General features: G+C 35.7%; 2 protein-coding genes across 7 annotated transcripts; both read right to left on the bottom strand.

Moving 5' to 3' along the window:
* Positions 1-23,307: 23,307 nt before the first annotated feature.
* LOC141695052 (disease resistance protein RPP2A-like) lies at positions 23,308-32,407 on the bottom strand. 4 transcript variants are annotated; one of them, XR_012564258.1, is made up of 10 exons: positions 31,804-32,407; positions 31,111-31,611; positions 29,567-30,662; positions 29,097-29,387; positions 28,104-29,002; positions 26,426-27,539; positions 25,878-26,156; positions 25,077-25,793; positions 24,218-24,353; positions 23,309-23,676 (listed from the first exon to the last, which is right to left on the bottom strand). XR_012564258.1 is itself a non-coding variant. In XM_074499289.1 (9 exons), the coding sequence occupies exons 1-9, from the start codon at positions 32,301-32,303 to the stop codon at positions 23,665-23,667; spliced, it is 5,409 nt and encodes a 1,802-aa protein (XP_074355390.1). In that variant the 5' UTR covers positions 32,304-32,407; the 3' UTR covers positions 23,308-23,664. The 4 variants fall into 4 exon arrangements, 1 of the variants encoding a protein (XP_074355390.1); XR_012564260.1 differs by having other exon boundaries at positions 24,218-24,350; positions 25,124-25,793; XR_012564259.1 differs by having other exon boundaries at positions 24,218-24,350; positions 31,804-32,406.
* A 22,083-nt stretch (positions 32,408-54,490) lies between these two features.
* LOC141698424 (TMV resistance protein N-like) lies at positions 54,491-60,588 on the bottom strand. 3 transcript variants are annotated; one of them, XR_012565094.1, is made up of 7 exons: positions 60,036-60,588; positions 58,450-59,557; positions 58,003-58,284; positions 56,618-57,916; positions 55,961-56,433; positions 55,640-55,767; positions 54,491-54,719 (listed from the first exon to the last, which is right to left on the bottom strand). XR_012565094.1 is itself a non-coding variant. In XM_074503114.1 (5 exons), the coding sequence occupies exons 1-5, from the start codon at positions 60,524-60,526 to the stop codon at positions 56,020-56,022; spliced, it is 3,594 nt and encodes a 1,197-aa protein (XP_074359215.1). In that variant the 5' UTR covers positions 60,527-60,588; the 3' UTR covers positions 55,795-56,019. The 3 variants fall into 3 exon arrangements, 1 of the variants encoding a protein (XP_074359215.1); XR_012565093.1 differs by having other exon boundaries at positions 55,663-55,767; XM_074503114.1 differs by lacking the exons at positions 54,491-54,719; positions 55,640-55,767 and having other exon boundaries at positions 55,795-56,433.
* Positions 60,589-72,089: the final 11,501 nt, after the last annotated feature.

The following is a 72,089-nucleotide window of genomic DNA, read 5'->3' as shown; positions in this document are numbered from 1 at the left end:
GATGAGAAAGTGAATGAAAAAGTCACTTTTGGAGACTCTTTGGGAGTGTCCATCAAAGGCAAAGGTAACATCTTAATTCGCTTGAAAAATGGAGATCATAATTTTATTTCAAGTGTTTATTATGTGCCTAGCATGAAAAATAATATCTTGAGTTTGGGGCAACTAATGGAGAAAGGCTATACCATCACCATGAAAGATGGATTTCTCAATTTGAGAGATTCTAATGATAATTTAATTGCAAAGGTGCCTATGACCAAGAATCGTATGTTTATTCTCAAAATTCAAAATGATGTTGCAAAATGTCTTAAGGCTTGTGTTGGAGATTCTTCTTGGCTTTGGCATCTTAGGTTTGGGCACTTGAACTTTGATGGACTAAATTCACTATCAAAGAAGCATATGGTGAATGGATTGCCTCACATCAACCAGCCAAACCAAATTTTTGAAGGATGTTTTTTCGGAAAACAATCAAGAAAGAGCTTTCCAAAGGAATCTATGTCAAGAGCAAAGGAGCCACTTGAACTCATTCACTCCGATGTATGTGGGCCTTTTAATCCTCCATCTTTTAGTAAGAATCGCTATTTCTTGTTATTCATTGATGATTTTAGCCGCAAGACATGGGTGTACTTTCTCAAAGAGAAGTCTCAAGTTTTTTAATGCTTCAAAAAGTTTAAAGCCCAAGTTGAAAAAGAGACCAAGTATCAAATAAAAGCCATTCATTCGGATCGAGGAGGTGAATTCAATTCAAAGGAGTTCTTGCAATTTTGTGAAGCTCATGGTATTAGACGACCCGCAACGGTTCCAAGATCACCGTAATAAAATGGAGTCGCCGAAAGAAAAAATAGGAGCATTCTTAACATGGCTCGAAGCATGCTAATGAGCAAGAATATGCCTAAGGAATTTTGGGCCGAAGCGGTAGATTGTGCCGTCTACTTGTCAAATAGATGTCCCACGAGAAGTGTTAAAGACATAACTCCGCAACAAGCATGGAAAGGAAAGAGACCATCTATTGCTCACTTAAGAGTTTTTGGAAGCATAGCTTATGCACACGTCGATGATGAGCTAAGAACAAAGTTGGATTACAAGAGTGAAAAGTATGTGTTTGTTGGATATGATGCAAGAGCAAAGGGGTACAAACTTTACAACCCCATCAATGGAAAGATTGTTATTAGTCGAGATGTTGTATTTGACGAAGAGAGCTCATGGGATTGGAGCAACACACAAGAAGATTATAATTTCTTCCCATTTGTTGATGAAGAAAGTGAAGAAAATATCACTCCTCCTACATCACCACGAGCAACAAGTGATGGACAAACTCCTTTATCTTCTTCAAGTGATGATGTCGAGACACCACCAAGACATTATAGAAGTCTTGGAGAAATATATGATGAAACGGAAGAGGTTCCCGCTATTTCCGACTTAACACTTCTTTGTCTTCTAGCGGAAACCGAACCAACAAGCTTCAAAGAAGCCGTGCAAGATGAAAGGTGGAAGAAAGCAATGGACGACGAGATTGAGTCTATAAAGAAGAATGACACATGGGAGTTAGCAACACTTCCAAAAGGACAAAAAGCTATTGGTGTAAAGTGGATTTATAAGGTGAAGAAGAATGCCCAAGGTAAGGTGGAAAAATATAAGGCAAGATTGGTGGCCAAAGGCTACAATCAAAGACATGGAGTTGATTATGACGAAGTTTTTGCCCCGGTTGCAAGAATGGAGACTATAAGGCTAATCATCTCATTAGCGGCTCAAAATGGATGGAAAATTCATCAAATGGATGTGAAGTCTGCTTTCTTGAATGGTGTTCTTGAAGAAACCGTGTATGTGGAGCAACCATTGGGATACATCATAAAAGGACAAGAAGGAAAAGTGTTAAAGTTAAAGAAGGCCTTGTACGGATTGAAATAAGCACCGAGGGCTTGGAATAGTAGACTTGATAAATACTTTCAAGCTCAAGGATTTTACAAGTGTCCTCATGAACATGCTCTATATGCCAAGGTTGCTAAAAATGGAGAATTTCTTCTTGTGTGCTTTTATGTGGATGACTTAATATTCACGGGAAATAGTCCAAGAATGTTTGAGAAATTTAAACAAGACATGATAAGAGAATTTGAGATGACCAATATTGGGCTTATGTCATATTATCTTGGCATTGAAGTAAAGCAAATGGATGATGGAATACTAATATCACAATGAAGCTATACAAGGGATATTTTGAAGAAATTCAAGATGGAAAATTGTCAAGCTGTAAGCACCCCCATTGAATGTGGAACGAAGTTGTCGAAATTTGAAGAATGTGAGAAGGTGGATCCTACATATTTTAAAAGTCTTGTGGGAAGTTTGAGATATTTGACATGCACGAGGCCCGACATACTCTATAGTGTTGGACTTATTGGTCGCTATATGGAGGCTCCAACAACAACACACATGAAGGCGGCCAAGAGAATTATTCGTTATCTCAAAGGCACAATGGATTATGGATTGTTGTATCATTACTCAAATGAGTTCAAACTTGTTGGTTATTGTGATAGTGATTGGGCCGGTGATATTGATGATCGAAAGAGTACCACCGGATATGTATTCTTTATTGGTGACACATCTTTTTCATGGAGTTCAAAGAAACAATCCATTGTTACCCTGTCCACTTGTGAGGCGGAGTATGTGGCGGCGTGTTCTTGTGTTTGTCAAGCTATATGGCTAAGGAGGGTTTTGGAAGAGCTCCACATGCCACAAAATGAGTCCACGGAAGTATTTGTTGATAACAAGTCGGCAATAGCTTTGGCCAAAAATCCGGTGTTTCATGAACGGAGCAAGCACATTGATACAAAATATCACTTTATTCGGGAATGCATCGAAAGGCGTGAAGTGGAGTTGAATTATGTGAAGTCCCAAGATCAAATTAGTGACATATTTACAAAGCCTCTCAAAAGTGACGCCTTCAACAAATTCCGAAGTCTACTTGGGATAGTCAAAATTAAGGGGGGATGTTAAAAATAAATAATATATTTTTGACTATTAAAATAATAGAATTGTGTGGGAGTCTCTAGAATAATCTTGGTACATGTATTAGTATTTTTCTATGTTCAATGTATTGGTGTAGGTACATGTAATCTCTAGATACATGTATCTTGGTCAAGTGTTGTCTATTGGAGTCTAAGAGTTATCTAGATCTTTCTATGGAGTCATATCTAAAACCTTGTACCAAGTCATTTGTAATCAAGTAATTTTTTAAGTAATACATTTCTTCTCCTAAATTGTCTTGTGTGAGTTTGAGTGAGATCCTTTCTTCCAACAATACCTCTTCAAACATCTTTTTAAATTCCAATAGTGCACGTAATTAAATCTCCTACTAAATGCTGAGTCAGTAGCCTCCCATGCTGATAGAGCAACAAAGGAATTTTTGCTCGCAAGCTGGAACCCATGTTTCACCCTTCTTCTGCTTTAACCTCCCCCATCGGTGCAGAGAAGAATTGTGGACTGAAAAAACAACAGAGAGATAACTTCAAGAACAATCGTGCCTCTGAAAGCAATAATGTAACAGGTCATCTCATTCACCAAGAGGCTGCAGTTCTGTGTTGGGAGGTTCAGTTCAGATATGGGACAAAGAAAAAGAATGAATCAGCAATAATGGGGAGTAATAAAGAATGTGCAGCTGCAGCTATGATCAAAAAATGAGTGGCGTTGTTCTTTTTAGTTGCAGAGTTATTGCTCACTTAAATAATTTAAGTATTTATGCGTGACCATGGGAAGATGGTTGGGGAATTTATATGCGAGTGAAACACATGGAAAACAAGACTAAAAGATGATAAACTGTACCGGATTACTCCAGAAACTTTTGTAATCATTTTTATTATCAAGAATATTTATATTCTATCTGTTACGCAATCTGAAAACAAAACGGCTATTTGTTTAGCCCAGTTTTTGTTTCACAATCAGGTTGTAATTGTCAGTTTGGGGTTTGTCCCGACTGTGTTCTTATGTTTTATGTTCAATAAAATATTATTGTTCGTCAAAAAAAAAGATGATAAACTAAAATTTATATAATTCGTATAGTGTAAAAAAGATCTAGAATCCTTTCAAAAAAAGAAGAGCTAAAATTTAAATTAGTAAAGAAGATATTGAATTGAAAATTATATTATGCGACGTATTAGTGATTAATAAACAAAATAATATTGTGGTAATATCCTGCACCAATAGCTGGCTATGTCCTATCAGTTTGTCAGTATAGGGAGCCTTCACAGAATGCAAAATAATATTATCAGCATTCAGCATCATCTAGATTCCTCGAGCATGCATCTCACAGTAAAATTGTTATCCTTTATCAAGCCGTTCATCATCTGGACACACTGAAGAGCACAGCAGCAGAACCAGATGAGACTACATCTAAAATTTTGGATAATTCTTTTTAGGTTCCGCTGGTTCATAATCTTGATTCCGCCAACTTATTTCAGTCCTGTCACCACAACTTTACTGACTTCTGCAAAATATAAACTCCGCATCATCCGGTTCACGTGTGAGGAAATTTGAAAAGCAAGCTCCATCAGTTTAATTTAAGCAATACAACATCCAAACTCACCTAGGAATTATTGCAGATATATCTTACTCTCTCCTTCATCCTTTCCTATTGTTATCGTTTCCAGCTGTTACGCATTTTAAGATTAATAAAAAGTATAGTTCTATAGAAAAAATTAAAATTTTCTTTTTCAGTATATAAGTATAGACATTATATTTTTCTTTTTTAAAAAAAAAACTTAAAAGTTATAAAATTATACTTTGTATTCATCTTCAGCACAAACAATTTCCAAAAAATAATAACAATTGGAAGGAAGGACGGATGGAGTATCACTTTTATAAGTAAACGTTCAGATATAACTTGATATGTAGTAGTGCTTATTTTAACTATTTTCTGTTAGAGAAAACAGAGTGTATAAATCTATCAGGAAAAGCTTTCTATAAAACACTTTTCTTCTCAGTAACCTTGCACTTTTCTTCTTCAATGGATTATACTTTTCCTCCATAGCTGTTACAGATTAACGCACACATACACAGCTTCACATACTGGTTTTCAGGGAGTTTCAACACAATATTACTCAATCTTAAGAATCTTAATATGGTAACAGAGCAATCTTCCGCTGTTCCGCAACTGATTAATCGATCTCCTCTACACGATCCGATTTTGTGAGCTTTTCTCCATTTTTCGATTGGATGGATTTGATTCCAATTATTTTGTGTTAAACATGTCTTTTTCTATTATGCTTATGGTGTATGTTGATCGCTGTATTTCGTTCGCACTTGATATGTTTATAGCTAGATTGCTACTATTTTGTTGCGACTATTCGTTTGTGTTGAATCCGTTAGTCGAAAATGCTCCTTAGAGTGTGTTGTTCCTGATCTGTTAGAATTTTTCCTTTAAGCTCTTGTGCATCGATCATCTGCTATTCTTGCACATGAATGTCATCTTCACCGTCTCTTAATAGCACATATGCTCAAGTAGTTACACGTTCTCGTACAATGTCATCACCTGAAAATACTCGTTCTCGTTCTACAACACCTCCAAACACAAATCCTCAGTATCCTGATTCCATTGATAATAATGCACATCCAATATTCTTGCACAATAGTGATCAGTCGGGAATGGTGTTAATCTTGAAGAAACCTACTGGTTCTGAAAACTACGCGTCCTGGAAAAGGTCGTTGCAAATTGCATTGTCTGCAAGAAAACAAACTCGTGATCATTAATGGTGATTCTATGGCACCTGATGCGGATTTCATCTTTATGCACACCGGAAACGTGTCAATGATATGGTAATTACCTGGATTGTGAATACCGTGTCTGATGACAGTGCTGCTGTAGTTTGGAATGAACTTAGTGAATGCTTATTAGCTATTAGTGGTCACAAATTTTACCAGACTCAACGAGCATTGCTCAAACTTGAACAAGGAACTGACTGGAATTTTACTTTCACAAACTCAAAGGATTTTGGGATGAACTCCGAGCCTTATCACCTTCTAGGGGTGAGCAACGGGTCAGAATCGGACCGAACCGGAATGGAAAGAATCGAATATAATATTATAAATAAGAAAACATAGTAGGTAATATATATACATGTATTTATATAAATTTTTGTATTTATTCATTTATATACGTTTCGGTTCTTACGATTCTAGTATGTTAAGAACCAAACTGAACCGAGAACCGAAATTTCTAGAAAATTAAAACAAGAACCGAACCGGATCCGAATTAGTTAAGAACCGAATCGGAACCGAAATTTTTCATCGGTTCGGTTCAATTCTCGGTTGTGAACCGGTAAATGTTCATTCCTATCAATGCACATGTGCTGCTAATAAAGAATGGGAATTACAATTGAAGAAGACTCGTTAATACAATTTTTAATGGGACTTCATTCTAGTAGACAAATGTTACAAGCTTATAGCTACAGGGTATCCACTTGATCACCCTCTGTACCCTAACAACAAAGGGAAATGCAGACCTGTTCAATACTCTAGATTTCAGCATTCTTTAGCCAAACCTGTTGCTGCTCAAGTTTTTCAAACCGCAAATACTGCTCATTCTACCAATATTGATCATTCCTCAGCTGTTTTGTCCAACAAGATGCACAAATTGCAGACTCGGTTAAATTCTCCCATGAAATGTCTTAATACATCTTCTACTTCCAACTCTCCTGGACCACCACATTGTAGTCCTGCTATACATTTGGAAAGTATTGCATACTCTTTCTTATCTTCTAATTGCCTTTCACAAAATATCTGGGTTTTAGACACCGGAGCCACGAACCACATGTGCTGCAATATTGGTTTTATGCACGATGTTAAACAGCTAGATGTGCCCTTAACTTTAGAATTCCCTAATGGGGAAAAAGCTATAGTTACTCATAATGGGTTTGTTAGTCTTCACTCCCTTTTTATTAGCATTCTTGAGGTTCTATTAATTCCTTCGTTCACTTTCAATTTACTTTCTGAGCACTGAGCAGTAAATTGTCCTCTCAGCTTTCTTATACAATTCATTTCACCTCTGGTACTTGTTACTTGCAGGACCAATACCGGAAGAGGGAATTGGTTCTTGGTAATCTTAGTGGAGCCTTGTACCAACTTCCCAAAACTTCTAATTCTGTACAAGTCCTCACTGCCTCCATTTTTGCATCAAATACTCTATGGCATAAACACTTGGGTCATATCCCTTCTCAAGTATTTATAAAATTCATGTATTAGATTTACAATCTCCTAGTACTACTTTGATTGAACCTTGTCCTACTTGTCCATTGGCTAAACAATGCAAACTACCTTTCGCTTTGAGTCATTTTAATGCTTCTCAATTGTTTGAACTCATACATTGTGATGTTTGGGGTCCGTATTGGACACCCACTTATAAAGGATGTAGATAATTTTTTACGATTGTCTACAATTGTCGATGATTTTTCTCGTGCTATTTGGACCATCCTTTTACCTACTAACCAACACATCACTCAATCTATTTGTGATTTTTGTGCCTACGTTAAAACTCATATTTCCACTACTATCACCTCTGTTCGTACTGATAATGGGGAAGGTCGTTAACAAGGGGAGAGTATAATGTAGACATCGAAATTTACTTGAAATGTCACGAGCACTCCTTTTTCAATCTTATCTTCCACTTTCTTTTTGGGGAGATTGTCTCCTTTTTTTTGCTAAATAGAGGTTGTCTCCTTACTTCCACATATCTCATTAATCGGGTTCCAAATTATATTTTTGAGTTTATTTTCCCTTATGAGAATTATTAGGTGTACCACCCTCTTATGATCATCTTCGTGCTTTTGATTGTTTGGTCCACATGTATGTTCATGAAAATGACAAACTGGCTCCTCGTGCATTTAAAACTATTTAAAATTATTGCTGATACTCCATCCATCCCATTGATAAGTATACATTTGATTTGGGTATAGAGATTAAGAAAAAGTGAAATGTTGGGAGAAAAAGTAAGAAAAGTGGATAAAATGATGGTGTCGGTCAATATTTAATGTATAAAGTTAGTGTAGTGGAAAAAAATAGTGGATGCGAGTGGGTGTAGTTAATTTTTATATTATTAAATTTTTACTATTTTTGTTAAGTTTTGAAATTTATAGAATTGAATGAAACAATCCAAAAAAATAAGTGTATATAAATGAATGGGAGAGAGGGAGTATATCTTTATCATTTTGATAAGTAATAGTTCAGATATAACTTGATACGTAGTAGAGCTTATTCTATCTGTTTTCTGTTAGAGAAAACAGAGTGTATAAATCTATGATCTATCAGTAAAAGCTTCTGTAAAACACTTTTCTTCTCTGTAAAATTGCACTTTTCTTCTTCAATGGATTAAACTTTTCCTCCATGGCTGTTACAGATTAACACACACATACACAGCTTCACATACTGGTTTTCATGGAGTTTCAACACAATATTACTCAATCTTAAGAATCTTAACAGGGATAACATAGCACATGCATAGGATGGTGAAAGCATGTGCTGGGCCTGAAAATGGACTATGATGCATGGACTCACCACAACCCCACAATAGAGTGACAGGAACAGTTAGGCCACAAGTGCACATTTCCATCCAATTATGCAACTCGTTTGAAGTTGTATTTTTCTTATATTTGATTTCAAATTATAGCAATGTAATTAAATTTAACATTGAATTGGACTTGCTCTAGCATATTTGCATCTCATTATGCAACTTCATTAGAATTGTGTTTTTTCTAGCATTTGGTTCCGACTTCTAGCAACGCGACCAAATTTGGCATTGCATTGGACTCGCTCTAAGGAACCCCAAACAGGGCTAATATAAAACTATAATTCTCATATTTCTTCTAGTCACTTTCCACATATTACTACTGATGTGAATCTGAGATACATACTGAGCCGTGCATTTAATCTATTGTGCTAATCCAGATTACCACTTAGGTTCGAACTTCAAAATAGCTGTTATGCCCAAATGTTGGTATAAACAATATTCAGATTAAGATTGATAAAAAAAGTAAAATTGAAGGAGAAACGCCTAAAAACTAGGGAAAGATAAGATTAACTTTCCATAAACAGATGGCACGCCCTAAGAACGCGCTGCATTGGTTAAATAATTGAGTGGCCCGTGACCGTTTTGCCTAAAGGCGCGCCCTTTAACATGACGAGGCGCGTCCAATCGTTGAAAAAAGATAGATGAGTGACTTAATTGGAGTCTGTCCTATAGTGAGCCTTAGGGCGCGCCCTAGGTAAGAAAGGCTCCTTGGGTGGATTATTTGGACATGATTACTTCGACATGTCCATACTGTGGCTTGGGCAGAATTAAAGTCAGCCCCAAAGATGAATAGCTTAGGGCACGCCCTACGATGAAAAATGATATAAGAAGAGACCAAAGGCTGGTAATACAGGGCAGTGCCAACATACAGAGATGTTAGGGCGCGCCTTAACCTTCTACTTGAACATATAAATATAGATTTTATGTGTTGCTTGGATGGGTTCTTTGGATGATTCAAGGAAGATGGAGAATTATTATTACTAACTTATTTGGTGCAGGTACTATATTGAAGAACTCCTTTCTGTAGCATATCTACAGGAAAGGCGGTATCCGTGGTCAGAGACCTCCAGGGGTATGCCTGGACTGAAGGCCTCCTTCTGTAGTCAATGGGTGTCCTCATTGGGGATGCGGGGTGAAATTTGGTGTGTGCTTTGGGAGCTCTGTCTCTGTAGTCAATGGGTGTCCTCGTTGGGAGACTTTGGAGTATCCTGCACTTTGCACCCAAAAGCTTGGGATCACTTGTCCTGCAATCTGGTAGGGGCTCCTTATCGGGGGACAAGGATGCGTCCAACATTTGGGGTGAACCACGGCTATACCTGCGTCCACGGATTAGAGAAACGGCTGGTAGCGGAGGGTTATCCTTGGCCAGGGAGATGCCTCATCTGTGAAGTCTCGAAGCTGTGGACGAGCCTGGGGCCTTTGTGGTTGGGCCTCATCGGCGGACATTCCTAAAGCTAGTAGAAGACGGTTTCCAGTGGGTTTCCCATTGGGCCTTGGGATAAGAAATCTAAGCCCATTAGGTTTCTTGTTCCCCAAGAACTACGTGGGCTTGATCCCCTATAAATAGGGGTACGTAGGCACATTGTAAGGGGTGAGAAGCGAGAGCGCAAAGGAGCCACCACTAACCCTAAGCAATCTCAGCCCCCAATAATCACCACCACCAAACACTGTTCATCTTTTCTGATGAATACTGTTCATCGGATCCACCGACTACTGTTCACTTTTCCGACGAAGAACCACCATCACAGATCTTGTTTCCGGCTACGAACCTCAAATTTTGTTGTTACCAAATTCCTCCGTCAACAAATTGGTGCTAGAAGGAGGGGCCTTAACAAGATCTACATCTGGGAGGAAGGATGTCTCAATATCACGATGAAGGTTTTTACGATGGAAGTTCTGAAGAAGATTCCGATCATGGCTATGAATATGAACCCTACGTTCCGCCAATGACTGACCGTCCCACACCGGACGTTAGAGGACAGCCGTTTGTGCTCATCAGCAACGCTGACTTGTTGGAACAACTGTATCGCATGGGCGATGTTTTGAATGGTTTCGATTCAAGGTTAAGCACCGTGGAACGACGCAAGGGCAGGAGAGGTCTTCGCCACAACCGAGCGGCTCAGGCGCCTGGAAAAGCACCCATGACAGACAGGGATGTCTCGGCCGGCCATGGCCACACTGAAAGAGGGCGCGTGCCGATAACCCCGCGACGCCTGGACTATTCTAATGACATGTCCCCGATCGTTGAGCTAGTGGAAGAAGATGTTGATGGACGGGAAATTCTGCGAACAGATAACCGGGGAGCCACCCATCCACACCGTTCTAGACGTAGTCTCGAGGAACACCGACAGGCGGAATCAATACCGGAGAATCAGCCACGAGGCTTCGCAGCTCTGAAAGATCGCTTGGGGATTCGCTTGGGCGATGACGATTTGAGAATGGTGCTACTTGAATGGCAGAGAGAAGCTGATCACGGAGATGTGACGCCCCATGATACAACGCGTGTGCCCCTGAATTCCCAGGATAATCGGGAGCGGCACCGCGATCCAACGCGTGTGCCCCTGAATTCCCAGGATAATCGGGAGCGGCACCGCGATCCAACGCGTGTGCCCCTGAATTCCCAGGATAATCGGGAGTGGCACCGCGATCCAACGCGTGTGCCCCCGAATCCCCAGGAAAATCGGGAGCGGCACCGCGATCATGGACGTGGGTATAGAAACGATCGATGGAGAAGGCCTCAATGGAGGGGAAGAGGTGGAGGCCGAGGCAGATATTTAGACGGATACCGTCGTGACAATTACCGCAGACACCTCGATTCCCGCTGGAATAACCAAGCAGATGGCTATGATTATGTGGAACATGATGACCCCAGGAATATAGAAAACTATGACCACGGTACGGTTCGAGGCCACGACCAAGGTGGAGAAGAGAATCAAGGGGAAATCAGGGACGAAATCCTGAAATAATTGTAATACCTGAAGACGCCCAGAATACAAACCAGCAGCAAGCCCCTCCCGGGAGGAATCAAGTAGAAATACCTCCATTGCAACCCCAAGGTTCACAGACTCAAATGCAGACCATTCCCGGCGTGGGAACTTTCAATGTAGGAGATCTGAAAAGGCTACTTAACCATCTCGAAGGCAGGGTGGCGGCTACAGCTGAAATCCCGTCCCCATTCTCGGCAGTAGTAAGGGATGCGCAATTGCCAGCCGGGTATCACAACACTACCAGCGATCTCTGCTTCCACGGAAACTCAGATCCGGTGGAATTCCTGGGTCGTTTTAATATAAAGATGGATGTGTACCAAGTCCCGGACTTGGCTCGATGTCATCTCTTGGAGGCAACCTTTAGAGAAAGCGCCCAGCAGTGGTTTCAAAAGCTCGGGGCAGGAGTGATCACCTCGTGGGATCAGATGAAGAATTTGTTCTTAACTAAGTTCCAAGCCGCGGTGAGATACGCTCCCTCTGTCACAACTCTTGCCAATGTTAGGCAAAGAGAAAATGAAAGTTTAACATCGTACTTCAAAAGGTTCAACGCCGAGTCTACTAGCGTGAGGGGGGCCTCAGACGAAGCCCTAAAAAGTTTCCTGATCGCAGGATTAAGGGTTGGTTCAGATTTTTGGAAGCACTTACAAGGGAAAGATCCGGCCACTCTCGCAGATGTCTTCGCTTTGGCAGAATCCTTTAAAGCTATAGAACAATCTTTGGCAGATGTACAACCAACTTCACAGTCGAGTCAAAGAAACAAAGGAAGGAAGAGGGATAGGTCACCAAGCCCGAGATACCGAAGGAATAGTCGAAGCCCAGACCGGATAAATACAACAAGCACAAGGAGGGGATGGAGCCCTCCCTCAAACTATGACTACAAGACAAGCCGGTACACACCTTTGGTCATATCTATCGACCATATCTATGAGGTAAACAGAAATAAAGGGCTATTTAGGAAACCTGAAGCTTTATCATCATGGCAAAGCAAAGACAAGAAAAAATATTGTGAATACCATGAATCATCTGGACATAACACGCACGAGTGACGACATTTAAAAGACGAAATCGAAGCGCTTATCAAGGAAGGATACCTCGGAGAATGGGTAGTCAAGGAAGTAAGGAAGCACAAGGATGACAGGACAAGGGAAGAGGAAAGACGAGCCCCACACGGGACAAACAATGATACCCCGGAGGAAAATAAATTTATCAGAGATGGCAGTATCCGAACAATCTACGGGGGAGATCCCGAAATGGAATGCAGCAACCGAGCCTTGGCAAAATACGCTAGGGAAGCCCGGTTTAGGCCTCTCACAGATATTCATAGGGTGGAAACCCGGCCATCCAAAGTGTTTAAAGGGGAGTCCATGGATATCACTTTCAGAGAAATAGATGCCCGATGGGTACATCACCCACACAATGATGCGTTGGTCATTTCCATCCAAATCGGTACAAAGAATATCCATAGAGCCTTCGTGGACAATGGAAGCTCCGCAAACATCCTCTATTACAGCACCTTCAAGAAGATAGGACTGCCTGATCAGGATATGTCGGGGGAAGACTCGTGGGTCTATGGTTTTTCAGGTGCAGGAGCTAGAGTCATGGGATCAATTCAGCTCCCATGCACACTAGGGGAAAGCCCACTATCGGTAACAAAGATGCTCGAATTTAAGGTTCTAAATCAGGAATCATCCCACAACGTGTTATTGGGACGACCTTTTCTACGGGAGATGAGAGTCATCACTTCAATTCATCACCTAACAATCAAATTTCCAACGCCAAATGGAGTGGGAAGTATCAGGGGTTCCCAATATGATTCACGGGAGTGCTACAGGCAAGCAATGAAAGGGTTCAGAAAAGACTCCCACGCCAATGATACTCCGGACGGGGATCGAGAGAAATGCATTGAGCAACCGACCGAGGAAATCCGAGTCCACTATTATGTTGAGCAAGAAGAAGAACATCCCTCTGAGTTGCCCTCGACAATGTTGTACCTGGAAGACACAATCAGAATTGAGATGTTGGAAGAAGAAGAGGAGGCGATGTATACCATAGTCCAAGCAGATTTCCATGGGGAATGTTTAGAAGGAAGATTCGGTGTCTTGCAAAGCCTCGAACAGGGTGACGTCATTCCTCTTGTAGAAGCACCCCCGCCCGTAAAATATACTGAAAAAATTGATAACTCTACTATGCAAGGCATACCTCCTGAAGGGAATGCACCCTCTCTACAAGATCAGGAGATCTATAATCCCCTTGACTTGGATCCCCGGATACCAATGCCGACGGAAAAGATGGGGCCAGCAGAAGATACGATCGAGATCCCCGTTGATGAAAAAGACCCGAGTAAGGTTCTGAGAATAGGGTCCCAATTGACACCAAGGATAAAGGAAGGTCTGTCAATATTTCTGTTAGAAAACCTTGATGTATTTGCATGGAGCCATTCTGATATGGTGGGGATTGATCCAGAAATAATGTGCCATCGATTGAATATCGACCCCAAGCATAAAGGGGTTCAACAAAAATGAAGGGCCGTAAGTGGAGAAAGAGCTATAGCCCTAGCAGAAGAAGTAGAAAGGCTCCTAGACGTCGGACTAATTCGAGAATCTTTTTACCCAGAATGGCTAGCAAATCCGGTATTGGTAAAAAAGCCCAACGGCAAATGGAGAACGTGCGTGGACTTCACCGACCTAAATAAAGCATGCCCAAAAGATAGTTTTCCCCTACCAAGAATTGATCAGTTGGTCGACACTACGGCGGGGCATGCCCTACTCAGCTTCATGGACGCATATTCCGGGTATAACCAGATCCTTATGTATGAGCCTGACCAGGAGCACACCTCTTTCATCACTGATGAGGGCTCTACTGCTATATTGGAATGCCATTTGGTCTTATCAACGCCGGTGCCACTTACCAAAGGTTGGTAAACAAAATGTTCAAGAAGCAGATTGGGAAGACTATGGAAGTGTATGTGGATGACATGCTCGTGAAATCGAAAAGGGCGGAAGACCACGTCGCCGACTTAACTGAAATGTTCCATATCCTGAGAAAATATAGGATGAAACTAAACCCGCAGAAATGCGTGTTCGGCGTAGAATCGGGAAAATTTTTGGGATTCATGGTCAATAACCGGGGGATTGAGGCCAACCCGGCAAAAATAAAAGCTCTGCTAGACATGAAATCCCCCACCAGTGTCAAACAGGTACAGAGTCTAACAGGAAGGATTGCGGCCCTGAATCGATTTGTGTCAAAGTCGTCGGATAGGTGCAAAGAATTCTTCAAAGCAATCAAAGGGAGAGGGAAGGATTTTCTGTGGACCCCTAATTGTGAAGAAGCTTTTCTGAAAATCAAAGAACAACTGGGAAATCCGCCGATGTTGACCAAGCCAGAAGACGGAGAAACATTAATTCTATATTTGGCGGTGTCAGAATATTCCGTCAGTGCCGTCTTGGTAAAGGAAGAAGCAAGCTACCAGTGGCCTGTATACTATGTAAGCAAAAGGTTGTTGGATGCAGAAACCAGATATACTAACATGGAAAAATTAGTGTACGCTCTTATTCTTGCGGCACGAAAGCTAAGACCGTATTTTCAGGCTCACCGAATAGAAGTTCGCACCGCTTATCCACTCCGGCAAATTTTACATAAACCCGAATCATCGGGAAGAATGTTAAAATGGGCCATAGAGCTAGGGCAATTCGATTTGGAATATTGTCCACGCACGGCAATCAAAGGACAAGCGCTGGCCGATTTCGTACTTGAGTTTGATGAAGAAATTGATGATAAGGCCATAGTACCGGCAGAACCAACCTCGCAAGAAAGTCATCAGGATGAAAAGAAGCAGGAACTCCCCCACCCGTGGTGGATATTACATGTGGACGGGGCCGTAAACAACAGCGGGTCCGGTGCCGGGATAATCTTGATCACTCCGGAGGGGCACCGCTTGATGAGTGCTATCCATCTCAAATTTTATGCTACCAACAATGATGCTGAGTATGAAGCCTTGATTAACGGTCTGAAGTTAGCTCTGGAAGTAGGGGCCGTGAATTTGATAGTTCGAAGTGATTCCGAATTAGTTGTCAATCAAGTCAACGGAGGATTCCAAGCCCGAGGACCGCGGATAGAGTTGTATATGAGATGTGCAAGACGCCTACTGGGAAAATTTTCAAGTGCCAGACTGGAAAGCGTTCCACGAGAAGAGAATAGTAATGCGGACGCTTTGGCCAAGATGGGGTCGCAGATGGACAACGTCCAACTTGGACAAATCCCCTTGGGAATCCAGGAAGTTCCAAGTATCCCAGAGGTGGAGGTGTGTCAAATGCAAGAAATCCCAAAAGAAAGCTGGATGACCCCCATCCATAACTATATTCAATCAGGGGCTGTACCGGAGGATAAACTACAGGCTCGACGTCTTCGGTACCAAGCTGCAAAGTATGTCGAGTATGACGGGGTACTATACAAGAGAGGATTTAACCAGCCACTGTTACGTTGTGTGGACAGGGAAGAAGGAAATTATATTCTCAGAGAAGTGCATGAAGGGATTTGTGGCAATCACTCGGGGGGTGGTTCCTTAGCATTTAAAGTGCTCAGACAAGGGTACTACTGGCCGACTATGAGGGAAGATGCTTTCAATTTTGTCCGGGCCTGTGATCGCTGCCAACGGTTTGCCAACTATTCCAACATCCCGACAACCACCATTACCTCATTAACAAGTCCCTGGCCTTTCGCCATGTGGGGGATTGATCTCATTGGAGAGTTACCCAAAGCAAAGGGGGGTGTGAAATACGCTGTGGTGGCTGTGGACTATTTCACCAAATGGGCAGAGGCCATGCCATTAGCCACAATCACGGCAAAAAAGATAAGGGATTTTGTGTTCAACTCCATAGTATGCAGGTTTGGTATTCCTTACAAGCTCATTTCAGACAATGGGAAACAATTTGATAGTAAGGAGTTAAGGAAGCTCTGTGAAGACCTAAAGATTAAAAAAGACTTCGCTGCGGTTTATCATCCGCAGAGTAATGGTCAGACAGAAGCCATAAACAAAATCATAAAGCATACCTTGAAGGCTAAGTTGGAAGAAAAGAAGGGAGACTGGCCAGAAGAAATGCCCATGATCCTCTGGTCTTACAATACGACTCCTAGAACGACTACAGGGGAAACCCCATTTCTACTAACTTATGGATATGAGGCCATGGTTCTCGTGGAGGTAGGAGCTGGATCCCTCCGGAGAGATATTTTTGTTGAGGAAGATGCAGAAGTTAACCAGAGGCTTCACTTGGATTTGCTAGATGAAGCCAGAACGAACTCTCAATTAAAGCTTGCTGCATACCAGCAGAGGGTCGCAAGGTATTTCAATAAAAGGGTTAAATCTGTACCATTCAAGGTTGGGGATCTTGTGTTGTGAAAGGTTATACCTAATACTAAGATAGCTCAACACGGGGTGCTTGGGGCTAATTGGGAAGGACCGTACAAGGTCAAAGCTATACTCTGGAAGGGAACCTATCGCCTAGAAGACCTGGATGGTAAACTTATTCCTCGAGCATGGAATGCAGAACATCTACGAAAGTATTATCAGTAGGGTGTGGCTGTGCCCCCTTGTTTTCTTATTTGATTCTCATGTAATAGGCTAGTAGCAAATAAATTCCTTCTAGCCTAGGGGGGTAGTACATGTGACTGCGAACCCTGGAACTAGCAGAAGGAAGAAAATTTTTTTTTCCCCATAGAGCATAGTAGCCATGGGACCAGTGTAATTTGAACACTAGAGCGCATTATCAATCAAAAGGAAAAGTTACTTCAAATTGTTTTATCTGCCTAACATGAAATTACTCATTTGAAAAATATCCAAGGCGCGCCCTATATTGAGGCGCACCCTGTCTAGTAATTGTTGATTCATAATCAAGATTAAATACAGTGTACGAGGGTGAAAGGAATAAGTGTTCATGGCCATCAAAATAAGCTAAGCTCCCTAGGTTAAGGCGCGCCCGTGGACTAATACTTGAGTAAAATATCGCAAAGGGATTACAAATAGGTGTTATTTGCAAATTCAAGAAATAAGGCGCACCCTATAGTCACAAAATCCATGGGAACGTAAAAAGGCCAAGTGAAAAATCGAAGTGCCTTAACAAAGTTTTTATAAAAAAAATGTTAGGCCATGCAGAAAGTCACGATGCAAAAAGGAAAAGTAGCAACAAAACAAGTCATACAACTTTGCACAGCATCAAAAGAGGGTTGGCTCCTCATAAGTATCTGAAATTTAAATACTATGAATGATTAAGGCGCGCCTTGGGACTGGTCTGTTGGAGGAATAGATTGGAGGGGGACAGTTGGATCAACTTCAGGCGCGTCCTTGGAGAATTCCTCTTGAGGCGCGCCCTCTCTTTCTTCTTTTTCTAATCCAAGCTCTATCCTCCTTGCCTTGATTTCAGCAGCATGTTCTTTTTTGAATTCCACCATCTCAGCAACAGTCTCCTCCCCAAATTTCTCAAAGGAATAGTAAGGATCATTGGCCACAAAGCTCGCCCTGTAAAAATGAAAACCATTGGCAAATGCTTCATCAGTCATTTCCCTCTTCTCATCAGGCCAGCCTATTTTCTGTTGCTCTTCGAGGTACTCTATCCTCAAGTTGGCACCAACAAGCTCAGTATGGAGAGAGGTAGCCTTTTTGTTGGCAATCTCTAATTGAGAAGTGAGATTGGCCACCTCATCCTTGAGGAAAGAGATCTCAGAATCCTTAGCTTTGATGTCTTTGGCATGCAAGAAGTCTTTGTCTGTGAGGGTATTCTTCAGAATGTTGTTATCACCCTGCAGCCTCTCTAGGCGCGCCTTCTCCTCAAGTAATTTGTCCACCACTTGGGTAGAGTGGATGAATAGTTGGCAAGAAGCTTTTATAGAAGCACGGGCAGCATCTCCCAAATCCATAGCCTGCCACTGTTCCACTTCTTCATCTGAAACATGAAGGGCACCCATGGGGCCAAGAGCGCTGAAAGCTGTAGAAGAACTAGAAGGCGCGCCCTCTGTTCTATGTTTCTTGGGCGCGCCCTGTTTTTCTGTAAGGTCAATTACGGGCCATTTTTGAACAGGTGTTGTTTGAGGAATGGGAGCTGAAGTGGGGACGGATGTCTGAGCTGCAGGAACATCTTTCTTCGACTTCGGCCTAGGCTTATCACCAGGGCGCGCCCCAAAAGATTTAGGGATTCTTGGAGGAGCCATTTCTGCACAAGTCATAAAGACATATTAGTGAGACATGACAGTCAAATATGTTGAATAATGCAACAAATAGAAGCAATTGATAGAGACAACATTGATAAACATGAGTAAAATACTACGCCTAAAGTAACAGGGCGCGCCTTAAAGATTCAAAAAGAATAAATGAACGAAAGTTTGTCTATCCAGTATGGCAATGGAGAGTTAACAAAAAAAAAAGAAGTAAGATGCGCCAATAGTGAAAAGGCGCGCCTTTATATTCTACAGTGAATGAACCTGAAGGATCTTGGTCTTGTAGGGAGCCATCCCCTGTTTCCTCTTCTTCTTCTTCAGCTTCTTCGCTGTCTAGGTCAACAACACGAGAAACAGGAGCACCCTTCCTAAATTTTACGTATTTGCACTTCATTCCTACTTGGTCAGAAAGGATCCCTACTCGCATCAAGTTGGGTCGAGTGACTAAGGTTTTCAAGTTCCACCTGTCAGAAGCCACTCTAAGGAGGGCTTCAGCTCGTTTTTTGGGCTCGCCTTTAAGGGGTTTTGAAGCTGGTCTGTCTGAAAAAGTATAAGGATGAGAAAAAAAATGTAAAAATAACACAAGGGAAAGGACGAAAGGGCGCGCCCTTACTTGGTGACTTGTTGAACCTTATCCTTATTCTGGGAACGTCATACAGGTAAAAGAAGTTCTCTTTCCAACCTTTCTCATGGCTAAGCTTGCCAGAAGAAAAACCCTTCTTGTTATGTTGTTTGTCCACCACCATATAGTAGTACCCATGATCAGACTTCCTTAGATTGAAAAAATAAGCAACTTCTGCCATTGACGGTTGAGGAAAGCCCAAGTCCATATAGAGGATAAACAGAGCCAGGATAAACTTGTAGCTGTTGGGAGATAGTTGAAGTGGAGCAACATCATACAGTTCTATCACTTCCCTAAGGTAGGGGTGTAAGGGCGCGCCTATACCCAAAGATACCAGCTTGGGGCTGGTCACCATTCTGGGAATTTTAAAGTTTTTCCCATAATTAAAGATATGGGGCCGCATTATGCTTAAAGGGCGCGCCCATATGCCCTTCATGTCATAAAATTCCATAAGCCATCCCAGTTGCTCATCTGAACAAGCTGAGGACAGGCCCACGCAGAAAAGCTTCCCATGCTCCTTCCTAAAACGCTTCTTCGCAGCTTCAGTACATGGTTCAAATTCATCCCAGTCAAAATCTAATTCACTATCAGAAACTTCCCAGTGGTGGAAAGGGATTGGAGAAGGTTCGGGAGAGGTGGAAAATTGGAAGGAGTCCTCATCAAAGAAATTTTCGTCATCGCGAAGAGGGGACGCGCTCGCTTCAGGCGCGCCCTCAGAAACAGGGGACTTAGGCGCGCCCTCTGTGTGTTGGGGAGACGGGCTTGGGGATACGGTCCTGTAGGATACTTTAGAGGGTCCTGCTCCTACGTTGACGCCCCTCTCAATGCCCCTATATCTATCAGCGTTCAAACTCTCGAACCAGTCATCGTCGTCCAGCTCTATCCTAGTTGGGATTGGAGATCTGTCCTTTTGGACCAGCTTCTGCTTGCCTTTCCTACGAGATAAAAGAATATTGTCTGTGGACGAATTATCTGAGGAATCTGCCATCAAGGTACCCTCTTTGGAATCCAGAAGAAGGCGCGCCACCCGGTTCAGAAATTCAGGAGTGTGGTGGGCGTTTGGAGGTTGAGGATCAAAGTAAGTATTTGGGGGCGAATAAATCCCCAAATTAATGAGAAAATTCTTGAAAGGGTGGAAAAGAGAGGACGCGCCCTCGTCTTCCAGCTGTTAAGAAAACCAAAAGAAATGTTGAGGGCGCGCCCAATACGAAAGAACGAGATACGAAAGAATGAAGGAAACAGAAAAGGTAGGGATAGATTTAAAGAAAGAGCAAGAAGAGCCATATACTAAGAAGGCGCGTCCTATTCCATCAAACAGTTACAAGTAAAAAAAATATATCTATAAAGACTAGCAAATTAGGTGACAATGGCGTGGCTAAAAATAAAAGGGAGCGCGCCTCGTATCAACAAAGAGGCGCGCCTTACCATAGGGCGTACACTTTTGGGGGATAGACGTTTGGGATTCCCAGAAACATAAAATTGAAAATTAGACCCAGTGATTTTGGATCTAGAACTGCAAATCATGCATATACAATATGCATACACAGATACATACATCATTTCATATAAATCATCAAGAACAGATCTGGAAGATAAAAAGTTAACATGGCATGCAATGTGATTTACTTAATGAAATTCAGAAATGTAAGAAGCCAGCCATACCTTTTCGGATGGAGAAGGAGTTGACTGAAAGAGATTTGGAGAATGGCGACTGAGAAGGCCGGTTCTGAGCAAAGCAATACCGCCGGGTTTGGAGCTTTTGAGAAGAGAGAGAAAGTAAGAAAAAGAGAGAAGGTAAAAGTAAAAGAAAAAATGACTGACGGTGACTTGTATTTATAGGTGAAATTGACAGCTGTTAAAATAAATCACACCAATCACGTCAGGCACGATTTCCAAATAAACAGGGGAATCGTTTTAAAAAAATAAATTCAAATTGAAGGACGCGCCCTCTTGAAGACGCGCCTCGTATAAATTAACTCAGTAATCCCGAATGCAAAATCCGAAACTTTACGAATGCACACCCTTTTTAAGGCGCGCCTCATAAGTGTGATATTTGGGGTGCGTGAAAATGGGAACTCTGAACAGATCAAGCCCTGTTGAGGGCGCGCCCCAGTAAGTAGTACTAGGGAATTGTTTATACAGATTTTGTTAAAGATAAAGAGAAATTCCAATCCCATTCTCAAATGACATATGGAATTTGGGGGGTAGTTGTTATGCCCAAATGTTGGTATAAACAATATTCAGATTAAGATTGATAAAAAATGTAAAATTGAAGGAGAAACGCCTAAAAACTAGGAAAAGATAAGATTAACTTTCCATAAACAGATGGCACGCCCTAAGAACGCGCTGCATTGGTTAAATAGTTGAGTGGCCCGTGACCGTTTTGCCTAAAGGCGCGCCCTTTAACATGACGAGACGCGTCCAATTGTTGAAAAAAGATAGATGAGTGACTTAATTGGAGTCTGTCCTATAGTGAGCCTTAGGGCGCGCCCTAGGTAAGGAAGGCTCCTTGGGTGGATTATTTGGACATGATTACTTCGACATGTCCATACTGTGGCTTGGGCAGAATTAAAGTCAGCCCCAAAGATGAATAGCTTAGGGCGCGCCCTACGATGAAAAATGATATAAGAAGAGACCAAAGGCTGGTAACACAGGGCAGTGCCAACATACAGAGATGTTAGGGCGCGCCTTAACCTTCTACTTGAACATATAAATATAGATTTTATGTGCTGCTTGGATGGGTTCTTTGGATGATTCAAGGAAGATGGAGAATTATTATTACTAACTTATTTGGTGCAGGTACTCTATTGAAGAACTCCTTCCTGTAGCATATCTACAGGAAAGGCGGTGTCCGTGGTCAGAGACCTCCAGGGGTATGCCTGGACTGAAGGCCTCCTCCTGTAGTCAATGGGTGTCCTCATTGGGGATGCGGGGTGAAATTTGGTGTGTGCTTTGGGAGCTCTGTCTCTGTAGTCAACGGGTGTCCTCGTTGGGAGACTTTGGAGTATCCTGCACTTTGCACCCAAAAGCTTGGGATCACTTGTCCTGTAATCTGGTAGGGGCTCCTTATCGGGGGACAAGGATGCGTCCAACATTTGGGGTGAACCACGGCTATACCTGCGTCCACGGATTAGAGAAACAGCTGGTAGCGGAGGGTTATCCTTGGCCAGGGAGATGCCTCATCCGTGAAGTCTCGAAGCTGTGGACGAGCCTTGGGCCTTTGTGGTTGGGCCTCATCGGCGGACATTCCTAAAGCTAGTAGAAGACGGTTTCCAGTGGGTTTCCCATTGGGCCTCGGGATAAGAAATCTAAGCCCATTAGGTTTCTTGTTCCCCAAGAACTACGTGGGCTTGATCCCCTATAAATAGGGGTACGTAGGCACATTGTAAGGGGTGAGAAGCGAGAGCGCAAAGGAGCCACCACTAACCCTAAGCAATCTCAGCCCCCAATAATCACCACCACCAAACACTGTTCATCTTTTCCGACGAATACTGTTCATCGGATCCACCGACTACTGTTCACTTTTCCGACGAAGAACCACCATCACAGATCTTGTTTCCGGCTACGAACCTCAAATTTTGTTGTTACCAAATTCCTCCGTCAACAATAGCCTTCTATGATGTTTCTTCTTTTGCTTCTTACTCCAGGCTTGAAGAGTAGAGCATAGATTTGTTATGTGTGATGTTAAGTTCTATTATATTGGATATTGTTATTTTGTTTCATGCACTTGATGGTGGGACTTTTGAGTATTTTAGTTGCTGCTGTTTTTTTCTGATTATCCTTTGTAATGCTTCTATCTTCTGTTGGTTTAATGTAATTTTAGCACTAATAAAAAGGAATTTATAAGACACAAAGTTGTAATAATTCTGAACTTCACACTAAGCAAACAAATTCGCCAAATTGTATAAAGAATTCAACAGAAATATTATCAACAAAGAAAACCATTATCATTAGTCTCATTGTGTTATCTGCAGCAGATACAAATAGTACTATAATTACAATAAAACAAAATAAATATATATATTCATCTAAGATTTGATTCTTGTGAAAAATGCCCTTAAGTACCTTCCTAGGGGACTTTGATGAGTACATAGTGTATTTTAATGTAAAGTTGTAATTTTTTAAATAAATTCTGCAATCACAAAAATATGTATTTAGGAGCATCAAGCCCATTTGATTCTTTTACAAGTCCCTCCCCTCACTTTCAGGTTAACTATCTCAGTCGAGACAGTTTTAAAATTTATAAACAGTCCAGATGATCTGGTCTTCTTTTAACTCGTTTACATACACATTTGCCTCTGTTATTCTCCCACCTGCATAATAGTAAGGAACATCAAACCCTGGTTAAAAATTAGAATTTGTTAGATGAGTATCTCTTATTTAAAACTTGTGATACTTATACCACTACATGCTCAATTTACAATGATCCTACTTTGTTTGAAATAAGAACCGGATTCTCCACCAGAATCTATGAACATCTAATTACAGTCACAGAACTACTGATATTATTGTCTCAATAAAATTGGACAAGTACTTTTTCAGATGGAGTTAACTAGTTTGTCACATTTTCCGGTCAGCTGATAAGGAGTCATAATGTAATTAAACAATACTACATATCGATACTCAAAAGGGTTTGGTTCGTACGACCTGATTGTCGGAAAACCAGCCCTTGCAAAAGCATTTTTACAGAAAAGAAACAACTTTTTGCTGAAAAGAGAGCATGTTAGACCTAATTAGCAATGCACTTGGCAGATTGATAGCTCTAATTATTGTATATAAATTTTCACAAACACTTATATTTTCACAGACTCTAGATACACAAGTGCAAGCAACCATAGGTATAAATTTGGTTACCTGACTCTGTTTTAGCCATTTCTTAAGTGTGAGATGGAGAGCGACAGAGCAATCAGAGCTTGTCACTTTTTAGATATTTCTCCTGTTTGTACAGTACACGAATCTTACTAAGTTCACCTGTTTGTACTAGTACCTGCTTAAGAGTTTACAGCTTGTATAAGATCACTTGTGTAATTGTTAAGAAAAGAAGCAACAAAAGATTTTTTCAAGGGTTTTAAGAGAAAGAATCATCCCCAAGAACACTACTACTGATCCCAAATATTGCTACTCTGATCCAGAAAATATTTGTCGCAAAATACAACCAAATTTTAAGTAAAAAGTAACCAACAGGTTGAGCAAAAAGAGAGTAACCAACAAATGTTTGCCGGTTTGAATTCTAGTAAGTTCTAAATGTTCCGGCTTCAAGTGAAATTGGCTTGTAATTTTGATTGTTGATGTAACTGTAATAAAATGGATGTTAAAATCGTGCTTAGCTAAACAAAACTATCACTTAACTTACGATACACATTCCAAGTTAAAGTATATAACGTGCATTATATGATTTTTGTTATTATATCTGAATGAGTAGATGTAACTGTATAACGATCTATTATCTAGTTTCTTAATTATGATTGAATGATGACTTATTTAATAATCAAGAAAGTAGAAATTACTTCGTTCTTTTCTTTTTATTAGGGACTTTTAATGACGACGGATTTTTGGGAAATAATTGCAGAGTTGCGTGTTAATTTTGATCATTTAACAAAAATCCTTTTCATTCTTTCAGAATAAAACTAAAAACATTTTGAAGAACCATATTCAGAATGAATTGAAGCAGGTGCACAAAATTTTATTCACGGGAGTATAAGATCACTGAAACCTGATGTAAAAGGTTCCTGAAATATGGCAGAAGAGATGAGCTGCAACCTTCCAGATAAAGCCTTTTGATAGAAGTGAGCTCCTCCAAGCCTTGAATCTCTTTCAAACTGATACAATCTGTAAGGTCCAACTCCTCTAACTGTTTCAAATTGGATAGATTTGGTAAATCTTTTATAGACGTACAACCATCTGCACTTATACATTTAAGATTAGGAGGTAATTTTGCAATATCCCTCAGATGACTACAATATCCAATATCAAGCTTTTCCAGTGATTTCAAGTTGTAAATGGTGTCTGGAAGAGTTTGAAGGTCCTTGTTATAACTTAATCTCAGGTCCACAAGTTTGCTAAGATGTCCTATCGAATCCGGTAGGTTTGAAACACTTAGTTTCTCCGCATTGAGTTCTTTCAGTGATACAATGCCCCCCAATGCCGTAGGCAATGCTTTTAGACTAGTGCAATCATGAATATCTAAAACTTCCAAAGCTCGCAAGTTGCAAATGGTGTCAGGAAGACTTCTTAGCTTCACACAACCATGCAAATCTAAGGAAACAAGCCTCTCCAAACTTCCTATTGATATGTGGACCTCCTCCAAACTTTCGCACCTCTTAAGATTTAAAGTTTCAAGTCCCGGTAGATTACTGAAGTCTGGAGTTGAAGTTAAATCTTGGGAATATGACATGTTTAGAGTCTTTAATTCTTTAAAAACATGTGAAACCTGTAACAGTGAGTAACGGGGAAAATTGAATCAGCATATATTATTTAAATTGTCATATGTTCAAGAAATGTACCAAGTACCCACCATGTTCAGCTCCCATAGTGCTCTCATGCTGCTATGAGGCAATTCAAGAATAACAAGTTTTTTGGGGTCAAATTCAGAAGGTAAAGATTTCAAAGGGCAGTAGTCCCAACAGAGCCACCTCAAATCTTCAAATATCTGTTCAAAGCTTCCAGCAAGATCTACCTTTTTGAGGTAAAGAAATCTTAATTTGCTCATCCTTTTGAATGCTTTGGTACTGAATGATTTTCCTTCTAGTTCTGAATGGTTGTGAGGGATAATACCTTCAGTTGCGCTTGATCCCTGACACACACATCATAATAGCTAAAATGATTTATAGGTAAATATAAGCCAGGAAGAGAGGTAGACAATTAAGTTAGCTCCCTTGAGCTTTTTCTACACATTATTCCCATTTTTGTTCAATTTTTAAACACAGATATACGGAAGGAATGCGTCATATAAAGACAAATATAATAATCATCATGAATCAGGAACCATTGTTTTTCATTTTTTTGAGTTAATTTGGTACATTATTGAATATATTCTTGTCTATATATAGTAGATTGAGTTACCTTGTTGTTTTTCAACACATTGTATATATCTTCTGATACCCACAGTCTGCTATGTTTTTCGGGCTCATCAGGAGAGTTGTTACGGGCAATTTCCCTTCCCACATCCCTAAGTAGATCATGCATCCCCAACTCATTTCTTTTATTTATTGTCAGTAAACATCTTTGCTTCAGAATATCAAAGCGATGATCTACATAGGAATAATAAGTTCCCAATATTTCGACCACGTCCTCTTTCTTTTTTCCAATGAAAAAACAAGCAATATCTAAAAATATTTTCTTCAACAATGGATCATCCATTTCTAAAGCATCCAGGCTACTTTGAATTTTTTGCTGGATATTTCTTTCAGGAGATTGCTGTAGTTTCTCTAAGAAAGATTTCCATTCTAACTCTGTTCGCTTATACAAATAAGAGCCGAAAACCTTAAGAGCCAATGGAAGCCCAGAAGCATAACTTATAATTTCTTGGGACAATACCATTAAATTGCTGTCTGGCTTAGCCTCTCCAAATGCATGTCGGGTAAATATTGCCAGTGACTCAACATCATTCAACTTATCAACCCTGTAGCGATATCTAGGTTCTAATTTAATTCGGTTGAGTATTGCTTCATCCCTTGTAGTTATAATTACTACACTCTCAGAAGCAAATGATCCTATCAGAGATCCATATTGTTTAACATCATCCAAATCATCAAGAACAACCAGAACTTTAACTGGACAAATTCTTTCTTTTATAAGTGTAATTCCTTCGTCAACATTACAGACCTCAATTTTTTTTTTACTTTTAAGAACATCATTAATTAGCTGCTGTTGTAAAGATGCTAGGCCATTTACTGTTCCCGAAATATCCCTAACGTCTGAGAGAAAGCAGCTACCCTTAAAGGAACCACTTAGCAAGAGTTGATTGTAAAGAGCTTTGGCCAAAGTTGTTTTACCCCCTCCACCGACACCATATATACCAATCCTAATGAAACCTTCTGTGCAAGTGCTTAACATTTCTAAAATGTCTTTAACGCGAGAATCAAACCTTATTGGATATTTGACAACAGTTAAAGCCTTGGGATTCAATTGTAACATAACCTCGTCAACAATTTTTTTGATAACATCAATCTCAGACCTGCAATGCAATTCTTTTTATTATCAAATACACAGTAGCATATTTTAAACATGAGATTAAAATACACTACTTTTCAAGTGAACAGAATTTTTTAGGGTTACAACTAGACCTAGAATTTTGGTTCCACAAAGGCTATAATATTATACAAAATTTGATTTTGATTTTTTGGAGGATTTCACTTTGGATAAAGGGCACCACAGGAAAAAAAACACAAATAAATATATTTATTACCTATATTTTGATGTAAATAATACACGACCATTATTTAAATATACATAATTCATATATTTATTTCCTTTTTAACAAATTAATTAAAAATAATAATTTATAAATCAAAAAAACAAAATTTACACAATTTTTCGTACAGGAAAATCATTAAAAATTAATAAAATAGTTTAAGGTCACTCTATAGGAAAATCAAATTTATCCGAAATTATTTTACACAATAATCAAATTTAAGAAAATCTCTTGAAGTAAATTTGTAACCGGGTTTATGCTGGTGCTTTATTTATGAAAGCAGGTTGAAGATTAGGTTAGAAATGCAGTGTTAAATATATAAAATACCTGTGTTCAGCTATATGGTATCCTGAGAACATGGCAACTTTTGTTAGTGCAAGGCGCCACTTTTTCAGTTTCTCCGTTCCATCCGCTAAATGAATTTCATGTTTTCTGAAAGCTTTCTCAAAACTCCCAGTTTGGTGACGCACGACAACTGGATCAATGTTGTAATAAATAGGAATAACCCTTCTTTGCATTGATTCTTTACAATTGAGGATCTCTAGAAGCTCATCAAGGCACCAATGTGAAGAAGCATAATTTTCAGAGAAAACAACAATGTAAGTCTTGGATTCATGAATAGCTTGAGGCAATGCACTTGAGATTCTTTCTCCGCTGCTTAGTTCAGAATTATCCCTAAATGTTCGAACTCCATGATGATCTAAGGCAGAGTACAAATGACTTGCAAAGTTATTTCGAGTGTCTGAACCACGGAAACTCAAGAAAACATCCCACATAGTAGGAGTTGAATCCGAAGCAGAAGAGCGTGGAGTTTCAAGGTGTTCAGTATTACCTAACTTCAACTCAACAAACTTACTAAGACGTCTGACCGAATCTGGTATTTCCGAAACAGTCAGTCCCCACGCATCAACCTCTGTCAGAGATTCAATGTTCCCCAATTCTGAAGGCAAAGCTATTAAATTACTGCAGCCACCGATATTCAAAGTTGTTAGGGCTCTCAAGTTGCAAATGCTGTCCGGAATACTTCTTAAATTCACACAACCTCGCAAATTTAAGGAAACAAGCCTCGTCAAACTTTCAATTGATATGTTAACCTCCTCCAAACTTTTGCAACCCTCAAAATTTAATGTTTCAAGACACGGTAATTTAGTGAAGTCCGGAGTTGTAATTAAGTCCACTGAATAGGACATGTTCAGAGTCTTTAACTTTTCAAAAACCCGGGAATCCTGTATATATCATAGATGAGTGCAATTCGAAAAAAAAATCAGACAGTTTCACTTAAATTACTATATATGCCAGAAAAACACTCATAGTACCTACCACATTGTTTGACTCCCACATTGTTGTCATTTTGCTATAAGGCAACTCCAGGATAGCAAGTTCTTCTGGGTAAAAATCAGAAGGTAAACACTTCAAAGGACAATTATCCCAAAATAGCCACCTCAAATCTTCAAATGTTTGATCAAAGCTTCCAGTGAGATTTATCTTTTTGAGATAAAGAAATCTCAATTTACTCATCTTTTTGAAAGTTTCCATACTAAATGATTCTCCTTCAAATCCATCCTGGTAATTAACATTTCTAGATACAATACCTTCTATTGCTTCTGTTCCCTAAAACACACAGAGAGGGAGGGGAATAAGGCTTAACTTTATTGTGTGTTTTTAACACATACATACATTGTAATATTATAAGTTGATTAGTGAATATTCAAATTAAAAAATTATGTAAATATCAGATGAACATGATACTGAGACCAATACTTTGTACTTTATTTACAAACCATAAATACCTTGTGCTCTTTCAAAACATCATAAATATCTTGTGATTTCCACAATCTACTATGTTTTCCAGGATCATCAAGATAGCCGTTACGTGCAATTTCCCTTCCCATATCCCTGAGCAGATCATGCATTTCCAACTCATCTCTATCATTAATTGTTAGTAAACACCTTTTCTTTAGAATGTCAATATTGTCATTGACAAAGGTATAACAGGTTTCCATTATTCTAACAACCTCTTCTTTTATCCATCCGACAAAAAAGCAAGCAATGTCTAGGAAAATGTCCTGCAGCATAGGATCAACCAATTTCAATGAATCAAAGCTAATCTGAAGATTTTTTTCAACATCGTCACTGGAAAGTTGTTCCAATCTGTCCATAGATATAACTCCGTCCTTGGATTGGTTAAGCAAGTTTGAGCCAAAAATGTTAAGAGCCAATGGCAGCCCTCCAGCACGTTCCAAAATTTCTTGGGACAATTCCGTGAATGTGTGGGGTATTTCATTATCGCCGAATGCATGTTGGCTAAAAAGGCGTCGCGACTCAGTATCACCCAATTCATTTACCTTGTATCTGGCTTCTACATTAATTGAATCCAGTAGATCTTCATTTCTTGTAGTAATAATGGTTGTACTTCCGGAAGCAAATGGCCCTACCAAAAAATCCAGTACCATTGGGTTGTCTAAGTCATCAATAACAATCAGAATTTGTTTTGAACAAATTCTAGCTCTTATCAAAACAATTCCTTGGTAAATATTGTCAATGTTAATGTTCTTACATTTAAGAACATCACAGATAAGTTTCTGTTGTAAAGATACTAGGCCTCTTTCCGTTCGTGAAACCTCCCTAACGTTTTCTAGGAAGCAGCTGCCTTGAAACCGATGATAGTTTTGGTTATACACAGCTTTGGCAAGAGTTGTTTTGCCAACTCCACCCATACCATGTATACCAATTCTAGTGATGCCTTCTATATCGTTGTCCAACAATGTTGTTATCCCTCTAACACGAGAACCCAACCCAACTGGATATTTAGCAACATCCAAAGTCCTGGGATTTATTTCTAGTAAAACCCTATCAACAACTTTGTTGATGATATCAGCTTCATACCTGCGATGCAAATGTTTTAGTTTCAATAAACAGAGTCCCAAATATTAATCAAACACGCCAGATGAATACCAAATTTAAATTGACAGTTAAGCAAAGTAGAGAATGGCGGTTTGAGCAATCTTTCATGTAATTGTAATTCAGATATTTTAATTTGTCTTGTTATTTTCATTTTACATAAAATTTCACACATGCAACCTTAGGCAACTAAAATGATTGAATGGAGTCAGATGATCATAAATTCAGCTATGAATATACAGATAGAGGATGAAAAAAATGGAATACAAAAAACATATAACTTAAAAAATAACAAGGATATATCTTTAGAATGAGAGATTAGAACAAGAAATTAAAATTTTGTATAAAATTAAGAAAATAAGGCATAATTTATTATGTTGCAACCAGTTTCAATTAATCAATCAATGACAAAATGTGAACGCATTTTACTTACATATTTTCACGGACTTGGTATCCTGAAATGGTGGCCACGTTCATCAGTGTAGCACGCCACTTTGCCAATCTATCCATATCAAAATGACTTTCATGTTTTTCAAAAGCTTGTCTAAAACATCCAGTTTGGTGACGCACAACAGATGGTTCAATGTTATAAAACAACGGAACAACCAATCTTCCAAATGATGTGCAACACTCAAGGATCTGGACCAGTTCGTCAAGGCACGAATATGAAGAAGCGAAGTTTCCTGAGATGACAACAATGTACATCTTGGATTCTTTAATAGCTTGGAGCAATGAGGCTGGGATTTTGTCTCCACTGTGTAGCTCCGGATCACCTTTATATGTTTGAAGTCCATGACGCTCCAGCACAGAGTATAAATGAGCGGAAAACGTATATCGAGTGTCTACACTGCAAAAGCTCAAGAAAACGTCCCAACAAGTCTTTGGATTTATTTTTGGTAGAATCTCATCTACAATTTCCATGATAGCTTCAGACCTGCAATGCTTTTGTTAAAATTTATCCAAATAGAGTATCGGATTGTATGCGATGTTGATGAAGTACAGTAGATGCACACAGAACATCATAAACTTGTTAATAAAAAATCAAAAATTTCTCTTAGTTTGGAATTTGGAACTGAGAATATACAAATTTGTTCGATTAAGATATCATACAGAAAAAGGCACGTACTCATTTGAATCTCCTTGTAGATGGTATCCTCTTAACTTCCCAATTGCGGCAAGAGCATATTTCCAATTGTCTATCACATCAACAGAGTAACGCTTCTTGTGATACTGAAGAGCTTCCCCAAAACTTCCTTTTTGGTGTCGTACATTTGATGGATCAACGTGGTAAAATATTGGAATGACCGGGATATTTCTTCCCTCGGAAGTACTAAGGATCTCCGCAAGCTCTTCAAGGCACCACGGTGAACGAGCATAGTTCTCCGAGAGAACAACTATGAATTTCTTTGAATTTCTGATGGCGTTAAGAAGACGTGATGAAATTTCTTCGCCCTTTGAAAGTCCGGGATCATCTCGAAATGTTAGTATTCCTGCTAGTTCCAAAGCATAGTAGAGATGGGAGACGAAGTTTCTGCGTGTGTCCTTACCATAAAAGCTCAAGAAAACGTCCCAGTGAGGAGACGAATGATAAGGAGTATCAATAAATTTATTACTTGCGCTAGCCATGGAAGAGATGCTGCTTCTTACATGAGATTTAACCAGCTATGTATGAATCTTGTCCAAGCTTTCAGCAAAGTCAACTTATCTTTCTTATCACGAGTAATCCAATATGAATTATTGCATATTTTATTAGGTTTATTACACATTCGCCCTTAAAGTATCACTGAAAATACCCAGCAACCCTCAAAGTATAAAAATATATTTCCGTACTCCTAAAGTATAGTTTTTGCACCTATCGGCCCATTACAAAATTATCATATCGATCGTCAGGAAAAGGGATAATATTAAAATGTATGTTTAAATATGTACAATATATTTTTCATTCATTTTTACTCTCAAAACTTCGGTTTGAAACATTATTTTTATTTAAACCTCTAGAGGAAGATACATCTGTATGCACACATGCACCATTTAAGCCCGTATTTCCAAACTCATATTATTTTGACTTGCAGATTTTGGACAAAGCAGTTGATGAAAATACTTTATAAGATATTTTTTCAAAATATGATAAATTCATTTTCTCATAAAAATATTTATCGATGTTTCTGGCCTCTGCTAAGGCGTTGTTTGCTTTTATTATAATTATTTTGCTTCTGTTTATACTCCTATTGAGCATCTAGATTGCACACACATTAATAACAAGCAAGTTTAAATTAGTCCAATGTGGAGTTACCATAAAAGAGAAAAACTCTGTAAAGATGCTGCTAGAGCTGCTCGTGATGCACCAAAATAAAAGTTTTTAAATCTTAACTTTAAATTTTGTGGCAAATATGAGGGGCCATCGGATGGAGATCAAGTTGATCTTAAACATCTTCATGTCAAAAACTTAGAAGAAGCAATTACTAATAACAAGTACACAACTTACACTTAAAGTTCCTGGTTTTAATCTTGTGTGGCCCTAATGGTACCAGCATGGGATATGGACTTCTTGCATTCTCAACTAATAATGAGGCTTCTAGAGCTATATTTCTTTGTCCAGAATCTTTTTTAACTACTCCAAAAATCTCAGAATTAAACTAAATTGTTTGTTCCCTTGTAACTATGGCTTTATGGGATGAATAGAAAAATGATCCTGGAAAAAAAACTTTGTATCACTCCTGAAGAATGAAGGAAATCAAGGCCTGAGGTATAAACATATATTTTCTAATTTGCATATCTAAAAGCATTATGTTCATGGACCATGCTATGTGTTGAATTGTATTCTTTAATTGCACCGGTTGGATGTTAGCTTGACGTGCATACTTATAAATTACAATGACCTCCTAGAAGCTTATTGGTCATTATCTATAAATTTAAAACCATAAAACTGCACTTAACAAACAAAAACCATATAAATGCAGTAACATAAATATGCTTCCGACCCCGGCAGAGAGAAAAGCAAGGATAACGAGCGTTCCGCCCGCCAAGCGGGCGGCAGGAGCAGTGGGCAAGTGCTTGGTAGGCCAACAGCCTAGTGAACCGGGCGGGGCACTCGACGAAAGGGGGCACACTGAGCAAGTACGAGAAATTGGCCCCGCTCCTCTTTCTTAAAACCAAGGACCTATGGAAGTCGGGGCTCGTCCCCGGTCAATATTGGATCCAACAATAGGGGGTCGTAGCACTGACCTCTTTTTTTTCAATACAATAGGGGAAAAGATCGTACAGTTCCTTACCGAGACAAACTCTCAACGGATCCTCCGCGCGCTGGGCATACCTCTTTCCGTGCGTCTTTCTCGTGGCGGGAACAGAACAACAGGGAAAGGCACAGCCGACCAGCCCAGGGCTCGAGGGCGAGCTTTATTTCTTTCAGATAGAATGGGGAGTGAATCAAAAGGCTTCCGTTTTTGGTTTGGGGGCTTTCGGGCCCCTCTCGATCTTTTCCGTAGTTGAGAAGGGGGAAGGAGTCTAAATCAATAGACATTAATGAACCATCATTGATGGACGTTGCACAAGACACGATCAATTCGACTCAAGGTCCGGCGCTAATAGAAGTAGCTTACTCTCCTAGTAGCGAAGGAAAGGGGGCAGGGGCCCTGTCGTAGTAATCGTGGGTAGGTCTCATGAGATCTATGCCGGCCGTCGGAATCAAACGAAGGTCGAAGGACCATTCGATTCATTAAGGGGCATAGATCCAGGCCTATTTGTTTGTTCGGTTAATCACCAAAGGCGGGGGGGACCACTATGGACGAGACCCCCGGCCTCAATTCTTTTTCATAGTCCGGGGGCCCGCCGCGGCGGAGCAGCGGGGCATAGCGGCGCCCTCGCCTGGCGCCATTCCCGGACCTAGCAGCAGACGGGCGGGGCGTGCCTGAATTCAGACTAGACCAGACTCTTCTTTGTTTGAGCTGCTCCCGCGCACGCAGACCGGAAGATCTCACTTGTCCAGTCCAGGACAAGTACGTAGAGATCTTCGTGGGACCGCGAAGACAACAGTCGAGCAGAATTAAGTCGTCTTGTCTAATGCTTCTTCGAGCAGTCATGCAAGTGTTTGTTATCTTATTTACTTCATTTCCTAACAAGTGCAATGAACAAAAGAATTAAATAAAAATTGTTGAATGTATTAATGTTTACAAATGGGCATACTTCAGCAGTCAAGTTATAAGAATATACAAGAAAATTACTTATTTAATCTTATTCGATACAGCTAAAAATATTTTTAAACGAAAAAAGTGTCGGGATGTAAAAAACCATACTTAAGTGATAAGGAGATACGTTTTTGTACTTTGAGGATTTTTGTGTATTTTCTGTGAAATTTTAAGGGTCAAAGTGTGATAAATCCTAGTTTATTTATCTTATATTTATTTTGAGAATTTGATCATCTATCCAATCCATCCTAAAAGAATGTCCTTCCCTAAAATTTAGGCCATGTTGAATAAATGTGTGCTCTCATAAATTTTACCTCAAATGCTAGAATATATATCAAAGTCTTCATTTAATCATTTTAAGGTATCATTATACATGCTTTATTTTATTATTTTAATAATAAGCCACAATTAAAAGGATTACTGTTGAATTTGATATACCAAAATAATATCTTAAATCGCTATAAAATTAATTTTTATCATATTTATAAGTCATCCACTAGGACATTTTTGGACTTGTTCTTAATTGTTGAATAAAGTTTGGTATACATCTTTTTTGATAAAGTCTTAATTATTACTCCCTCCGTCCCGACCAATTGTTTATATTTGGTTTGGGCACGGAGGTTAAGAAATATGTATAAAGTAGTGAAAAAGAGAAAGAAAAGTGAGTGAAGTGGTGTGACCCATTGATTTTTAATGTATAAAAAGGAGATAGTGGAGTAAAAGTAGTGTGAAAAGGGGAGAAAAGTGGGAAAGTGAGAGGACCCATTTACTATTTTTGGTAAGTTTTGAAATGTAAAGAATTGAATGAGACATCAAAAAAGGAAAGTGTAAAGAAATGGTTGGGACAGAGGGAGTATTAGAGTAGTGCTAGAGATGTAAAAATGGGTATAATTTATTATTCCTAAATAATGTGTTATGGATGATGTGAGAGCATCTCCAAGGCTAATAGCTAAAATGGCTAAATGATCATTATCTAAAAATTTGTTGAATCTGTAAGAGTTTTTACTCCACTGGTATTAGCTATAATAGTTAGCTATATTTAATAAAATTATTTCATTACTATATATATATATGAAAATTTTACATGTTAAAATAAATTTAATATATATTTAGTTAAATACAAGTGAAAATATAAATATTATATTCAATGAAAATATATTAAATATAATAGCAATTTAATATATATTACAATTGAAATATAATAACATATTTAAATATAACCAAACATAATTAATAAACATTACTTATATATCTATTCTAAAATATATAATTATATTATATTATATTATATTTATTTGTATTTATACGAATATGTAATGTATATTAAAATAAATATAATAAAGTTTAAAAAGTTAAATATAAAATAAGAATTTTAATATATATATATATACATGTATTAAGTGTAATATAAATATATGTATATATTAATGTACATAGTAGGTTAAGTTTTAAATAAGACATCAAAGTTGACGTTGATGTTTTAGCTAATGGTTACAAGATCAACAAATATAGAAGACGGGATGAAGGATATCTATAATTATTGCTAACACGTCTGATGGTTGAAAGGGTATATTTTTTTAACTAATATCTAAATCATGCTGTCACCTAGACTTTTTACCTAAGGTGATCATGGTTGGATGATGGTATGAAATAGTTCCACTCCAATTCAATTAGAGGCTTATGCAAGTGAACAACACTCCTTCAACACTGTTGTTGAACATGCATCTATTCAAAATGTTGAAACAACAAGTACAATTGCCACTCAAATGAATAACATTGAAGTAGAAAACTCAGTTCATTATGGCAGTCGCTCTTCAAGTGAATCAGGGTTTGAGGATTTCACTGTTGTGTGGAGAGTGCATCCACTGTTTATCTACGAGTTTATGATGATATTCAGATTGCAACATAACAGCAGTTTAGAGTCCAGAGATTGCAGTGATTCAGATTTTCCAGGAGGCTATTTCTCAGGATTAGGTTTGTTAGGTTTTTGTGTAAATCTTGTTTATCTGGATAAACCTTATCTCAAACAAACTCACCACCTTATCTTATAAATCAAGTTTAAAATCTCTCAAGCCTTATCTTTACTTGATTTATCTTTTTCAAACGTACTAACAGATTAGTTTAAAAGTTTCATTCAAATATTTTCAAACAAACTTATCTTCCAACCTTATCTTGTGTTTGAAAATAAATCTGTTAGAACTTTGCTTATAAATACAACTCTTCATTTCAGATTTGTAGCTAACACTTTCACGAGAATCTTTCATCATCTGAAATCATTTTCTTGTTTCATACCCGAGATATTCATATCCAGAAAAACAAGAAACCTAGTTTGAGTTGTAATCAATTTGTTTATTCTTGTACTTGTGTATTCATATCAACTTTGTGCCGGGTTGTGGCAAGCTTGATTTCAAAGTATAGCAAGGTAGCTAGAAGGCTAAGGAATAGCAGTGGGCTAGGTAGCAAGGTAGCTTGGGAAAGGGTTTCTTTCAGGTGCTATATTTGTAATCAAGGAAAAGACTGTAAGTTCTTTTATTAAAGTTGATATAATACATTCTCTATGCTAGTTGACATAGGGACTTGGATGTAGGCCATAGACTAGGTGTAGGGGCCGAACCAAGTGAAAACTTCTGGTGTTTTTACTTTTCAGTTTTCAGCATTCTGCATTTTATATGTTATTTATTTTCTGCAGTGTAATTGAGACTGTCTCATACCCTGTCTCATTTGTAAAGGGACTGTCCCATTTGCATAAGAGACTATCCCATTTGCCTTGACAGTTAGAATATTATTTTATCTATCGAGCCATCGAATTTCATTTGGTATCAGAGCAGGTGCATTTAATTCTCTTTTTAGTGTTTATTTTGCTAGCGATCCATGGCTCAACCAGATAGGTATTCAAACAATTATCCACCACTGCTTCATGGTGCTGAAAACTATAATGACTGGAAGTTTCGGATGAAAATCTTTCTCCAGCGTGATGCATTTGAATGGGATGTTGTAGAAAATGGTTTCACAATTCCTATGAAAGAAGGGAAGCCAAAATCTCTCAAGGATCTCTCTCCCGAAGAAGTGAACGCAATGAATTTCAATGCTAAAGCTATGAACTCACTTCTCAATGGCATGGTAGCTAGAGAATTAAGAAAAGTTTCAGCATGTACTACTGCCAAGCAGATTTGGGATACGATCAAAGTCAGCCACGAAGGCACGTCTAAGGTACGTGAAGTAAAATTAAGTATGCTAATGAGTGACTATGAAGGTTTCAGGTTGGAAAGAGATGAAAGCGTGCGAGATGCTCAAGGGAGGTTTCTGACATTGATGAACTCCATCTCACTTCTGGAAAGGATCATTCCTCAATCTGAGATTAATAGGAAAATCCTCAGAGCAATGCCAAAGAAGTTTGCTCCAAAGGTTACCATTCTGCAGGATTCAACACTGCTTTCAACTATGGATACTCTAACACTGTTCAGTGAATTGGAAGAATTCGAAAATCAGCTTCGTAGATATGATGAAGAAGATGAAGCTCCTCGTAAGAAAATTATTGCACTTAATGCAGATGCAGATGAGTCTCCTGACGATTCTGATGAAGATATTGCTCTTCTAACAAAGAAGTTTCATAAATTTCTTGCCAAACGGAATGCCTCCAAATGACCTATGAAGTCACAGTTTCTGAAGAAGGACTTCAAATCTAATCCGAGCAAGGAGGTTAAAGTGAATCAAAGCAAGGATACTTGTTTTGAGTGTGGAAAGAAAGGGCACTTCAAAAAGGACTGTTACAAGCTGAAGAACAAAAAGAAGGCATTAATTACTTGGAGTGATGATGAATCTGATGTGGAGATCGATTCAGACGATGAAGTTGCTCAACTTTGCTTTGCTGGACTAGAGGACGACTCCAGTGATAATGATGAGGTACAGAATATTAAGTATAATTCAAATATATCTTCGTCTATTTTAAATTTGCAGGTCCAGGTTAAGAAGTTGAAAGAAAAGAATGCTTATTTAAAGCAAGCTTTAAGTGAAGTCCTTAGTGAAATGGATGACCCCATGAAGGAAGAAGCTCTAGTTGCTGAGAACAGATTATTGCTTGAAAGGGTTTCAAAACTTACTGAAGAAAATCAATATCTCAAAAATGAGATTGAGATGAAGGATGTATGCCTTGAAGCTTTGAAGAAAGAATCAATATCTGTTGATCCAGAAACCGCTCCTGATCCCCTGGTTCCTGAATTAAAGCAGAAAGTCGAACAGCTTGAAAAGGATTTAGCTAAATGTTTTCATGGAGAAGGAACTTTGAATGCTCTTCTTGGTGAACAAAAATCTTCTCTTGATAAAGGAGGTTTAGGATGTGAGTCAATCAAGAAACGTGCATTTCAAGGCGGTTATAAGCGAGCTCCTATGAAATATAAGATGCCTTATGAGAAATGTCGAGATTGTGGCAAAGCTGGCCACCCTACAGCTGAATCTAGATTATGTGGTATCAAGGACCACTTCTCTAACTCATCTTATAAATCGTCTACTAGATATAAATCTGCTAATACTTCTGTTAATATTGTTCAGATGTGGATTAAGAAATCAGATAGACATTTATATAAGATTTGTGATACTAACCAACCAGGACCCAAGTTTAAGTGGGTACCTAAGGGATAAAGCAATTCTTGCAGGTTTGTTTGAAGGTCCATGTTCCGCGAAATAAATGGATCATCGATAGTGGTTGTTCACGTCACATGACAGGTGATAAATCCAAGTTTTTATCTCTAGTTGCCAAGGAAGGTGGCTTAGTTACCCTTGGAGATTCAAACACCGTCAGAATTATTGGAAAAGGCACCATTGGTAATGACAGGTTTGCTATTAACAATGTTCGTTTAGTTGATGGTCTTAAATATAATCTTATTAGTGTAAGTCAACTTACTGATGCTGGTCATAAGGTTAAGTTTGATAAAGATGTATGCTATATTGGTACTCATACTAACGAGTTTGCTTTAGTTGCCAAAAGAAAAGGAAATATTTTCGTATTAGATTTTGATGAACAGAAGGAGGAAATTTGTCTTGCTACTGTTCAAGATCAACAGTATCTTTGGCATCGACGTCTAGGCCATGTTCACATGGATCTTCTTCGGAAGATATCTTCTCATGATCTGGTTCGAGGTCTACCAAAGCTAAAGTACAAGAAAATAGAACCTTGTTCAGCTTGCCAGCTTGGAAAACAGGTGAAAACTTCCTTTACTGCTAAGAATAAAGTATCAACTTCTGTTCCTTTGCAGCTCCTTCATCTAGATCTTTTTGGTCCAGAAAGGTATGTAAGCTTAGGAGGTAAGAATTATGCTTTTGTTATAGTTGATGATTATTCTCGTTTTACTTGGGTATTATTTTTACGAACTAAGGATGAAGCTTTTGTTGAGTTTAAGGATCTTATTACTAACCTTGAGACTAAGTATTCATTTAAGCTCAAGACTATTCGTAGTGATCATGAAGGTGAATTCGAGAAGGATTTCATAACCTTCTGTAAATCAAGAGGAATCACTCATGAATTCTCAGCTCCTCGAACTCCTCAGCAGAACGGAGTAGTAGAACGCAAGAACAGGACTCTACAGGAAACTGCCAGAGCTCTACTGCATGAGAGTAAGCTTCCAAGAAAATTTTGGGCTGAAGCGGTTCACACTTCCTGTTATGTTTTAAATAGAGTACTTATTCGTCCTATTTTGCTTAAAACTCCGTATGAATTGCTTAAGAAAAGGACTCCTAACATTAGTTATTTTCGAGTATTTGGTTCCAAGTGTTTTATTTTAGATACTCAAAATAATCGAGGCAAGTTCGATGCGAAATCTACGGAAGGAATCTTCTTGGGATATTCTACAACAAGCAAAGCTTATCGTGTTTATAATTCTGTCAAGAACAAAGTAGAAGAATCCATCAATATTACATTCAATGAATCCTCAAGGAATATATCTCAAATTGATGAAGACACTGCGGATCTATCGTCTCATTCCCAAATGAGACAGTCTCATTCTGAAAAGAGTCAGTCTCATTCTGACAAATCAAACAGTCAAGACTCTCCAGGTCCATCTCAGTCTTCTGATAATTCTGCAGGATCTACTCAAGCTTCAGATGAATCTTCTGGCTCTCCAAAGACTCCCGATAGTGTTTCAAATGTGAATTCTGTAACTCCTCTGGATAAATCTTCACAAGCGGAAATGAGGCAGTCTCTTTTGAATGAGACAACTCCTATTCATTTCCAGGCAGACAATTCTAATGAGGAAGAAATGAGTAATATTCAACTTCCTAAGTCTTCTAGGACTGTGAAGAATCATCCACCAGATAATCTTCTTACTGATTTAGATCAAGGGATTTCTACTCGAAGCAGACTTCATAATCTATGTGCATTCTGTGCTTTTGTTGCTGAATTCGAAATAAAGAATGCTCAAGAAGCAGTTGCAGACGAACATTGGTCTGTTGCAATGCAGGAGGAATTGAACCAGTTCGAGCGTTGTGATGTTTGGGAACTCGTCCCACCTCCTCAGGATGCCAAGATCATTGGTACTCGCTGGGTTTTCAAGAATAAGAAGGATGAAGATGGCAACATTATTCGAAATAAAGCTCGTTTGGTTGCTCAGGGATACAACCAGCAGGAAGGAATCGATTATGACGAGACATATGCTCCAGTAGCTCGTTTAGAAGCTATTCGAATCTTAATGGCCTTTGCAGCTCACAAGAAGTTCAAGCTCTATCAGATGGACGTCAAAAGCGCATTTCTAAATGGCTATCTCAAGGAAGAAGTCTACGTGAAGAAGTCTACGTGAAGCAGTCTCCAGGTTTCATTCACGAGAAGTACCCTAACTATGTTTACAAGCTCAAGAAATCTGTCTATGGATTGAGACAGTCCCCTCGTTGTTGGTACGAGCGTCTCAGTCAATTTCTTGTGAACAATGGTTTCATTCACGGTACACTCGATCCAACTCTCTTTATTTTTCATAAACGTGATAACTTTCTTTTAGTACAAGTTTATGTTGATGATATAGTATTTGGATCTTCTAACGAATCTTTGTGTAAATGGTTTTCTGATTGCATGCATAAGGAATTCGATATGAGTTTGATGGGTGAATTGCAGTACTTTCTAGGTTTGCAAATTAATCAGTCTAATGCAGGAATATTTATTCACCAAGGCAAGTACATAAAGGATCTACTCAAAAGATTTGCACTTGATCATGTCACACCTAAATCAACTCCGATGAGTACTTCAGTTAAGCTTACTAAGGATGAACAAGGTATACCTGTAGATGTCACTAAATTTCGAGGTATGATTGGTTCATTGTTATATTTAACTGCCTCACGACCTGACATTATGTATAGTGTATGCTTGTGTGCTCGTTTTCAATCTCAACCTAAAGAATCTCATTTGAATGCCGTTAAACGTATTTTTAAATATTTGAAAGGTACGAGTGACTTGGGATTATTTTATCCAAGCTCCTCTTCCTTTGACTTAATCGGTTTTTCAGATGCTGACTATGCAGGGTCACAGGTTGATAGAAAAAGCACAAGTGGTGCTTGTGAATTTTTAGGAGATTGTTTAGTTGCATGGCATAGTAAAAAGCAAACTTCAGTAGCTCTCTCTACAGCTGAAGGAGAGTACATTGCAGCTGGAAGTTGCTGTGCTCAAATTTTGTGGATGCAACAAACATTGCAGGATTTTGGTATTTCTTACTCAAATATTCCTATATATTGTGATAATACCTCTGCAATTAATATCTCTAAAAATCCTGTTATGCATTCTCGTACTAAGCATATTGATGTTCGTCACCATTTTCTACGAGATAATGTTTCTAAAGGTAATATTGAGCTTATTTATATTTCTACTGAGAAACAGCGTGCAGATATCTTCACTAAGCCTTTAGCTGAAGATAGATTTTGTAAAATGCGTCGTGAATTAGGTATGTGTTCTCTGTAATTTATTACGTGATTTTATGTAATTTATGTGTTTAAATATGAATTATGTCATAATACTTAAATATATGTTGTGTATTTATTATTTGAGTTATTAGGTTCTTGTTTATAAATTTGTGGTTTTTTATTTTATTTGTCCGTGTGTTTATGCGTGTATATAGCATTAGATTTTGTAAATCTTTTGATTAGACTTTTCATATCCTTGAAACTCGTGCATGTATCATTCATTCAATACATCACTTCTGTTTTTGCACCTCTTCATCTCCTCTTCCATCTCTAACTCTTCAGTTTCTACTTCTTTTTAAACTCTCTTTCTTAATCTTTTCATTTTCTTTTCTCATTCTACTCTCTCATTCTCTCAAAATTCTATCCTTTCTCTCTTAACCCTAAAATCTTCTTTCTTCCATGGCTCGCCATTCAAGATCCACCGCTAACCAAACCCCGACCCCTGGTCCGTCTGGTTCGAAGCGTCGTCGTATGGCCGCAGTTGTTTCCGAAGCATCTAGTGAAGCATCTCCTAATTCTTCCGAACGACATGCAAAGGAAAGCACTACTAAGGCGTGGCACAAGTCCATTCTGAAAGAAAGGTTGTGTGATACTGATCTTCTCTCCAGGATTGGCGTATCATCGTTGTTTGAAGCGGTTGGGTGTGTTGGGTTGTTGTCGCCGTCGGATGTGATCTATCCAGATTTGGTGAAGGAGTTCTATGCAAATTTTTTGATTTTTTCCGACAATATTGTGTTCTCTTCGGTGAAAGGAAGTCCAGTTTGCTTTAAGGCGGATTTGCTGGCCAGGCTCACAGGCGTATCCGATCAAGGTCCCTGCCCGTTTACCACTCATCAGGCGTTTGACGAGATTCCTGGATTGCAATATGAGGAACAACTCAAAGCTATTCTCGGTGACAACTTTGTTTCTGTGTCTGTCAAACCATTGGTAACTGATTTAACTCCTATGTGCTTATTATTGTTTAAATTGTTTCACTCGAATGTTTTGCCTCGTAAATCTGGTCGTGATAGAGTCACATTTCAGGATTATATTCTTCTGTCTGTGTTTGTTAAGAAAACCCCTTGTAATTTGGCTTCATTAATTATTTCCAACATGAATCATTGTGCTAAACATGAATCCATGCATCTTCCATACCCTGCTTTGTTAACAAAGATTTTTCAGTATTTTCGTGTTCCTTTTGAGTCTGCTAAATCAGAAAAATTGAATGTTGTTTTTGACTTGTCTGTTTTAACTGCGAATGGTCTCGTAGTTTCTGAATCAAATGAGTTAGTTTTTGATGATGCTTCTAGGAATGTTGGTGGTATTCCTAAGTCTCCTAATTATGCCTCAGACCCCTTTGATCAGCCTACCAATACTCTTCTTAATTCTTTGTTGATCAAATTAAATGAAAATTCTGTTGTTTTGGCTAATCTTAATCAGCATTTTGCTTCTGTCAAAACCCTTGGATCACTAACTTCTGAAGTTAGTATTCTAAATGCTTCTTTTGAGTTGTTTAGGAAGTATGTCTGTTCATCTTTGGATGATATCAATGCTAAACTCTCTGTATTGCATACTTCTGATGACAAGTTGTCTAAGACCATAGATTTTGAGTTTGGGACTCTACAAGAAGGGATGGTTTCCTCTGCTAAGGCATGGGAAAAGGAATTTGTTAAGTTGTTTTTTAAGCTTGGGTCAGAGACTAAGTTTTTATCTCAGCAGTTGTCAGCCATGCAAGACAAGAGCAAGATGTATTGGCACAAGAAAAGAGACTGGATTGGAGATTGTACTCTAGAAGAAATCACTGCTCCTCTGCCACTCCCTGCCATTCCTCCACCTTCAGTTTTTGGTATGAACAGAGAAGAATACAAGGCAAAGATTTTTGACTGGCTTCGTGAAAGGGACGGGAAGGCACCAGCTCAGGAAGCTTTTGACAAGTTATTTTCAGAGTACGGCTCAGCTCCAGTGTTTCCTTCATCCCAGAACAAGGCTTCTGGTTCAGGCAAACGCAAAGCTCCAGTTAACGTTGATGACGATTCCGATTAAGGACCCTTTTATGATGAAGGGGAGAAATTATGATGTTTTTAAAATGTTTTTGGTTTTTCAGACTATGTTTCTTTGATTTCGTTTTTAAGTCTATGTGTTGGTGTTTGAACTTATTTTTTTGATGGATGATTTATGTGTGTGTTTAACTGATATTCTGGATTCGTTTATGTGATTAGATAACAATTGCAACTGGATATCCTGGTTTATGGATGGGTTGTCTTCTGTTTTAAGTGTTTAATGTTTGAGACTGTTTCTTTTATGCATATTGATCTAGTGTCTCATTCATTCTTTAGTTGTCTCATTCTATATATTCTGTTATATCTAACTTTGTTTTACAGGCTTTTAGTGTTTTTGATAGGGGGGCATTTATGTTCTTTTTGTCATCATCATAAAAGGGGGAGAATGTTTATCTACGAGTTTATGATGATATTCAGATTGCAACATAACAGCAGTTTAGAGTCCAGAGATTGCAGTGATTCAGATTTTCCAGGAGGCTATTTCTCAGGATTAGGATTGTTAGGGTTTTGTGTAAATCTTGTTTATCTGGATAAACCTTATCTCAAACAAACTCACCACCTTATCTTATAAATCAAGTTTAAAATCTCTCAAGCCTTATCTTTACTTGATTTATCTTTTTCAAACGTACTAACAGATTAGTTTAAAAGTTTCATTCAAATATTTTCAAACAAACTTATCTTCCAACCTTATCTTGTGTTTGAAAATAAATCTGTTAGAACTTTGCTTATAAATACAACTCTTCATTTCAGATTTATAGCTAACACTTTCACGAGAATCTTTCATCATCTGAAATCATTTTCTTGTTTCATACCCGAGATATTCATATCCAGAAAAATAAGAAACCTAGTTTGAGTTGTAATCAATTTGTTTATTCTTGTACTTGTGTATTCATATCAACTTTGTGCCGGGTTGTGGCAAGCTTGATTTCAAAGTATAGCAAGGTAGCTAGAAGGCTAAGGAATAGCAGTGGGCTAGGTAGCAAGGTAGCTTGGGAAAGGGTTTCTTTCAGGTGCTATATTTGTAATCAAGGAAAAGACTTTAAGTTCTTTTATTAAAGTTGATATAATACATTCTCTATGCTAGTTGGCATGGGGACTTGGATGTAGGCCATAGACTAGGTGTAGGGGCCGAACCAAGTGAAAACTTCTGGTGTTTTTACTTTTCAGTTTTCAGCATTCTGGATTTTATCTGTTATTTATTTTCTGCAGTGTAATTGAGACTGTCTCATATCCTGTCTCATTTGTAAAGGGACTGTCCCATTTGCATAAGAGACTGTCCCATTTGCCTTGACAGTTAGAATATTATTTTATCTATCGTGCCATCGAATTTCATCCATAACTCCTCTAATTACACTAGAGTTTTATGAAAGTGAAAAATTTAATCACACAATCACAGATCGAGAGACACACAATATAATTATTAACTTTGCGAGTACGATTTTTAATGACACATTGCCAAATATGGAACCAGTAGGCACTACTAGAAGTGACGTCTACCAATGATCACATGTTGTCTTGATAAATTATACCGAACATGTTTGATGTTATTCTCTCTGCTTCTATGTGTGATTCCCATAGAAGTGTTGGTACAAAAAAATAAGACATGAAGTAGAATGAAATAGACATTGCACATCATAAATGAACAATGAAGAAGGTGACAAGTCTGAGAAGTAATGACGAAGTCTTATTAATCCAAAGAATAGTATTTAGATTCTATCATGTTGAAGTACCTCATCTTGTTTCACATGAACTGGGTTTTATTGCACTAGAAGAAATTGAATAAAGAGCAATCATATGCACAATTTTAAGAACGCTTAAAGGCTCTCAAAAGTTACATACCGATTGTACAATAATTATGTTCAAATGGAAAATCCTCTATTATGTACAATTATATTTTGTAAATTAGTTTTAACTTGTTATCAAGTATAAATTTGTGACAAATAATCTTCTCAAAAATTAGGAAAAATTGTTTTGCAAAAAATGCATAATGTTATAACAAGTCCAGGTCACATTAACTTTAAGTATTACAGTTTCTCACTAGCTCTGATATATGTTCCACTTTAGAATGGGTACATTAACACCCTTGATAACAAGTCTAGGTCACATTAACACCCCTAAGTGTCATAATTTGTCTCTAGTTCAAGTAGATGTTACACTTTGAAATGAGATTTATAAAAACATCATTAAAATTATACTAGAATATTTTTCTCTCTACAAAAATTATGCAAGATGTAATAAAATATTTTGGAAAAAGATTAGAAGGCGATCATGCCTCAAGATTTAAATATTAAGCTTGCATTAAATAAAAATATTATGGATTGAAAAACATTCAAAGTGATATGTCAGGAAGTCAACAAGTACTAATAGAATTGTCAGATCGATCAGAAGTGTTAATACTGATAGAAATGTCATGTCAAGAAGTCAAAGTATTGTCGCAATATTCTTGAGCCACTGAGATGTCTGAACATATCGTAATTAATCAAGCCTATTTGCATTCTCTTGTTTCTATTCCTCAAAATCTCAATTCCACTTCTCTTCAACAGAATTTTGCACAAATGTATCATCACTAACTTTTGTGGCAGTTACTAAGAGTTATGAAGGATGCAAAATTTGCGAGATAAAATATGCTTTGATGAAATATGATGAAACATCGGCCATGGCTCGTAGATTAGACCGATTTGACGAGTGAATTTAATGAATTTGGGTTGATGAATGTGCATAGAGCACATATCCAAGAAATTGGAGTGGATGTTAACAAAGAAAAAGACATGGATTTGCTTAGAGGGTAATTGAGGATTGGTTTTAGAGATCAATTGTCAAAATATAGCATAGACACTTTGTGGAACGTGTAGGGCAATGAGATTGCACTGATAGAGAGATACATCAGGTAAGTCGCGTGTGAATAATATCGAGGGCTAAGGGATTATACAAATACTTTGATCAAATTTAGACTTATTTAAATTAATACTTGGTTTATTATATACTATTTATTATACACTATTTTATTAATTATGCACTAAAGCAGGGCATTGATGGTGAGAGTATGAACATGGTCTACATACATATTAGATCTTCCAAGGTATTCAGCGTGAGAGTAAGAACATTATATGCGTATATTAGAAAACAGCTGTTATTCATTCGATTAAATACCGTGGCTGTTATTTTTTCTCAAAAAAAACAAAACAAAACCCGCTTATTTTTGATACGTTTATACTCCTTTTATCAATTTGTTTGTAATAATTTAAATATTTATATTATATTAAATTGAACGTAACTATGATACAATATATCTATCTATAATATTATATTAAAGACGAAATATTGAAATTTTGGTTGTTGGTCCTCTGTTTACTCAATCCACAACCGTCAGATCAAACTGATAAGAATTACTCCCTCCGTCCCCCTCAATTCTTTACATTGGGGTGCGGGGGCTCGACACGCACTTTAATGCTGTTATTAAATGTAGATGCATATTTTTTTTAATTTTTTCTTCTAAATAAAAATATATTGTTCAAATTTTTATATATAAAAAAAGAAAATTTTAAAAAATGAATTTCGGAGCTATAGTTTATAGTTGCCTTAAAATCCGTGTCAAGCATGTGAAGAAAAAGTAAAGAAATGAGGGAGACGGAGGTAGTATTAGATATAATCTTAAATATTATTATTTAGGGGGTATAAGGTTCGAATCTCATCAGTAACATATTAAAATTATAATTTATAATGTATAATGATAAAAATAATCGTACATCGCATGTGTTATATACTAGTAAAAATATATATTTGTACAACACATAAATTATCTGTTTCGATTTGCTTGTCTATGCGTTTTTTAAGGTGTTGGAAACAATTATCTCGGATATTCAAAGCACATTTTTACCTGGGCGTTTAATCTCTGACAACATTATGATCTCTTTTGAGGTTATGCATTACTTGAAGAGAAAGAAGTTTGGAAAAGATGGGTTCATGACACTTAAGCTGGACATGTCTAAAGCATATGATCGAATAGAATTGAAATTTTTGAGGGATGTGCTTTGTACTATGGGTTTCAATAATTGGTGGTCGCACCTAATTTTATAATCTGTCTCAAACGGTTGAATACAACATTGTTCATAATGAATATACAACTGGTCCAATCATTTCAACTGGAGGTTTAAGACAAGGAGATCCCTTATCTCCCTATCTTTTTATTGTGTGTGCGGAAGGTTTATCTTCTCTTCTCAAATACTATGAACAGAAACAATGGTTGCATGGGGTTCGTCTATGCAGGAAAGCTCCAACGATAAGTCATTATTTGTTTGCAGATGACAATTATATCTACTACAAAGCGGACCAAGGGGAAGCCATGAGGATTGTTGAGTTGTTAAGTTTGTATGAAAAGAGGCTGATGCAAAATCGAAATACTTGGGCTTTCAAATATTTTGGAACGTAACAAGTCGATTATTTTTTGGTACTTAAAGGATAAGGTGAAGGCAAGCATTCAAAATTGGAGTGAGAAGAAAATTTCTAGACCTGCTAAGGAGATTTTAATTAAGACGCGGCTCAGGTGCTCTCATTTTATGCTATGAACGTATTCTTACTTCCTGTTGAAATGTTGAGAGATATAGAGCAGTGCATGTAAAAAAAAATTGGAACTTTGATCGTAAAAATAAATCAAAAATTGGTTGGATATCTTGGGAGAGGATGACAAGACATAAACATTCAGAGGACTAGGATTCAGAAGCTTGCGAGATTTTAATATCGCAATATTGGGGAAGCACTGTTGGAGATTAATTACAAATCCAGAGAGTTTGGTAGCCAAGGTATACGAGGCTAGATATTATGCAGATACAGATTTTATGGCTACTAAGCTTGGTTGCGGCCCTAACTTTATCTAGAGAAGCATTCTTGAAGCCAGGAAGGTGATTGCAAATGGCTCGAGCTGAAGAATAGGTGATGGAATGGACACCTCAATTTTAAACCAACCTTAGTTGAATGATATAAACAATCCTTATGTTTCTACTAATTCACCAGCATTGGTAAATCAAAATGTAGCATCCTTATTTCAGCTAGGTAATAAGGATTGAGATCTAGATATTTTAGCTGATATATATGAGCACAGATATCAGCAAGTTATTCTCAACACGGTAGTGGAGCATGAGTTGAATAATGACACTCTGACTTGGAATCTGGAGCATACATGACACTATATTGTCAAAAATGTTTATAAACTTCTGCAAACACAAAAACATGCGTGGTATGAGAGCAACAACGTTGCTTTTTGGAAGAATTTGTGGAATATAAAAGCCCCGCCTTAAGTTCTTAATTTAGTTTGGAGAGCTTCAACATATTGCTTGCCTACACTAACTTAATTGCAAACTAAACATGTGTAGATAAACAACACATGCCCAGTTTGTAATGAGGGAGCAGAAATAATTGTACTTGCTTTAATACAATGCAAAATATCTGTGACGTGCTGGCACATTTTTAAACCAAATATTATCACCGAAGAGACCTGAGAGTTCAAAGAATGGTTAACTCAGAACCTAGCTGGCCAGTCAATCAATAATAAAACAAAATTTGTAACTTTGTGTTGGTCAATATGGAGATCACGTAATGATCTGGTTTAGAGTTATAAAAGATGGTCGATTCTGGAAATAATTGCAAAAGCTTGGGAGTATATTTCACAGTGGACAGCAACTCAGATTAGAGGTGTTTCAGTGCCTCTCATACCTACGGTAGAGGGTGATGGGACTGTATGTTGGGCGAAATCAAACTACAATGAAGTAAAGATCACAGCGGATGCAACTATCTTCCAAGATCGGGGAATGTCAGGTTATGGTCTGGTAGCTCGTAACCATGATGGACACCTGTCCTCAACTAAATCGGGAACTAAACCAGAAGTAATTGAACAAACCTTGGCGAAAGCAATGACAGTTAAAGAAGTGTTGAGCTGAGCGAAGGAGATGGAGGGTTATTCAATTACTGTCGAGTCTGATTGTCTTGTGGTGGTTATCAGGAGTGTCACACCAATGCGATCGACACTTGGTAAAGTGATTGAGGAATGTAGGGAGATTGCTCGAAATCATAACAACATTAGGTTGTATATTATTAAGCGGTCTACGAATATGGCGGCACATGAACTTGCTCATGTGTCACATATGTTTCCTGATCGGTTTTTTTTATTGGAGTTCTGTTCCGATTAAAATCAATGATTATATTCTTCATGATTTAATTGAATAACACACCCGCATTCCGTCAAAAAAATACACATAAAAACTAAATTACTTTTTAATTATTTTCCTGATAAACTTTTGTATTTTATTTAGTGCATGTCAATAAAATGTACATGATAGTTTAGCGACTAACGAGAATCTTTTAAATAAAACAGATACAGTGAAACAATAAAAATGATAATTACATTAGTGGGAGCCAACATATACTCTCCTTGACAATGTGATTCCATATGTGCTATAAAAAGCGGAAATCAATCTTAATGGGTGGAGATACCGTTCATGAATTAATCAGATAATTGGGAGGATAATCTGAATGATTAATCAGGTCATTTTTCGGAACTAATTTTATATTATTTTTATACATAAATATTAATTTATGTAATTATTTTATCATTTTAATTATACATATATAATTATTATATAAATTTATACAAATAAATTTTAAATATGTATATAATTAAAGTAAATATATTTTTTTAAAAAATGCAATCTAAAAGTTGCCTCTCCTTTTTTCTCGTTGACAAAAAATCCTAATCTCCATGGTTTTTTCTTATTTTTTGCTTGTTGAATAAATCTTTTTCCTTCAAAGTATTTTCTTCCCAACAATTGGGTTTTCTCTTACCGTTTAGCGGGTTTGTTTATCTTTCCTTGTGAGTGTTTGTTTTGTACGAAAGCTTGGTCGCGTTTTAATGTCCGAGGTCGTAGATTTATAATATGTTAATCATGAATTATTGGTAAAGGTTTATATGATATTGCAGTTATAATCGATTTCTCGAAAATGTTTCAAAAAATTAGGTATGTATAATCCTCACGCCTACACCAAATCGTTTGACTGTCTTTTCAAAAAATCTGCGTATTTTAGCAATACGAGCGAGATATACTTTATAGTGAAAAATTTACTCAATGGTGAATATTTTGATGAAGGAATTCCTGATTTGTTCATTATAATGTATTTGTTGAATTTTAATTATTATTGTAGATGTCGTATTGCTTATAATGAATGAATTGTTTTAACCGTAAAAAAGAATAAAAATAAATATAATTTTTAAAATCTAACTTATTAATTGAGCTCAATTTAAGATAAAAAATTAAGAAACTTTATAATTTAATCATTTAAAATAGTAATTATGTATACGAGAATAATATTTTTTTTAATTTTTATAAATTTATATTTTTTTAATTTATTTAATTTTCTCTATATTTTCAATTTTTTATTATTGAGACCGATTTTTAACCAATTAACCCGATTTTTGATTAACTGATATGATTCTAACTCATTTTCATTAAAAAAATTAACTAGGGCCGAGCATTCGGTCGGTTCGGTCCAAAACCAGACCGAACCGAATAGACCGAAAAACCGAATAGTCATTTTTTCTTGGACCAAACCGGACCGAAGTTATATTATGGACTGGACCGAACTGAACCAAAATAATTCTGTTCGGTCCGGTTTTGGACCGAATAGACCGAATTTTTTTTCAAAAAAAAAATTACATTAAAAATTAAATCACAAATTATAAAATATAAAATATAATTAAAGTAATGTGATATGTAGAGTTCTAATACTCCATGAATTTTGATTATAATTTTGAAGATATATGTAAAATACATATAATACGAAATTATAGTATTTATGATTTGGTATATTCGGTCCGGACCGAAATATTTGTTAAAAGAACCGAACCGAACCGAACCGAACCGATCCAAATATATTTTCGGTCTATTCGGTCCGGACCGAATAGACCGAATTTCTGAAAAATTTAGGAGCGAACCGAACCGAATTAATACGATTCGGTTCGATTTTTCGGTTTCGGTTCGATTTTGCTTAATCCTAAAATTAACCCAATTTTTTATTAAATCTCCTGTTAATTACCGATTTTTAGAACATCAAAATCAATGCAGGAAGATCCTACAAACATTTTGATGAGCAGGCCGCCGGCCATTGGAGACCACTTGTTGATTAGTTAATTACTGACTAGACAAGAAGTGGACACTTCGAGAGAAGTCCACTAAACCGTGGTGGGGTTCTGAGTTATGTTAACGCATCTGTTGACTAGGGGTGCATTCGATTATAAACGAACCGAACCGAATTTTTTTCCGGTTAACCGAAACCGAAATATAAGAAAAATTTCTACCGAAAACTGAACCGAAATGTATTCGGTTTCAACCGAAACCGAAATACATAATTCGATTATTACCGAAAACCAAAATTTAAAACCGAAATGTAAGAAAAAATGCCAAAATTGTGAAACCCATTCAGAAAATTTAAAGTATTGCAATAACTATCTCAAAACCTCTATCAATTTACGATATCCCAAAATCACAATGTAGTGGATCGAAATCGAATTACCTGGCAACAAATAAAAAATTTGGGGTTCTTCTTGCTTCTCTGAATCGAATCGATGGTACAACATAAGAGATATCGAATTGGAGACTTGGAGTTTCGAGGCTAAGTCCAGAGTTTGTGTCTGTGTTTCTATCAGATAGCAGAGGCTAAAGTATTACTTAGTATGTTAGTATATAATAATATTAATATGATTTTTTTTAATTTTTTTAAAAATTTCGGTTAAGAATTCGATTTTTCGGTTAATCACGGTTAAAAACCGAAATACCGCAAAATCGAATTTCACAAATTTCACTATCGAAAACCGAACCGAATTTTACATTTTGGTTAACCGAACCGAAAAAATATCGGTTATTCGGTTCGGTTTTCGGTTAACCGAACCGAATGCACACCCTGTGTTGACGCATGCGGGGTCAAGAAAATGACAAGAAGTAGTGGACTGGATTCTGCCAAAATCAAATTATATTCGAATATTATTTTATTTCTTTTGCTAATTAGTTCCTCTGTATTTTTCATTTCTTTACACTTTCCTTTTTTGGATGTACCATCCATTTCTTTATATTTCAAAACTTACCAAAAATAGTTAATGGGTCCCTCCACTTTCCCACTTTTTTTCTTTTTTCACACTACTTTTACCCCATTATCTCTCTTTTATATATTAAAAATTAATGAAACACACCACTTCACCAACTTTTCTTTCTTTTTTTCACTAATTTATACATATTTTTTAATATCCGTGCCCAATCCTTTTATAACAAATCAAAATTAAAAGGACGGAGGGAGTATTCTAATCCATATTTTGAAAGAACACTATGACAGACAAATATAGGGAGACAAATGGGTGAAGTCACGAACAGAGTTTAATTTGATTCGGGCATCTGGAAATGATAATGGAATTCGATTCTGTAAATAAGCCCGAACGTGACTATTATTCATTCTGAAATTAGAATTTATCATATTTATTTAATCTCAATAAACATTTGCTTCAATCTGAAATTTTTAGCGCTTGACTCGTTCAATTCAGTTCTCGATTATAAATTGAGAAATCTGCACTCGTACAAAAGGATAACATTAAATGAAAATATAATAATTGTGTGTTCGGTTTTTGCACCAAAAATCATGGGATCAAAAGTAAAAATATCCGGATTCAACATATTTTGATTATGTGTTCAACTTAATCTTTTCACTCTAATATTGTGGATAATGTGTTCAACTTGAACCTTTTCACTCTAATATCGTAGATAAAATACATGTCTTTAAACTAGTTACTAAAATTAGAAAGCTCGTTTAGGCCTGCTCTAGATCCCTGCTGATGAACACCAGAAACCCACCTGAAAATCAAGAAACAAACGGCGAGAGAAATAATTCATTTCAGCTGTAAAAATTTGCTGAAAAATTAGTGAAAGATGGTTATTTAAGCTACCTATTAGTGAAAAATTATTTAAACTACGTTATTAAAACAACTTATTTAGCAAAAAAAAATTAACTTAAAATACGTGTCAGAAAATCAAGGGAATCTATCCACTGCAGAATATGGTACATTTAGTTAGTTATCTGTCCCAACCATTTTTTTTACCGTTCCTTTTTAGATGTCTCATTCAGTTATTTACATTTCAAAACTTATCAAAAATAATTAATGGGTCCCACAATTTTCCCATTTTCTTCCATTTTCACACTACTTTTACTCCCTAATTTCCTTTTTATACATTAAAAATCAATAGTAATCATTAAATGTTAAGCAAGGTAGATGAACTGTCAGACGTAATATAATTTACTTTAAATATTTTAATTAATTAAAGGCTCGAACCTTGTTACATAATTATAAATTCTCCTCCTGGGATTCAAACCTTGATCAAGAAGATAATTATCACATTTTTAACCAAGTTATCATATCTCGCGTTTGTTTTGTTAAAGTAGAGGATATTATTATAATTCCCTCCGATATTTGGTAGGAAGAGTTATTGCTTAGAATTGAAAATTTTAAAGAAATATATTACAATCCCAAGTACCATCCCTCAAAATAAAAATAAGATAAAATTTTAAAAATTATATTTCAATCCTGCACTTAATCCTTCCAAACAAATATATAATATAATTATTCAACTCATAGAATTAATTTTGATGAGATTAGTTATCCGGAAATTATAATCCTGATTAAACAAAAATGGCCTAAATGTATTAAGCCCCAGATTTAATTTTTTTTCTTGATAGGCAAATTTAACATAATTGATCACTGGGAAGGAGCATATACCAGCGAAAAAGACATAAAATCACCTTAGACATTCCTACGATGGATTGGATAAGTTGGTCAATGCAAATGCTGCAATGCAATATTTCCCCATATCTGACCTAAATGTTGTGCAAACCCAAGCACGAGTCCTGTAAAAACAAAAGCAATTGTGGATACTATGAAGTATGAACAATGCATTTTGGCCCAGGTGGATCCGTTCTACTTAAGGTCCATTTAAAAAGTTGCAGGAATGCTTTATCTGCAATGTTTTCGTTACACATCTCGAAGTGCAACCTGTGATATTAACCATATATACAAAGTATAATTGTAATTTTTGCTTACCTTAACAGGGAAACGAATGAAGAGAAAAATAACAGCTGTTTCACTAATTTAGAGAAGTTTCAACTGTTTAGCAAGACCACTTCCTCTCTGTTCATAGGGGTGTGATCGTATTCATCAACCATTTTGTAGAGTAAATGAATTCCATGAATCTCTGCATCCTCCGATGTCGCTTCAATTCTAACATCACCATTTTCGATTGAGAATATTGATCTTGGTATTAGTATCATCAATGATTTGCGGTAACCATTATATGATCGATCACTCCATGTACAATCACCTGTGGTACTTTTAATCGAGTAAGTGAAAGAATTAGTCTTAGAGACTTTAAAGCAAAGGATCGTCCCCCCAAAAACACTTGACATATCTGGCTGCAAATCTGAGTACACTTTTGATGCTAAATGACTCGATTTTTCAATCCACTTGGGAAACTCTGATGTATATATTCTTACTTGATGACCAAATCCAGAGAATATCTGCCACAAATTACAAAAAACAAGACAAGTTAACTATCAAATATGTAAATGTGACAAAAGTAGATATAAATGTTCAAGTTTTTACAAGCTTAAAAGTTCAAATAAGGCAAGTAAAGCAAATCAAGATATATGTACAACAAATCCAAATACCATAGAAATGGTAAAAAAACGAGATTAACCAAACCTGGAACAAACGCTTTGTAAAAACGCATGCCAGAAGAGCTGAACTGCAACCTGTGAAGTGAAGTATTTTAATAGATGTTAACTTCTCCAAGCCTTGAATCTCTTTCAAACCACTACAACCTGTGAGGTTCAGTATCTCCAACTGTTTCAAATCGCATAAATTTGAAATACTTTCTATTGACAAACAACCATCTGCACTTATCCGCTTCAAATTTGGAGGAAGTTCTGCAATAGACACTAGACGACCACAATCTTTAAGATCAAGATTTTGTGGGTTTTTGCACCAACTACTAACACCAGAAGGTTGGGGAATGGAAACAGTCTCAGATGCAACCACACTTGCTTTTATTTCAAGAATTCTTTTAGATAGGGTAGAACAACTTGATCTTGCAAGTTTCACCAATTTTTGACGCCTACAAATATCCAAAATTTCCAGTGAACTCATGTGGCGAATAGTTTTTGGAAGCATTTTAAGGTTCTCGTTATAACTTAATCTTAGTACAACAAGCTTACTAAGATATCCGATTGAATCAGGTAATGTTGAAACCATTAGTCCCTCTGCATTGAGTTCTTTTAGGGTTTTAATATTTCCCAACTCTCTAGGCAATGCTCTCAGCCCTTGACAATATCCAATATCTAGAATTTTCAGCGCTGACAAGTCACATATGGCGTCTGGAAGAGTATTAAGCTTCTTGTTACACCTTAATCGCAGCTCAACAAGCTTACTAAGATGTCTGATCGAATTGGGTATTTCCAAAACAGTTAGTCCCTCTGCCTTGAGCTCTTCTAGGGATTTAATGTTTCCCAACTCTCTAGGCAACACTTCCAGCTTTTCACAATACCCAATATCTAGAATTTTCAGCCCTGACAAGTCACATATGGTATCTGGAAGAGTTTTAAGGTTTGTATTACACCTTAATTTCAGCTCAACCAGCTTACTAAGATGTCCGATTGAATCAGGTAATTTTAAAATAGTTAGTCCCTCTGCATTGAGCACTTCTAGGGAGTCAATGTCTCCTAATTTAGTAGGCAAAGCTTCAAGGGTTTGGCATTTCCCGATATTTAGCACTTTCAGTGCTTTTAAGTCGCAAATGGTCTCCCCAAGACTTCTCAGACTCACACAACCACACAAATTTAAGGAAACAAGCCCCTTGAAGCTTCTACTTGATATGTAAATCTCTTCCAAGCTTTCAGAGCCCTCGAGATTTAAAGTTTCTAGAAACTCGAATTTTGGAATTGTAGTAAAATTTAGAGAAGCCGGCATGTTTAGACTATTTGACTCTTGGAAATTCTGCGGAACCTGTAAAATTAATACAATTGGGAGAAATTATAAAACATTTTAATATCAGTTGCCACACATTTGAGAAACATAGCTACGGTACCTACCTCCCACATTGTTCTCAATTTGCTTCGAGGCAACGCAAGAATAACTAATTTTTGTGGAAGAAATTCTGAAGGTAAACAATTTAAAGGGCAAAACTTCCAACAAAGCCAAGTCACATCTTCAAATGTCTGCTTAAAGCTTCCAGTGAGCTTTACTTTGTTGAGGTAAAGAAATCTCAAGTTACTCATGCTTTTGAATGCTTCTGTACAGAATGATGTTTCCTCTTGTGCATGCTGAGAGCAAAGGTCGTTGTGAGAGATGATACCTTCAATAGCTTCTGTTCCCTAACATATGCACATTAAGAACAAAAGCTAGTTACTTGAAATGTATACACAAAGTTATCTGAAGGAAAAGTTAATTAATGACCATGTATCATAGTTAGAAAGCCATAAGATTAAGGTGTAACCATTATCGAACATATAAAATATGTAATATATAATTGAAATTACCTTGAGCCTCCTCAATACATCACATATTTCTTTTGATACCCACAATCTACTATGTTCTTCAGGCTTACGAGGAGAGTTGTTATACGCAATTTCCCTTCCCATGTCCCTGAGCAGACGATGCATTCCCAACTTATCCTTTTCATCTATTCTTAGTAAACATCTTTTCTTTAGACGGTCAATATTATCATTGACGACCTCGTAACAAGTTTCCAAAATTCGAACAACCTCTTCTTCCTCATGTCCGATGAATAAACAAGCAATGTCTAAGAAAATATTCTGCAGGATTGGATCAACCAATTTTAACGTATCATAGCTAATGCGAAGTCTATCCTCAAGCAGCGCATAGGAAACTCGTTTAAATGAATTGATGATGCCATTCCATCTTTTCTCTTCTTGGTTAAGAAATTTATTACCATAAACCTTAAGAGCTAAAGGAAGCCCTTCAGCACCTTCTAGAATGCCCTTGGATAATTCCATTAACTTGTCGGATATCAAATTCTCTCCAAATGCATGCTGGGCAAAAAGATGACGTGACTCAGCATTACCCAGTTCATTTACCTTGTATCTAGCTTCTGCCTTAATTGTATCCAGTAGATCTTCATTTCTTGTTGTGATAATGATTATGCTCTCCATATGAAATGGTCCTTCTAAGAATTCAAGTGGACTTGGGTCATCCAAATCATCAACAACAATCAAAACTTTCCTCGAACAAATTTTACTTCTTATCAACTCAATTCCACTCTGAACATTGTTAATCTCATATTTCTTACGTTTAAGAATATCATTTACAAGTTGCTTCTGTAAACGTACTTTACCCTTTTCTGTTTCTGATTCTTCTCTAACGTTGGCTAGAAAGCAGCTGCCCTGAAAGCGGTGATAGTTTTGGTTGAACACAGCTATGGCAAGAGTTGTTTTACCTACTCCAGCCATACCATGAATACCAATCCTAATGAAACTTTTTGTATCTTTGCTTTTTCTGCGGAACAATGCCGTTATGTCTTCAACACCAGAATCCAACCCCACTGAATATTTGGGAACATCTAAAGTTTTCGGGTCTATTTCAAATAGAATTCTATCAACGATTTCTTTGATAGAATCAGTTTCATACCTGAGATGCAAATCGTTTTGATATTAAATAGTGCCACAAAACTGAAATTAATTACAGAAAAGTCATATGTACTAGTGGCCTGGTAAGTAGTCGATATTCTTGCGAATGGAGGTAAGGGGGCCAAGTACATTTTTACACTCAAGAATGAAGACTATGTTTTGCAGGCCGATCTAAATGAGCTAAACAAAAGTTTAATACATGTCATTTTGTGAAAAAATTTGTACTGAATTTTGTGCACTAAGCATTTTCCCAATTTGCGTTAGGAGTACATGAGAGGGAAACGGCTCATATTATTTAGCAAAAAAAATACAGCTAACAATTGTGGAATATATCGGAAAAATCGGTATAGCTATCATTACCTTCTTATATACAGAAATCTAAATTTATCTTTATAAAGATTCTTTTATGTATGGGATAATACAATATAGGTATTGTACCATATCACTAAACACCAAGGGAAGTCATAATATTTACTTACATTTTCTCACGGACAGTGTGACCTGAAATCTTCCCCACCGTCTCCAGAGCAACGCGCCACTTTGCCAATGTACATATATCATAACGAGTTGCATGCTTCTCGAAAGCTTCAGCAAATTTCCCTTTCCGGTGTTCCACAACAGCTGGTTCAATCTTAAAAAATACAGGAATGACCAATCTCTTCATTGTTTCAGAATAATCGAAGATCTCTACCAGCTCATCAAGGCACCAACGCGAAGAACCATAATTTTCAGAGAGGATAATAATATAAGTCTTGGATTTTCTAATAGCATCAGGCAAAGCTCTTGCGATTACTTCTCCACTCTGCAGCTCAGGAGTATCCCTGAATGTTTTAATACTCATGCTGTCTAGGGCACTGTATAGATGATCGGCAAATGTATGTCGTGTATCTATGCCTCTGAAGCTTAAGAAAACGTCCCATTCAGTAGGGCTTGAAGTTGAGGGAGTCTGATAAAAATTGAAAGAAGCCATAAATGTAGACAAGATATTCAAGAGCTTAGAAGTTTAAGATGGTTTGGATCTGTAAATTTGTAAGATGCTGTAACATAGTCAACCAAGTCTCTATGGAAGAGAATGGATTAATATATATGGCAGAAGACGAGTGATTCATGATTCTCAATTATTGTGCCAGCTAGGGACTGCATTTGCTTGTACAATTTTTTGGCCGGACAGGGACAAACCTAATAAAGCATATAAATAAATTAGAAAATTTATGATTTTATTATAACTATGGACTTTGTCCCGCGCTAAGCAGGCTCATTATCCGATATTTTAGAAACATAAAAAAATAAATAATCTTTCTTGTAATTATATTATCAGATAACAAAAAATATATAGATGCACCATATTCCTTCTTATAAATGAAAAGAATCGCAATATCGTATTATGAAATGGTCAGCCTCTTAATAACGAACAATTAAAAAGCATATTAATGCACAAAACAAATGTGATTGTGATATGCAAATAAAAATACATGAACTATTACTTGGTAAAACACTTGAATAAATATTCAAGAATTTTCTTCTCCAAAAAATTTTGAGCGTTAAGCAAAACGTGTACTAAGATTTTTTAATGGTTATATGTGTTCTTAATTAAGGATCATAAGAAGAGATCTCAGTAACAATCGAAAAACTTTATTCCGTAGTATAATATGTGCAATACCTCATTTATCTTGCCTAACAGGTATAGGGACTCGCAAAAATGTTGCATCTGAATAAGAAACAATAATTTGATATACTCTCTTTACTATGCAGAGTTTGATGTTCTTATAGTTTGATGTCCAATGATGCAGAAGAGCATGTGTGTGTTCAAGTAGAGGACCAACAACTGGCTAATATAATTTAATTCAGTAGACTAATGATAAAATACAGCGTGAAGAATTAACTATCATGGACTGGTGCCTAACAGAATGACGTTTGAATCCTCAAATTTTAACTTAATGGTGTATTATGATTTGACATTAATTAGGTGCCTCAAACTTCGACTGGCAGGCTACAAGCGCTGGATTAAAGATGATTTTTTTAAGTTCAATCGATCTAATTATATACTCTTTCAGTCCATCCAATTGTTATCGTTTCCGAGGAAGTGTGCGACACGCATTTCAAGATGAATAGAAAGTACAGTTCTATGACTTTTTAAAAAAAATATTTGTTCTGAATAAAAATAGAATATTTATAATTTTATTCATAATTTTTTTTTAAAAACGTTATAGAATTGTACTTCCCATTCATCTTAAAATGCATGTCGGACACTCTCCTAAAAATGATGATAATTGAGAGGGACGGAGGAAGTAGTAGATTTTACTCGAAAGCGCCTTACGACGCCGCCTCTCATTTCATTATAACAATATTATTATATGTAAACATTTTTATTATGATTTTTAAAAAAAAAAAACAATGGTATCATTATCATTGTTGTTACAACAATTCCAATAACCCTTTAAAAATAATAAAAAAAAATATTTTTAACTTTCTAATGAAGTAAAAGTATTAAATACAGCAACAATCTCTTTTCAACTTTTTAATAATCTTAAAAATAATGTTCCTAAATATGGGGATTTGATTGATTTATTTATTTATTTGTTGAAATAAGAGTCGAAATTTGTAACAGAATTTTATTTTAACATATTTGTAAGTTTATCAACATATCTATATGTTATAAATTTATAGATAACACATTTTTAAGGTTCGATATCCATATTTAGGTTCAGATAAAAAATTTCACTTTAATTTGACCGATAAATTATCCATTTTCAAGATTTTTATCCATATTTCGGTTAGTAAAAGATCCATAAACTTATTTTGACCGATCCTGAAATATAGAACACATCTTCAATTATAGAAATTTTGGATTGCAATTTCAATATGATCATATAATTTATACTATTCGACTCCTACTTCTGATATGTGCTTGAATTTAACTATCAAAATAAAATGATTTATATTAATCTCATTAATACAAATTTGAATGACTTTTTAAATTTTGATATAGATTATCCTATAACATATATAATATGTACACCAAAATATCTAACTAATCAAATTTAATTATTACTGTATATATAAATACAATACGTTTTATTTAATAAAATATACTCTAAATTATATTATTCAATTATGAATAAAATTATTTAATTTATTATTGTCATAATTAAAAAAAATGTATGCATCGCACGGGGCTATGAAATTCGTACCAGAGTATAATTTTCAGAAATTTTCCACTTTATTCTATCTTATTATATAATACATATTATTCGACGGAGCCTCACGCTATCGCCTCGCATATTATTACATATCGTTATAAAAATATTATCATATACAAACATCTTTATTATGATTATATAAATATGAAAGAGAGGGAAATTATTATTATTTTGAATTTTGCAAAATTATTAATTATTTTCTTTAACAAAAAAATGGTTGTTACAACAATCACAAATAACCTCGTAAAAGAAAAATAATGTTATTACATTTTTGATGAAACAACCCTATAATAAAATTATTGTTATTACAAATTTGATGAAATAAAATTATTAAATACTGCACCAATCTCTTTTTCATTCTTTAATAACTTAATAATAATATTTTTAAATTATATGTAGTTCAATATTTTTTAATTATATATCATTTATATAGATATTTAATTTACTTTCAAATAAGAGTGGAAAATTCGTAACAAAATTTTATTTTCACAAATTCGTAAGTTTAATATATATATATATATATTGATAAAATTACTTGACAGTGTCTAAGGACGAGATCTCGCATTTCATTATACAAATTGTATCGTATAAAAACAACTTTATCACGATTATGAAAATATATTAAAGTCTTCATTATTGAATTAGGTAGGGAGGTGTCTTAATAAAAATATATAATTTAATAATCAATAATTTTTTTAGTTGTTAATCAACAAACTTCATAAAAATATATAATTTAATAAACAATTTTATTATGATTATAAAAATATAAATGTCTTCATTATCTAATCAATGAATCGAACTATATTAAAAAAATAAATAATTAATGATTTAATAAGTAGTAACAATTTTTTCAACCAACTCTAAATTTGCTTCAATTTTGTAATTATAAAATGACCGAATCTTATTTTTATCCAGTATAGTAGTTACAATTTTTTTGTATACTCGCTGTTTGAGATTTTTGAAATTGTATTTTTTAGAAACATTTTTTACAACTCATGATAAATTATAATTAAAAATTAATTTCCAATCATTTCAATTTTGTCCCGGTCATATATTTATAAGTACTAAGTTTTGCCCAAAAAACTTGTTGTCTTTTATCTAGAAATAGGTTTATAGAGCAATATGTTAATAATTTTGAATTTCACTAAACCATTTATTTATTTTAATATAATTGTTGTTGCATCAACACAAACAACCTTAAATAAAATATTATTACTGTTTTAAAAAAGAAGAATTATTAAACCCTATAACTCCACAATTTTTTTTATTATCTCGAGAGTTAGCACCCCCATCTCATTTTCCACCCTATCTACCCATCTCCATCCCTTTTGTCACATCTCAATTCTCTCTCTCTCTTTCATTAGAATCTCAATAAGTGACTAATCTCGTCAAATGAAATTTTTTTTTGTTCACAATATAATATAGATAATGTATTTTTGGTCTCGATAAATTAATAATCTCAATTAATAAATAAAATATTTCGGTCTCAAGAGTATTCATTTATCGAGATTTAACTGTATATTCATCTCACATAGCCGCCCCTTCTCCATCCACATAACACTTTCTCTTATTTTATAATTTTCTTTCAACAAACATCATCTATTTTTTTTGCTCGTTCTTCAATAAAATCGAGTTTTGGATTCAAAAGTTCGGTATAATAACATATTAAAATTTGGTGTCATTTGAGATCTTTGAATTTTAGATTTTTTTCATTTCGTTCTATTTGAGTCATTATTTTTATGTTTGATTTTCTCGTTTTATGCGAAGTGTCTTACTTTGTGCGGTGTGGTGGTTGTGTTAAAAATGTTAAGGTGTATTAGGAGATCTTGATATCTTACATTAACATTAGTTTCGACATGTTTATAGTTGTTGTTCAGCACGTAGATAAGTGGGTTGCGTTTGGAACGTTGTGAAAATCTCAAGTGATACTCAATTGTGAAACTACCGTTTTTAAGGGAGATGCATGTTGTATTACTCGGGACACCACCATCTTCATTTTTAATTTTCAGAATTTTTGTATTGAATTAATTACGCAATCCAAAAATAAAGCTATTAATTATTTAGCTTATTTATTTGTTTTGCAACCTGGTTGCATGATCAATTGAAGGTTTTTCTCAATTGAGTCTATTTAAAATTATTAATGAAACCTTCTCTAAATTTTGCAAAAAAAAACCTGCAGCAGTCACATATCCATTTTTAATGATCTTGATAATAATATTTATCAACTATGAATAGTTGATTTAATTATTTAAATTTTTTAAAATAAGATTAAAAAATTCGTAACTGAAATATAATTTTCAAAAATTTGTAAGTTTACTTTAATTTTACGATATATGTTACTCAACGACGTCTCATAATGTCGTCTCACATTTCATTATAAAAATAGTATATAGGAAAACATTATTTTACAACTATAAAAATGTAAAAGTCTTTGTTATTTAAATTTTTGCATCAAGCTTTTAAAAAAATATATGATGTAATAATCACTAGTATCGTTTTTTATTAAGTAACTCAAAATTAAACTTTATTTTTTTGTTATAAAGTAATTAAATCTTATTTTTATCAAGTATAATACATAACTCTGTAAAATAATTCCAAACTTTTTAGTATATTCGATCGGTGAGTAAATTTTGAAAATCGTATCATTTATATAGTTATTTTTACTACTCGTAATAAATTGTAATTAAACATTAAATTCAATATTTTTAATGTAGTCCACATCATATTTAAATAAGTAATTTACTTCCACCTATTTATCTTGAAGTAAAATAATTATTATTATAATTTTTACTAAAAGTTTCTTTATTCTTATACCAAAAAATAAATTCTATGACGGATCACATAAAGGAAATAAATACATTTTTGTTGAAGTCTAATTATTAGAACAATAATTTCATGTCTCTTTTTTAGTAAATTTAAAAATAATATTTGTTAATTTTGCGCACTTATTTAGTTAATTATTTTTTGAAACTGAAATTCAAAAATTCATAATATAGTAGAATTTTTACAAATTTATAAGTTTATATTATCTTATTATATAATATATGTAACTCAAACATCGCCGTCGCTCATTTTATTTTACAAAAAATATAATATAATTTTTTTACCATAATTATTTAAATATAAAAGTCTTTATTATTTAAATTATGAATCAAGTTGTCTTAAAATAATAAATATATTAATAATTAATAATTTATTAATTATTAACAATTTTTTTGAGCCACTTAAACTTTCACTACAATTTCCTATATAGTATAAGACATAACACTATACAACAGTTCCAAAATCTTATAAAAAAATTAATATTAAAATATTATCATATTAAAATATTTTTATAAGGACTATAAACATATAAAAGTCTTTATGATCTGAAATATGTATTGAGATATCTTTAAAAATATATAATTTAATAATCAACAATTTAGTGACTTGAATTAGTTTACGTCATATAATTTGTTATTACATATTTTTTTAAATAAAATTAGTAAACACATCAAAATCTCATCTACATTATTTAACAATCTTCATAATAATATTTTTAAGTTATGTGTAGTTAATTATTTTATGTAATTGTTTTTGGAAATTAAATAAAAAAAATCTTTTAAAGTATATTTTTTTCAAATTTGTTAGTTTACTTATATAATAATATAATATATGTTATTCGAAGAAGTTGTCTCTAATTTAAATCTAGAAATATAATTACACGTAAATATTTTGTTACGATTATAAAAATGAGAAAATATTTATCATTTTAATTCATATATCGAGTAGTCTTACAAATCTATAATTTAATAATTAACCATTATTTAGTATTAGCAATTTTGTTTAGTAACTTAAACTTTCAAATTAATTTTTTTATTATAAAGTTATAAGATCTTATTTTTACCAAGCCTAAAGCATAACTGGTACTATAGTTCCAAAATTTGAAAATGGATAAATGTGCTTGGTTAAATAAAATAAAGTAGATAAATTTCATGTCACAATACTACCTTATTTTGTGAAATATTAAATTAAAAATTTGATAAAAAGACAACCAGGTTTGTAAAAAAAAATTTGATAATTCTAATTTACTTAACTAAGTATTGATAAATTAATCAATCCATTACTATATCTAATGAAATAGAGAAAAAGAAATCCAAAACTAAGTGTAAAATTTTTTCTTAAATTTTTTAACCTACACTACTTTACTCCTACTTTAACAAACAAAAAAGTACACCTTTTTTTGTTGTATGACCTCAATTAAATTTTATTAGAATTAGAATAGTAATACAAAAGTTTGTTAACAGCTGACTTTAGCGCACATATGCAAGGACGATGATAAGTCAGCTGACATAAATGTTGATTAAAAGATGAAGTTTAACATATATTGAGAATAGAATTGTGTAATATGTTACAATATAGAATATTTGATAGAAAGGAGACAGCGTGGTTGCACAAGATTTGCAAGAAATGCAAAGCTAGCTATGTCACATTATTTAATTTATCATGAAATATTACTTGGAGTAATCTTCCTGTAACAATTCAAGCACGAAGTTATGCGAAGAAAATAAATATTACCTGACCACAATAATTCAAGGAGTTGGAAGCACACAAATATATATTATTTGGCGATGACCGTGCTTGTACAGTATTCATCTATAAATACCATTAATCCATAATACGCTAACAATTAAGAATTTGAAAAGAACAATATATGTGATCTTTCACGTCATATTGTTCGAAAAATCAACTAACTAAGCCAATCATGTATTAGCATTAAATATAGAGTTTTCTTGATCTGTTAACATATCTACCGAACTTTTACACGCAAAATTTACATCAATATGGAGTCCTTTTGATGCATTCACCGGGCACACTTTTGTTGTCATTGAGAGTGCACCTTCCTCACCCTAGACATATAGATACATACCACTAATCATATATTTTAATACCTTATGAATAAAAAATATAAACTACTAAATAAATGTCCAGGAATTGACAGAGAAATATAATTATATTCTTGGCTCATATACTCTACAAACACGTATTGCACCTGCTTTAGGGCCACAATATCAATTTGGTAACAAAAAAAAGGTTGACAGTGTCCACTTACTTAAAAGGTGAAGCAAATAAAATCCAATATTCTTAAGGTGGCCAATGATGGCAGTGTCTGTTTCAATGTTAATTTCAGAGCAAATAGAGAAGTTAGACTCATCCATAAGGTTTCGGTAGTTTTTTTACATGGGGTTGGTCAATCTCCGGGCCTTGAAATTTTCGATTATAGTACAATGCATCCATCACCACTGTTTATAACAGAAATGAATGCATCATCTCATGATTCTGATATGTATTTAGGACAACACTCCCCAAATTTCTATCCATCATCTCTCAATCAAGGGATATTTATTCAGTCTCCAGTTAGCTGCTGCTACTTCTGATCATGCAGATAGCCTTGCCATCTCAACTATCTATATCAACCTAAAATTAAGGCCAATATCCTGGAGGATAACCTATTGAAATCATACAAAATTTATTATATACCAGAGATCCATGTGAAGTAAAATAATGCCAGTCTGATTCTTACTAACAACTAAATATATCCACATGGATTGTAAGCTCTTAGCCTTATAATTTTAAAATATGCTTTAGAAAAGATATGGATATGTTTGAACATAGCACAGTGTACCATGGATTTTTTTTGATTTTCTTTGGACGTACGCTTAAATGTATATGCATAGAAACATGTAATGATTTGCACAGAAACAAATGTTTGAATATCTTTGCTACACTATACTTTGTAGCCACACAATCAAAAGCCCGTCTATAAAATCAAAAACTAACATTGATTATCTTAGTAAATATTTAGATATATTAATATATGCATCTTTTTGTAGGAGAGGTGGTATACTGGAAAAAAATGCGCAGGAAGTCAAGAACTAACTCTGATTTTGCAAGACTCTTGACTGTTTTATAAATATTACTAATAAACATAAAATTGTAATATAACAAATAAATATATCCATATAAGGCATAAATTATATTTATAGATGGTATGTACCATCCCAAGCAGCCGATCCCCTGCAACGACTTTTTAAATTTAAAGCCAGACTGTATATTTTTAAGTGGTCTAAATAAATTTAGCTGCAGAATGGGATATGGCATAATAATATCTACATACTATATTTTTATCCTTTTTTATGATAAACTCAAGTCCAGTTCATAACTACCATAAGTATAAACAACTAAGATTAGAATACAAAACCATTGTTTTTAAGTTAGTCTAGCTAAAATTAGCAATTTGATTACTTGTACACAAATTAGCTTATTGTGGATAATTGTTGGATGCAAATATGGTTAAACATAGTTCCCTTGTAAGCCGAATTTAATAGTGGTTTTAATTTTGTATTGATATACTTTCCAGGTTAAGAGTTAACATATTAATGTGCTAGGTCGAGCACTATTGTTGGGTAATCCGCCTGGTTAGCCAAGAATGACTAAAAAGGTACTTACCGAAACTCACTTCTAGCACATGCAAAACTGCTCAGTTTCTTGAAAATAGCCTCAGTCGCTACAAATAACGATCTACCTCTTTTACATAAAGGTTGTTCCATTTTCCTGCCAAAAAGAGTTGTAATGGACAACGAAGTCACACATGGGTAAATCTGGAATAAGTTAAAGATGACATATACTTTTATAAATTGCAAAATCAATCATATCAAAAGTGATTAAATAATATAGTGATTAACAAATCAGAACTCAATTTATAGGAGGAATATAGTGATTTTATGATTAAGAAATTTATGACCAAAACTGATTTTATCAAATCAGCCTATCAGGTGATATTATGATGTGGTCAAATAGCTGGCAAGAAACCCTTTTTATTTTAGGATAAGAAAAATACACTTTTTGTCTTCTGCGTTTATTAGTGATATCAGAAAATGAAATTTTCTGCAAGCTCACAATTATAACGTAAAATGGCGAAAAAAGTTATTTTTCTTTGTATTTTTCAGGTGTGCTTAATAATTGAGTTTGAACAATACCTCATTTCGCATTGAAGGCTTCAGCCTTGTTTTAAATTCTTATGCAAACAGCCACAGTCCCTTAAGCACAGTTTTGTGCAATTCTACATATGACCTTAAAGCCAGTTATCTGGATGAGTGTAGCTCTTGCATCAATTTTGAGTTTTTCTGCTCAACTCAGATAATATAGAGATAAAAAAGGAAAACTATACTAATAAGATAGAATGTAACCAACAAATTTAAGCACTGTATCTTCAAAATATTTTCAAAAATTTCACCACAAATTGAATAACATCCCACTCACCAATAGGAACATCTATAATATTCCCCGCGCTGATGGATCATCTATTAGTTATGTTTCAAGTTTTCATGTGGACTTAAAACTATATGTACATCACTTTTAGGTTACAATGTAGAAATTTCAACTATTAGAAGATATAAAATCATATAGCAACCATCTTACTGGTTAACTATCTTCCCTATATAGAAACCAAATTACTTAAAAATAGGATATGTTAAAATCATCTTACTGCTTAATTATATTATCTAAAACACATTAGATCCAAGAGCTAAATAGACAAAATAATTTTTTCCAATTTATTAAGAATTAAAATTAGTTGCCAGATTTTTTGCTTGTACTATTTTAATCTCCTTTTGAACCCTTGTATCAGATGACATAGTTATGTTAATGCTACTGAATTCTGATATAGTCGTGTCATTTATATTATCTCTGAAAAATTTCAGCTAAAAATTATCAATTCATCAATATTATATGTAGTTATATATTTTTACAATACACTTGTTGAAAATGGGCATAAGCTAATGATGTTTCACGCCTTATCAACATGTGCAAGCTAAAAGCTGGGATCATAGAAAGTTCATACATGTGTTGGAATTTATTAATTAAAGTTACTGGAATTTATAAGAAGTAGTGCATCAAATTTTCTGTAACTTCACTTATAATATAAATATTGTATTATTATCAGCACACTGAAGAAATACCAAGTTCCTCTGTTCAACGCACTGTTTTGCATAAAGCCTAGTAACTTCATCCGTCCTTTCCAGAAGCTTCATTGCTATATCTTCATACAGAGATCTTCTCAACCTGATCATACAAATATATTACCAAAATTTAAGAAAAAATTATTATAAAGATAATGACATCTACATAATCTAGTTGCAAGATATTTCCTTAAGCATATTTTATTTCACTCCCCAACTCCGGAGATCTGCAGATATTATCATTTTTATCGTATAATATACAATTATTTTGTGCACGTTTAATATATCTTATTTAAAAAATCTATCATTTGTGAAATAATATGATCTGGATAGTGGACATTAAAGTAAAATACTTATATGATATACTTTTGCAGCAAATATGCTTAAGCTAATCAAGCGCCTCATCCATTTATAAAAAAAAGAGAATATTTAATGAATGTATAAGTTATATGCATCAGAAGAGTAAGTAAGTAGTTACATGTGGCGTAAAACTTATATATATATATATATACTATATTCCAGCATTGAGCCCATGTATAGCGGCAGCGAATATGATCTTACTCAATATTGAAAGTAGATCAGAACTTGTGTAGCGGCAACGAATATGATCTTATCCAATTTTAAATTAGATTTGAGTTTGTACCGCATAATAATCGATATATTTATATCTTTTGTCAGTATTATAGAGTCTCTGAGAGACACCCAAAACCTATAAAGAAAAATATCAAACAACATAAAAAATTTAGAACAAAGAAGAAATAAGTCTTAAAAATGACACGATATTTTAAAGACTTAAAAATACAGTGCAAACTCGCAAAAAAGGCTGAATTAGTTGCACATGTGCTAGAGATTCGACAACTGAGATTCACCTGGAATAATCGAAAACTGGTATTTGAAGATGTAAATTGCTGGCCATGAGATTTTCAAAAAAGGAATAAGACACCACTTACAAATCACTAAAATAAAGAATATGTCAGCCTATTCTAATACCATAAAGAGGAGATTGACTGCATACTATGTATATAAATACTATAAACCAACAAATTTTAGTTGTTAATTAACTTTTTTTATTTTTTAATTCATGAGACTTTCACTTTAAAGGAAAATCTTTTAAAAGCCCTACCAAACCTACTATTTGAAAGAGTTCTACACCATTTGTGCTTTCTATATTAAAATCAACAATATAAAATATATTTTTAAACAACTTTAGTTACTACTATTAAAGACATGGAACATAAAATTTATAACAAAGTTAAATATACCTTAGTTTTCAAAAAAATATCGAGTGTTATGATCCAAAAATGACTGTACACCATCACTAAATTGTGCAGGT

The sequence above is a fragment of the Apium graveolens genome, chromosome 11 (assembly GCF_009905375.1).
Source record: "Apium graveolens cultivar Ventura chromosome 11, ASM990537v1, whole genome shotgun sequence".
Taxonomy (NCBI): Eukaryota; Viridiplantae; Streptophyta; class Magnoliopsida; order Apiales; family Apiaceae; genus Apium; species Apium graveolens.
Note: the sequence above shows the minus strand (reverse complement) of the source record. Positions and strands in the feature narration are given on the sequence as shown.

Coding starts and splice junctions, on each gene's coding strand:
- LOC141695052 (XM_074499289.1), bottom strand. CDS start 32,303: ATGGCTAGCGCAAGTAATAAATTTATTGATACTCCTTATCATTCGTCT. Junction 29,388..29,566: donor ATGTTTTGAAAGAGCACAAG/GTATTTATGGTT, acceptor TGTGTGTTTTAG/GGAACAGAAGCAATAGAAGG. Junction 26,157..26,425: donor ATGTGTTGAAAAACAACAAG/GTAACTCAATCT, acceptor TGTGTGTGTCAG/GGATCAAGCGCAACTGAAGG.
- LOC141698424 (XM_074503114.1), bottom strand. CDS start 60,526: ATGGCTTCTTTCAATTTTTATCAGACTCCCTCAACTTCAAGCCCTACT. Junction 59,558..60,035: donor CACACTGTCCGTGAGAAAAT/GTAAGTAAATAT, acceptor TTTGCATCTCAG/GTATGAAACTGATTCTATCA. Junction 58,285..58,449: donor ATGTATTGAGGAGGCTCAAG/GTAATTTCAATT, acceptor TGCATATGTTAG/GGAACAGAAGCTATTGAAGG.